Source organism: Ptychodera flava, assembly GCF_041260155.1.
Source record: "Ptychodera flava strain L36383 chromosome 23 unlocalized genomic scaffold, AS_Pfla_20210202 Scaffold_24__1_contigs__length_23054250_pilon, whole genome shotgun sequence".
Lineage (NCBI taxonomy): Eukaryota > Metazoa > Hemichordata > Enteropneusta > Ptychoderidae > Ptychodera > Ptychodera flava.
This window is the reverse complement of record NW_027248278.1, coordinates 12,589,050-12,648,143: the sequence shown is the minus strand read 5'-3', so window position 1 is coordinate 12,648,143 and position 59,094 is coordinate 12,589,050. Positions and strand designations below refer to the sequence as shown.

Sequence of the window (59,094 nt, the reverse complement as noted above, 5' to 3'; positions counted from 1 at the left end):
CCTGTTTGTACTGAGAACGAGGTCAATACTTCGCATAGTGCGCCTGCGTGTTTACAGGGGCCGTTTTAATGTTCTTTAAGCGCTGTTAAATGACACAAAATATATTTTATACAATGCAAGATCCGAGGTACATGAATATTACACATTGATTAAGGGTCATTAGCATAGAATTTTAATACCGAAACAATGCTCATTAATGTAATCTGCATATTTGAATATCATTATATCTCGCATCTTGCACTAATAGATATTTTTGATTCAATAAGATATCGTACGCCATGATACCAATAATAAAATAGCAAAGAATTCGGCGTCCATAACACAGTAGCACGCCATTCCAGATATAACAAATATGATCTTGACAAAGTCGTGCCTAACGAAATGTACATTACCGTTTATCAAAACACCATAGAGAGATTGGGGATGGCAATTGGTTATAATAATTTTGCTAGCGCATGTAAACACTTGAAAGAAATAATCCCCTAAAAGAATAATTCTGAATCAACCTGATAAGTATTCCAAAACGGAAAAAGTCCATATAAGAACTTGCAACAACTCGCTCATGAATTTTGAGTTTCGCGCTCCTAGTTTTTGCTGAGTCATCACCATCAAAATTCGATTATTAGAGGACAATAATAAAAAGAAAAATAAGAATAAGAATAAAAGTACATTGCAACACGAGTAAACCTACAAGTCAGGCAAATATGCCGTTAAAACCTTACTTTACAATTTTTTTTCTTTTTTAATCCAACTTGACTCAGCAAAATCTAAATGAGCGAAACCCACGGTGTTTTGTTAAGAAAGATATTTCCAGTGTTTTGTTAAGAAAGACATTTCACTCATGTATTTGACAATCGCTTCCATGACGACGAGTCGGTTATAAATGCAATGATTTTGAAATTCGACATCGAACTTGATTTAGTGTTGATATCCGACTCCGGTGAGGAATCTCCAGAATTAAGGAGGAAATTAATATGCTGGAAAACACGTGATATTCTGTACAGTACGTGTACGGAATGAAAAGAGCCGATACAAATATAAAAATCAGTGGCTGATGAAATTTTACACAGTGGTACAAAACAGGCGTTTAGCTCTATAATAATAACTAAAACATTTTTGGAAGAATATCGACAGCTTTGGGGCTGATTTCTATGACGACTTACACACGAGTTTCAAAAACAGCTGCAGAGGGTTCTTAAAGAATGTGTCAATAGAAATAAATCAATCAGAGCTCAGGTCATTCTCCACACAGAGAGAAGTGCGGCCTGGATAATTCTTACCTAGCTAGAGAGTCCCTGAGTGGTTGACTGCGCGCCAAGATGCGGTATATTTGAAGAATGCCTGATAAATTTCGAACGAAAACAAAATTGAGACAATCGTAATAGTAAATGTAAGCAAAAAACAATGGTAGAACCAACCGACTAAGACCGCATCTGTTACAAATTTACACCTTAACAAGTGTGTGTATTGTTTGGAATATAGAATTCCTCAGATTTTGATAAGAGGCTAATGTAAAATATGTAGTAGCAAAGGTGCTTATCACGAAAATTTCTTCATGAAATATATCATCGCATATGTGTCATTGGCTTCTAACTTCAAAAGGTGGTGCAAAATGCGCTAATTTGTCATATTCAATTTGGTAACATCCCCTGGCCTTTAAAACTACTATGTACACTTCATAGTTTTCAAATCAACATTCTTTATCACACAGTACGATCTGAAGAGGGTCCCAAACCTGAAACTGAGAGGAAGCAGTCCATCGAAAGTTTGATTGAAAATTGCTGGTTGCCTAGTTGGGGTCGTGCTGCACTCTTGTCCCGGCCCAACTGAAAATTCGCCCCTGACTTAGTTTTAACTACAATTTTGTAATAAGTGACATGAATAGCAGACCTAAACAACTGTATATAGAGCTTGGAAAAACTGTACAAAATTTACACAATGATGCAATTTACTAACTGAGGTGACGAGCCTGATTCGACCCCTGTCAAAATGCATCAATCCTATGCTCTAGCTGTAGTGTAAACTGTCACGCCTGGCGTCGGTGTGGTGGAAGAACGGATTCACAGCTGTAGTATTTTAGGCGTTACATGGTAGTGCAGTCTTCGGGTATCTCCGTGAGTTTAGAGAGCTACTTATTATGAAGGTCTTGAGTCTGATTCATAGAATATTCTCGATGGGTCGGCTCCATGTCTGGGCATACTATTCCTGTACAGTACACAGCGGCTGAGCGAGCACGGCGCGGGTATGCTGGTATTAGGTACCAACACTGTCGACGTCACTAAACACACAACTCTAACGAAGAGCCTTGCTCTCATGAGAGCATCTTTTGGTCCAAGTTAAATTGGCGGCACATATGAAAACAAAACCACCAGGTTTGTGTTGTTGTAGCCCTGAGCCGCGCATTTTCAATTGTAGCAAAAATGCCTGAGATCTTTTCTTGCTCTCAGGGGATTGTTCTCAAATGTTGGCCATATCTGACGTCATGCCACTTGGCCAATACACAGCCAATCTGAACTAGGACGTTTCCTGATAGGGTGAATTTTTCACAACTTTAACAGTGAAATGAACTACTGTGCAAATATTTGCCATTACAACGTTATGGATTTTTTGAAATATTGAATAATGTTTTATACGATTCAATTAAGTGCAGACATTCAAAAATTAGGTAAGATATACACTTGGTGCTATGAATATCTGAGACAAAATGTTTAATTTCAGATATAAAAGAAACATCACTGTTAACTACTGTAACTAGTAACGTTTCCCTTATAATTTTCGTAAGCGACCATTGTAGCGTATAGGCAGTGTTCTAACTTATCGATGTTTCGCAAAACAAGTCCTATTGGTTGGTGTCAATTTTTTACTTTTACGGAAGTGATCAAACAATCTTTGAATACAAATATAGAAATTTATTATTAAACTAGCGCCCTCACAGTTGGTTTAACTTGTAGTCTACTTTACTGCATGCTGTCTTCAGGATGGTTAATATTTTAAATCAACGAATAACTCCTACTTTAGATTTACGGAACGAGCAAAAACATTGTTCCACCTTCTTGTTTGTAACTCTAATCTCAGCTGTTTTTAATTAATGTATTTACTAATAGATGCACTTTTTGTCAACAATAGGTAGGTACACACTTACACACAAAAACACATTCACAACGTTTTTTTATTTTCCTTCATAGGTGTAAGGTTCTTGCTTACGGTACATCGTTTTATTTAATTTAAAATCGATGTTTATTATTATCTATAACAAGGATCTAAGTCTAGTATTTGATATTAAGTATTTGAAATAATTGTATAAGAAGCCTCGATTCAAAGTTGTCTATTTAAAGATACATAAATAAAGGTTGTCGTAATTTTCTGTCAGGGCCCATACTGCCCCTGGAATCTTCGGATATTTATAAATTATAAACCTGAAAAATAAAACTATGGCAGCGATAGTTAAAAAAATGTCATTTCTACTCAGTTTCGTGTCTTCTCGGAGAAAATGTGAAGCTCTTTAACCAATTATACACATTGCAATGACGAAGTTAGTCAAATGACCGACTATATTTATGGCATGGACAGATGTTTCATGTAATAACGCATTTACAGGGTAATGTTCAACCTTTAAGAACAGCAACAAACATGATCATAGTAACCAGACGAAAAGCATCTGATATTTTGTAGGATTGAACCCCAACCTTCGGTGATAAATCATGTCAAGGGATCATGCTGTCGAGTCAACACACTTTATATTCACATTGACAATATAAGCAATACGTATCTCTGTTTGGGTAAAATAAATTCGAAAGGGATTTATTTAACTGACAATTTCACATGGATGTGAAAGAAGACTTTAACATGGACAAAATTGTATTAAGGGTACGACAGTGTTGTTTTTATCACATATGATGAGAAACATTTGGTGAAGTCAGTACTGTGCACCATGTTCGAGTTGTAAGCACCAGTCTTGTAGTCGACGTAAACATAAGTATTGAGAATGCACCTTAAGACTAGCCTAAACAGACCAAAACGTACAGTGGAATTGTCTCTGAACTGGCAGCAATATCTTTTTTGCATGTTAATTCTCTGTGACGTACAATCTACGTGCCTTTGGAGTGTTTATTAGACGAGGCAAATATTATGTCAAGCTCGATTTTTTTTCCTACAGCGCTTTAACCAGTATTCATTAGTGACGTATACATAATAATGTACTTTGGAACCCAACCGATAACATCAACCGTTGATGCCGTGTTATCCCATTCGAATCGTGACTGCGTAAGCCATTTCGGTGTTCAAATTCCACCAAGCCGAAAGGGACTATATCATGCTTTGTATTTGTCTGGCAAAAATGAATAGCTGCATTGTTAGGCTGTATAGCGTGGCACGAAAACGACAACATTATTTTGGATAGTGAAACTGGCCCGGGCTCTACAGAGTGGACGTACAAGCCTATTCTTTCGAGTCTGACATCGTTGTTTGGGTTCGTTACTTCAGTAAAGTACGCTTGGGGCGCTTTATCATGAAGGATTAAATAGAAAAAAGGAAAGACATTCTATATCGAGGTAGATGCATTTTGACTTAAAAGAGGAGGAATAAACAAAAAACAGATACCATGAGTTGAATTATTTCGATATTTCTTACCAGTCAACATCGTTCCCGTCGTCGTCCTTACACGAGATGTTCGCCGACACAACGATGAATTGAAAGGAACAAACAACTAAAATTCATACTTCATCATGATGCAAATATAAATTTTACTATAACCCAAACGGGATTCGAACCCCCACACACTCACGGCAACATCGCCTAGCTGCTAGGCCTCACACAAAACCAGTCGGCCACTGCTTCCAACCCAAAAGAGTTGGTCACAGTAACCGACTTAGATGTTTCAATTCTGTGCGCGACCGAGCAACACGGTATGCGTGGAGCAGACGACACACAGACACAGTACACACACACAGTACACACATATATAGTAATCGGAAAAGCACGAAGCTTTTTACTGAGCTAAAGTATTGTTTCACCAAGTATTGGATATCGCTGGGATGTGTATATTAAATAGGCGGCATTGAGTCATTTTGAAGCCGACGTGAGCAGTGACAAAATGGACACGCCAATAAAATAAGGTCGTGCAGACACGTAATCTATGGATCGTACTTGAAGTGAAACCAACAAATTAAGTATATTATGGGCATAAATATGGCTACGAAAAGGTTATTTCTAGGCAGGGATAGATGTTTAGCTGTGTATGCAAAATCCACACTTTGAGCAGTGGCGGAACCAGTTGTGTACCGCCACCAGGTCAACAAGCCAAGAAGTAGTATATTTGAGGACGTAGCTTATTCATTAGCTTAAAATTGATGATGAAATTTCGAACATAAACAAAATTGAATTATCGTAATACTTAATGTAAACAAAAGTCAATGGGAGAACTGACCAACTACCACTACATCTGTTAAACATTTCAACCATTATAACTCATTGTATCTTTTTTCAATATTTCACCGTCCAGATTTTAAGGAGGAATGACCTTATGCGACGCATGTGGCAGCAAAGATGCTTATCAAAATTTGTCACGAAATACATTCGCATATGTCTCACTTGCTTCTAGCTTTAAAAGGTCGTATAAAATGAGCTGATTCGTGTCTGTTTTAAAGTCGCATCACTAGGCCTTGTCAACCAATATGTACATTTGATAGTTTCCAAGTCTTAATATTATCAAACTTACGATTTCGTCATTTTTATCCCTTAATTTCCACCAGTATTACTTCCGTAGGTAGTTATTTCTGTGTACATATGGAACAATGCATTGATGGCCATCATCGCCAGTGATGGACCTTGATGCAAATGGTGGAGAATCCGTTGTATTAAAAGTGTTTGAAACAGGCAGGTTCAGGAACAAGTACTACAATTTAAAATAGTCCATAAAGACTTGCTGCAATCAATTTATGAGACAGCTTTATTAGCACTCTAGCCATTGCAAAATATTAAATTAAACAAATAAAACAAACATCACTATATAACTGGTAACGTTTCCAATATCATTTCATACGTGACCACACATAGTATCATATAGGCAGCGTGTTAACTTTACAGTGTTTCACAAAACAAGTCCTTTCGGCTTGTATCAATTTTTTTTACATTTACAGATGTGATAAAACAATCTTGGAATACAAGTATATACTAATCTATGATGCGACTAGCGCCCTCAGGGTCGATTTTACTTGTAGTCTAATTTCTGCATACTGTCTTCTGGCTGGTTAATTTTTAAGCTCAAATAATATACTGCCTTTTTTAGATTTTGGGAGCTCTTGTTTGCAACTCTGATGTTAGCTCTTTGTGATTAATGTCTTTCCTATGCACTTTCTGTCATCAGCAGGTCGATACACACGTACACACACGAACACATTTACAGCTTGTTTATTTTTCTTCCTGGGCCTAAGGTCCTTACTTGTAGGTTCGTTTTATTAAGTTTAAAAACGATGTATACTATAACCTTTGACTAGGATCGATATCCCGTATTTGATATCCAGTACATGTATTTGAAAATTGGCACAGTGGTAAGAGCGCGATCATTTCAAAGTTCTTTATTTATAGATACATACATAAACGTTTCCGTAAGTTTCTGTCACGTACGTCTTTGAAATACTGTGGGCAAAACTACCCCTATTTTGTTCACTCAACATGTGACAATTTTTTGCCGCACATACGCTGAATGAGCGTAAAGAGAGCCAAATCAAGCTTCCGCGTAATGTTGAAAACTTCGCCGAATTTCCTAGCCTCACAGCTAAATATTCAGGAAAGAGATGCAGATTCCATTTCCTCATATCTTCCTCTGTCCATTGTGATATTTCGACAATAATTTCATGAAGGAATTATTAAAATACCGAAGCGAAAATACTGTATGCAAAGATAGGCGAAAACACGGCCAACAGCACAAACGATCGTAAAATCGTCATTTCATAAAAATAAGAGGGAAATTTAAAAAACTAAAACCATAGAATTTTAGTTAACCGGCGGGTTTTTTCAGATGTATTTTTCATTTTACGATGTGCCGTATAATCTCGATTCCCATAGAAAACAATGGCATTTATGCGCGTCCGATCGACCGAACAGATTGCACACTTCTCGCCGGTTCAAATATTTCAATTCTGAACAAATGATAATGAAAATTGGCACGGTGATCCTTTGACTTCTAAGCAAAAATTGTAGTGTTTTAGATTTTTGAATTTCTTCAAAAAATTTGTTTTATTGCCATTCTATTTATTCTGATCACTGAAATATACTGTTGCCGTCAAAAATATGGCGATCTGACGGCGTTTACATGTGCAGAACAAGGGTCTGAAATTGACGCAAATTAATCAGCAAGTGTCTCTTAAATTGTACAGATAAAATACCTGTCAAGTTGTTGTCTTTTATACAAAATTTGGGTGAATATGAACCATGAACATCGCAGTAAATTTGTAAAAATAACACGAAACGGAAGCGAACTGGTGTAGAGTCTCCACTGTGAACGTGTAGTGAACATTATTGATCGATATTCTTTTGTTCCAAATTGATACAATGTTGTGTTGCATACACGCGGGTCGTATGGCGCCAAACTTGTCTAAAGAGCGCCAAAATACGCTGAGACATAAAAGTTTCACCAATACTATACAAACTGTCTTCGATTCAATTCGAGTGGAAGAAAACAACAGATACGTTGATTTTATGGTACATAAGTCAATATACGGGCTGACATGGACAAATGCATGACGTAACCTGGAAATATGAGAGACAGGCAACCAGATTTCGATCGATATTTTATTGAAATGAAACTGATACATTGTTCGCTGTCGTCACTAGCAACCTGCCCTAAGCGTTGTTCGGCTGGGGGTGCTGTACTGAACAATGTAGGGCCCTTTTTGCCCATGAAAGATCCTCCATTTCCTGTAATTAATGTTTTGACACTATAATGAATATTACCTATCAAGTTAATTATTTATCAGTATTCCAGAGTATACTGTCTGTTTAGGGGCCAAGTCTGAATAAATACATTAACTGGTATGCTTCAGTTAAGAAGATGTTATATCAGCTGATTTTCTCTACACAGTTATGTACTCTTTTTGTAATACGTTTTTGAATTGAGACACAATTAAAAAGGACAATTGTAAATTTGGGTGACTTCTAAGTAATATCAACATATTTGCTTGTGTTTGCAAAAGCTAGTACGATACCCGTCAAGGTTACATAAATACCGATGCAACATTGCAACCTCATTTAGGCCTACAGTTAGTGAAAAAAGGTGGATAAATGTAATTTCTTATTAGAATACCGTTAGTAGACAATACATATGATGAGAAAAATGATGGTCCGTCATTACTTTGAGATACATCGTATAGAATTACACCATACCTTCCGCTTTTTCGCCGTTCACACTTCCTTATGACGCATTTCAACCGTCAAACGTTAATAAGGGAACTGATTAAGACAGTGTTATTTCCTGAATATTGATTAAGACAGTATTATTTCCTGAATTCTAAATAAAATATTCTTTTACAAATGAATTTAAGATTGTACACAGAAAAATGCTGACAATGCAATGTAGATAGATAATAATACATTGATCAATATTGATCACAAGCACCAGGAAAAAAATTCTAAGTCAACATAGAGGAAACATCTGTTCATAATGGAAATTTCAACTTTACCTTGACGGTTACACCACAAATACAACACACCCCAAACGACTTACTACTAGTTCTTTAATCAAAGTAAAATTATTGTCATTTTTATAATTGCACCTGTTGTAAATTACTGGGAATAGTAAAAAGACGATGAGAACAATTTGAGATACATCGTAAACAAACACGCCATACTTTCGATTTTTTAGAGTTTACACTACTTTGTGATTAATTTCAGACCTCAAACATTAACAGGGAACTTATTAAAACCGAAGCAGTGCTATTTCACTGACTTCTAAAATATTCCTTCACAAATTAATTTTAGACTATGAAGACGAAAACGAGTGTTGCCGAGCAAGCAATGAAGGTACACAATTATATATTGATCAAAAGCACTTAACAAACCGCTGAGTCAGCTTGGGTCGTCGCAGGTCTATTTGTTGATGATTGAATCTTGCTAATTTTTAACGAAAATGACAATACTACAAGAATGTTCTTTTGCATGTCTAAATGCAAACCAATGCAACTTGCTCACTCTGTACCACCCATCGGTATTCTGTTCTTTTAAAGATGACATCAGTTGAGTCCTAGCCGCTAGAAGACTGTAAATAGATCCCATTACTTTGATAATGTTAGAAATTCCAAGCAACCCTATGACAGTTCTCTATTTCTTCCACGAAGGTTGTAAATTTTTTCCATAGTTTAGGGAGACGGGTGCACAACATTCCGCCGCCACGAGACTTTTGCGCCAGCTGTAAAACATAAAATATGAACATGATTATCCTAAAATAAGGAGTTCAACAGCCTATGTCCACTCAAATGTAAAATAACATATGTACATTACCTTAATATTTCTGTATGGATCATACGTCCCTCACACGCGGGCCATAAATTGTAAGTAGGCTTTGGGCTCGTTGACACACGTTCACACACGTTACTTGTTAGTTACTCATAAGGCAAAATACTTCAAGATACAGTGCGTTTCAGCTAGATACCGCAATCAGCGTATGAGACGGACACAACACATTTGAAAGTCACCGACTTAATGATTAATTACAATAAACCAGCGTTGGGCAGCCGCTCTGTCTAGACTGTGAGATAAACTTGATCTACAATGTGTGGCGTTTTAGTTAGTTTCTGTTGAGAATACCTTCGCCTCTTGAACTCTTAGACGAAATTGTAAAAGAAACAGTTACATCGTAGATCAAGTCTAGTCAACTTTTTATCTCTCAGTCCAGACAGCGGCTGCCTCATGCTGGTTTACTGTAATTAATCGACGAGTCGGTGGCTTTGAAATGTGTCCGTGATACCCAAGCCAATCGTGTGTTTTGTACGTGGATTCTGTCTGTCTCATACGCTGAGTTGCGGTACCTAGGTGAAACGCACTGTAATTGTCTAGTGTACCCTAAACGTATTTTTAACCTATGAGTATGTTATGAATTCGCCACGTATACGCCCAAATTGAAAAATACATCGTTAGCCAGCGTTTTACAGAATTTTGATACGTCGGCATATACTGGCTAAATCGTCAAGGTGTGACAGGGCCCTAAGAAAAACAGAGAAACTATTCACCTTTGGCCAACTAACAATTCATGTACTATGCCTAAAATGCTCGCTGTCACTTTATGTCAATTCCTTTGTTCGTGTTATTTTGTGTCGGTGTCTATGCTGGCGTGTACTATCTCTGTATCTCCATCACGTGTACACTAATTTCATCTTGCTGGAATACCTTACCTGTCTGTTTATGTCACCCATACAGACTTGACCCCCTGCACTTTCATAAGTAATTGCCCATTTAGAATGGTCCAGCGTCGATGGAAACTTGACGCCAGGTAACGAAACGTTTTTGATGTTTTCTATTTTGTACTTGTGACAGTATGACTCCATCTTCGGACTGGGTCCTACCTGCCACGTCTCTGTGAACATATTTTGTTTGAAGTATGGCGCCACCAGGTTGCTATACAAGTCTTCGAGTAAAGAATTAACACACATGAACTTATTCAGTGAACTATAATTTGATAACGAATATTATATATTGATGAAAGCTTAGCAAAAATAATTACGTAAGCAGTGAATATACACCTACTTCTTTGGAACTATACAATATCTAGGCGCAAGTGCCGATATATATATATATATATATATATAATATATATATATATATATATATATATATATATATATATATATATAATATATATATATATAATATATATATATATATATATATATATATATATATATATATAGGCGCATTTATTTCAAGTGCCGGTATGTATGTGTATATATATATATATATATATATATTATATATATATATATATATATATATATATATATATATATATATATATATATTTGAATGTATGTATAAATGACGACAAAATACTCATAATACAAACATAAAAAAACTTGTTACCTTCATTTACGACTGTTATTAAGGCTAAAGCATTGATTGTTTGACCTACTGTGTGTAGTCCCAAAAAACAATATATGTCTATATTCGAATGAATGTATACGCTTAAAATACGTATGTATGTATGAAATCCCATCGCTCCCTATGGCATGAAGAGTATTTATAGCGACTTACCGTCATTGAATTTTCCTCCCTTTCCAAAAACAGTGAAGACCTGACCTGCGAGCGATGTGAACGTGTCTTGATAGCCCTCTTTTACATCTATATGCTGCCCATTGGCAATGTCTAGTAAAGCCGGTACTTTGGCGTCAATATCATCAGGGACGTTATAGTCGTAAACCCAGGGCCAGTTATACTGCAGTGCCGTTGCTTAGGACAAAAGACAGAAAATCTTGTTTTGATTTTTGACAAGGTTGTAAATCATGACTTATGTAATTATTTTAAGAAAGAAAAGGTGTGACCGAATTAAAGGTAGAGCTTATTGCTTACAAAAGTAGCACAGGACGTGCAACCGAGATTTCATATAAGAGGCCTTTATTTATAACTATAATTTGTCATTTCTAGACATTACTTTATTGAACCTGTCATTTACGGTTCTCATCAACTGATTATCTACTCACCTATTTTTCGAAAACTTCCACTTTGAACCGACGCAGACACACAAAACAGCGATTGTCCATTTTTCTTGGCATTGGAAGGCCACAAATAACTTCTATTGGAGTATTCCGGAAATTGAGGAACACTGTGTACCAGCCAAAATCCGCTGGTTTTGTCCAGGCAGACGTCGCCTGCACAGAAAATGAAGGCACCGTTTCAAGCAAGGAACTAGGAAAGCATCATCATTAAGGCTTTGAAAAGAACGACCATTTTGAACGCTTAAATTTAAACCGATTTTAACACAACAAATGCAGAGAAAATCAACAAAACCGTGCAGACGATAGTTCAATCTGGACAATTTGTTTGAAGTGTCTTACCATCGTTTGATACATGGACTCGCCAAATGGACACGTCCGCCAACATTTTCCTGCGACAAACACTACTACCACCACTGCTACCGATTCTGCTGCTACTATACCAAACAACTAGCTGCAAAATCTTACCTTTCGTATGACCTCGATTTGACTTTGCTTTTTGATGCGGCCAACTATCACTATACATTAAGTAGGCGACACTCTGGTGAATGACAAAAAATTAGATGTGACAAATTTGTAAATCCCAATGCACAATTTTAAGGATGTTTTAATTGACGATTACAAAGTCCATAAAAATCATGCTGGAATTTAAAAAACGCGCCACGAAAAACACTCCATCGTTTCAAAACATGATAATTTTGCAATTAAAAAATGCATGGCGACTACCATCTTCTAAAATATTAAGTGGGCCATCAATATAAGTTAAGAAAACAGCTTTTCCATTTAACAACTTTGTCGATAATAATCAAAACGCAGGTGATTGGTGGTATATTGATCCACTTCTATGTCAATCCCAGACCTCCCGTCATCTCAGTAAGAGACGAACCACTATGAACGAACCCTACCTTAGATTTGTGGTTGCTGTAAATTTGGTTCAATGTCTTCGCCAGTGCCTGGTTTGGTGAGTCTATCCCAACGGTTGATAGTCTGCCTGTCTGGACAGATGGATCAAAGTAGTAGTACGCAACACCAGCTCTCATCAATTCATTTTTACTCTTAAGGATCTTCGGAACTTTGTAAATTATAAACCTGAAAATCAAAGTATAACATCTGCTGTATTGGAATTTGTGTTCGGAAACTACGTCCTGCAACACGGAATCACAATTGACTAAAACACAACTTTCAAACCGAAGGTATTTAATCCAGTACAAGACAATATACTAATTACCTGAGATGACATTTTGCGGGGTATGTTTTTTGACTACTCTTGTACAACATTTCAACTTTTGGAGAAAGCATTTCGAAAAAGATCTGTTTTGTTTATTTTTGTGTTTTTCTAAAAGTATTGCACTTTGCCGACTGTGTCTACCTCGAGCAACATGCATGAGAGAAAATGCCAAGAGAGTTTGACCGGTTGACCTCGCTGTTAATTTTATGCAGGAAATTACAATAACAATGCTTGGTCGAATGACGCAGTGCCTTGAGGGTGGGATCACCAGTGGTATATGGGGAGGAGTACCTTCCCGATGGTGATAAGTGGTGCAGATTATCGTCGCCTTGGTGACTGGCGTATACGCGTGCCAAAAGACACCTGTGGTTGATTTCCTGTTGACCAGTCGGATGGCAGAGTTGCAAATACCTGGACTGAACCATTTGGTTTTTTGTGGGTGTCGGTGGTACTTTGACAATATAAGTAAAGATGCACATATATTGAGTTTATTGTCTTGTTTATGAGCGGCCAGTATTTCCAACAGCATAAATTATGTGCATTTGCCCTTGAAGGAATAAATAATTTTCGAATAAAACATCGCGAATGTAACTACATTCCTTAAGCTCGACGTACACTTAAGTGCCCCAAAGAACCATGAAATCGCCCGACTTTCGATTGAAGAGATGAGTTTTGACAACCGCGTATACAGAAAAGTGGCAGATGACTTTATTTTTAGAATTATAGACAGTATAGCGAGATGTAAAAAATGTGAAACAGGCTCCCCACCTAACTATCCTAAATGTTTTTGTGTCGAGTTTGTGTTTGATTCGTTTCGAAAATGTGTTCCTATATTCTTATCCGATTGTTTGTGTTAATGAAATGTTTGTTTCGCTTTGGATATTTGTAGAGAAGTTTGGATTAGTGTGTACGGTAATGTTTTGTTTGTGTGGGGAAAGCTTATGGCGAGACGCAGCCGGACTTATGTTGTTACAAAAGTTGATAGAGTGGCCCTTTGACGCTTGCGTTTCGAAACCCGAGTGTGGTTTCTCATCAGTCGCAGTGTAGATTCTTTCCTTAGTTTGTGTTTGTGAAAATTTATTTTAATGCATTTAGTGGTCTTGCTTTCCGATTAGCGAGGCAAGTATATTAATTTTGGTCACGTTGTGAGTCCGTTTGGTGGTTCGGTTTGTTTGTTCTATATTTCTTTACTTCGGTAAATTTTGTTTTGACTGGTGTGTCTTTTAGATTTTTGCGGAGGTTTGTGAATTTTTAGGCAATAAGTACCACTGCGGGGTATGGATTTTATGTTTATTGGATCAAGATACTTACAAGTATCCTGGTTGATGTGCTTGCTCTCGTACATTTTAATTAATAGTTCATTTACTTTGTTTACTGTTTGTTCTGGCTAGTTGTGTATATTACTGAGTGTTACGTAATTGCCTTTCGCATTCGAGTACGTAATCGTTTGTGTTGACAATAACGAAAAACCGACCCTTGTCGAAGGGTTATTTTCCCAAAATTTGTCCGATGTTTGCAAGCTGGTTTATCGCGATTCTTTTGCACGCGACATGTTTTGTTTCCTTGTTTGAAAGGGTATCTCTAGAAGTGCGAGTTTAGAAGCTTCAGATAGCTTTCAAGTTTTTGTTTTTTTGTTGTTCGTGAGTCCAATTTGACTTTTCTTTGAATTGGTGTTGTTGCGATTGATTGTGTCTCACGATGTAGCGTAGTCACATTATACGACTTTTTTGTTGAAATCCTGAGGTGGTTTTATTCTGTTTGGTTTTGTTGTGTCCGAATGAATTTTAAGGCTTTTGCCTAGTACTATTTTTCGGAGTTTCATAGTTTGAGCGATGATAGGTTGTTGTTGAATTTCATGTTATTGTCGGTTTTTCTTTGGAAATAGCTGATTTATTTCCACGGCCTTGTTTTCTGTTACGTTACTGTGATTGTTTATTTTGTATTTAATGTGTGTTTCAGTTGTTTGTTATGTGTACGATTTTGTTATTTCTTTTAAGTGTTTGTGTGTTCTATGTCATTTTATCGTATTTTTTGGTAGTTCCCTTTTTGGAGTATTTGGTGGCCCTGAAAAGGGCCGCTTGGTATGGGTTTTTGTTAGCGCTTGGCGCGTTTGTTTTGGCGATGAGCCTAGCTTTTTTATGCTTCTTTTCGCCGATTCGAAATGCTTGGTGAGTAGGTGTTTGCCGCCTTCTTGTCACTGTGCGTGCGTACATGGACAGTCTGCATAGCCCTTGAATGTGGTCTCGATTTTGATCAAACTTACAATTTAGGAGTATATATCAAAACTGATAAATGATTTATGTGATTACTGTAGCTATAGATAGGCTACATTCAGGACGGGCAGCGACGGGCAGTAATTAGTAGGCAAAACAGGTGGTTTTCACCTTGGGCAGAACTCGGTGCAATGATACTGAACATTAATAGTAAGCCTGTCACCTTGAAGGTAATGCTGTAGGTGAAACAAGGACTTCAAACACACGATGGTACAAACAACACCACAAGTGAAACGTACACATTGAATACACGCGTTCCTACGTTGTGCCACCCGGGCCATGCGATTAAAATATGACTGATACTGCTGGATAGTGTTAATTGGGTCGGTAAACAGTCAATTAATAGTTTAATTGACTACCTGGGTGATTGGCAGGAGGTGTCCAACGACGCATATGCAAAGCAGGCCAAAAGACAAAAGCCCCCAAAGTTATTGACAGCTGGCCAGGGTCACCATGAATACGTAATGAAGCTTCACTACGCAGAAACTGCGTAGTCAAGCCCTTCTTAACCGGTCAAACTCTCTTGGCATTTTCCGGCATGTGTGCATTTACATCTAACTTTTGTATTGACAGGATATGCACCTAATTTGAGTGCTCATGCGGGTTAGTAACCCTTTGAGTGCTGTAATTTTTCCCACCAAAATTTTACTGCCACATTTTACCAATCTTTTACGAATTTGTATGAATTTTGATTATGTTGAACCAAATGGGCACTATATTTCATTGGCTACAGTTTTTTATCAAATTTTTGCAAAAATCTGAGAAAAATTGACCAGGATATATTTTGTAAAGGGGAGAAAAATGGACGTTGGCGCTCAAAGGGAGCCCAACACCTAAAGGGTAGTTTAACGTTTTTTCAAATGACCCCTTCCTCGTACTCTTACACAATGAATGCCGCTATCGCCTTGCCTTGCCTACTTTTATAGGGGACTTCTCTCTTTAATGTCATTCCTTCAGGCAGGCTTGTTTTCCAAAAGCCACGTTGAAAGTCTGTTCGTGTGTAGAAATCATGCGCAATCACTGGTAAACCGTGCCACGAATCGCCTATAACACTGACACACGCCTATAACACTGACTGCTGCGTATATAATCTATCAGAGTATTAATGTACACGACTTTGATTGGCTTTAATACAGAATCCGTTTATCTGTAATGCAGAAGTAAGCATACTTCTTCTTTCTCCTCAGCTAGATAATGAAAACATCCGTCTTTTAGTGTGTATAGTGCAGGCCTAGCTGTTGATATTCTTGACTCTCTTTCTGTACCCGTAAATAGAACACGCTAAAAGCAAAAGCAATTTTAGATGCATGGAACAGAGTAAGTCACCGCTTTGAAACACATTGCGAGTATGGCCTTCAGGTTTTGACCTTTCTCCTGTAAATGAAAAGATACGCTTTTTCACGTAACTTCTCCAAAGTCTTCTTTTTGTGGTATGTTGACACAAAGCGAAATCAAAGATTTTTGATAACGTGTAACCTGAAATAATACCGAAGGGCATTCTCGATAGGTCATACTGTGTGTATAATGCGCATTCAATGCAGTGGTGACGATGCATAAAAGAAACATTTAGCTGAGCGCGTTGACGAGTGGACAGTCTGTATGGTGACATTGAATGGCGTATATTCACTTGTGGAACTAGTCAACTGTACTAGTTTTTTGATGCAAATATTAGGCTACAGTCGAAGTGTACTTGTTCATCGAGGTCGAATGTTTGGGTCGCAACAACTGAATCCAGCGGTGGAGGTGTAGATCCTTCAACCGCAACCAACGCCAGCGGAAAGGTGTATTGTATTCCCCCGCCCCCGGTTTTTAATTTGTCACAGAAACTTGCACAGGAGAACGGACTGCTACGCAATGGCAACCCAACTATGGAAAGGTTAACATCTCTGTGGCCACTCGAATATTTAACCAAACTACTGAACATAAACAGGCTAACAAACCAACCTAGTATCAAACAGTGTGTAAGTTGAAAAGAAAAGAAAACGGTCGGCGTGTAAAGAACTAGGAAACACAAAATGAAGTCACCGTTTTACATAAACCTACCAGTCTACATTCTTCCCTTGATCGTCCTTGCATGAGATAGCAGCGCACGCGCTGACGAATAAACACACCACGAATACAACAAATTTCAGCATGATTTCGGTTGTCCTCTACCGTTCGTTTGGCTCGCTAGCCGTTGTTTTGCGCGTATATAGGAGCGAGAGAGAAGTTCGACTGCAGGGGGAAGTAAAGTAAGCATGCTATTATAGACGAACGTCAAAGACAAAATGAAAGAGAAAAATTCACGGGTTGTGCTCTATGAGTCATACCTGGAAACGAAACAAGAAGTGTAGACTATCTGTAATAATCGGGACATATATTTAGCCTCTAAAATTTCCACAATACGTTTCTAGTCTACCAATCGTGACGGCGTTTTTTCAAGATCCTGATGAAACTAATGTTTCATTGTCATAGATTAGTGCTTGTTGTTTGATAGGAGGTCAAAAGAGATCATCGGGTTGGTGTATGACAGAATCGATTTTGCGATAATAGCGCTTATCGCGTTTGTAGGCTTGTTGCTGTATCTTGTTGTTTTCGTGTGCACCAGCGACTGAAGCTGAACAATATTTTATACGACGTCATAGGGTACTTCCCGGCTGTCCTATTTGATGTACGACAACTGTAGTGACGCAACTTCCCGTGTGTACCGAGAACTAGCTCAATACTTCGCATAGTGCGCCTGCGTCTTGAAAGTGGCCGTTTAAATGCTCTTTAAGCGCTATTAAATGACACAACATATTTTTGAGTCAATAAAATACCGTACAAATGTCCGCCATGATACCAAAAAGAAAATAGCAAAGAATTCGGCGTCCATGACACAGTAGCATGCGATTTAAGATATTACAGATATGAGCTTTGCAAAGTCGTGCCTAACGAAATGTACATTACCATTTATCAAACACTTTAGAGAGATTGGGGTCGGCAATCGGTTATGATAATTTCGCTAGCGCATTTAGACAACTTAACAGAAATATTTCCTGAGAGAAATTATGACTTCGCATGATAAGTATTCCAAAACGGGAAAAAGTCCATTTAAGAACTTGAAACAACTCGCTCATGTATTTTTAGGTTTTGCGCTTCTAGTTTTTGCTGAGTCATCACCATCAAAATTCGATTATTGGAGAACAATAATAAAAATTAAAATAAGAATAAAGATAAGAATAACAGTACATTGCAACACGAGTAAACCTAAAAGTTAAACAAATATGCCGTTAAAACCTTATTTTACATTATTTTTTTCCCTTTTTCAATCAAACTTTAACGTTAAATGACTTTAGCAAAATCTAAATGTTACGTTTTGTTAAGAAAGGCATTTCACTCATGACTTGACAATCGCTTCCATGACAACGAATCGGTTATTAATGAAATGATTTTGAAATTCGACAACGAACTTTATTTAGCCTTGATATCCGACTCCGGTGAGGAATCTCCAGAATTAATGAAGAAACTAATATGCTGGAAAACACGTGATATTCTGTACACTAGGTATACGGAATGAAAATAGCCGCTACAAAATATAAAAATCAGTGGCTGATGAGATTATACAGTGGTACAAAACGGACGTTTAAGTCTATAATAATAACTAAAACACTTTTTGGAAGAATATCGACAGCTTTGGGACAGATTTCTATGACGACTTACACGTCGAGTTTCACAAACAGCTGCAGAGGGTTCTTAAAGAATGTGTCAATTGTAATAAATCGATCAGAGCTCAGGTCATTCTCCACACAGAGATAGAAGTGCGGCCTGGATAATTCTTACCTAGCTAGAGGGTCTCTGAGACGTAGTCTGGTTCCCTGACCCATTTCCCCGGTAGAGGGCGTGGGGAAATATAGGGTCAGGTACCGGCTAATGTAAACATGGACGCTATTGGGTTAAAATAAAACAAGCTGTGATTGGATGAAAGTAACACTTGTAACTTTTTCTCATGTTTCTTGGGTTTCGCACTTTCAGGCTCACTTGACACCAACTTCTTGTTTGTACCACAAAGCCGTGAAGGTAGAAAGAAAGACTTTACCTCCATGATTTAGCCACTGTGATTTAGCACACCTCTTGATACTTTTAGAACGTCGACATGATGCCTGGCATTTTTCACAAAATTCGGACACCATTCTATCCATCGAAATCAATCGTCGTTCACAGTTCCAACAAAGTTTGCTTTCAATTAGCTGTGATATCGCAGCAGTACTTGTGGCGTGTATCGAACGTGCTCGGGTCATTGGGGTCACGCCACAGTCGGCGATGACCTCAATGACCCTAGCGCGTTCGATACACGCAACAAGTACTGCTGTGATATCACAGCCAGCCTTCAATCACCTCTATTTCCCCGTACTTCTGGATTAATCCTTTCAGCTTATGTTTCCCGTCTCGTGTGCCAATCTTTTTGGTTCGAATACCAGTGTTCGAACATAATTCTGACCCAATCGAATTTTGACCGGCGTTTTAATGGTGGCAGCCATATTTGTTGTAGCATGTTCTGTCAGGTGACTAACCTCCGCCATCTTGAACAAAATTCTGTTCAAGATGGCTACCCGGTACCTGACCCTATATTTCCCCACGCCCTCTACGGGGAAATGGGTCAGGGAACCAGACAATCTGAGACGTTGACTGCGCGCCCCCATTTGTTGACACTACCTAGCTAGTTATAATCATTCACGCCGCAACACAATCTCTGTGCGGAGATTGAGTTCAGGGACTTGCAGACACTCTAGTCATGAAAAATGTATAAAGCATTCTGTGTGAAGTAGCTTTCTATGAAGACACTAGTTCATTTGATTTTGAAAAACACGGCACCAGGAAATAACAATATCATAAATGTTCATAAAATATTATGTAGAAATTAATATTGTAATATATCACTTATCTTACCACAAGGTAAAGACATGCATAAAAAACACAAAGTAGAACAAACCGTACGGCGAAATAAGCCAACCACTGCGACAGGTTATTAACCGTTAAGATGAGATTGACCAATCGCAAGACACTATCCGGTTTAGTTTGAGATAAAAAAATGAAACAACGATGAAATGCATCGACAGTGTAATGACCCCGACTGTTATTGATAAGTTCTGAAGTGAAAATGTTGGCGGGATGATTTAAACACTACTTGAATTGTGAAATAATAATTTTCTTTGCACCGCCCTTCAAAATAATTATGGTAATAAGTAGCGATTGACTAAAGCAATTAAGCAAAAACACGAATCGATACTTAATATGGAACAATAATGAAACGTGTGTGCCTGATTTGTCCAATGTTATTCTTAGCACCTGAATTTTGGTCTAAACCAATCGCAGTGTTCACAACAGGTACAAAGATTGATCCGTATATTTCAATATAATACGAGAACAAGAAGGATACGTTGTTGGCTTACAGAATGTTACTATGAAAATACAAATAGTAACTACTGTTGGGCCATTAAAATGCATCACATGTTGACAGTAAGAGAGATATTTCTCTATTCTGACGACGTTTACAGAGATCTGACTGGACATCTGTATACTACATATCACATTTTCCTGCCCATCTTCGGCTTGGTACCCGACCCCTATTTAAGCTGCTATGACAACACACACACACACACACACACACACACACACACACACACACACACACACACACACACAAGCCAGCTGTTCTTGTGTATAAGGGAAGACGAGTGTGTCCTTCAGCGATGTTCAGCGATCTTCTTGTAAACAGAACGTTACTGCAGCAAACGTCACCTTAAAAAAAGGCATCCGATAACTCTCTTACCTGCATAATGAGTAGCAATATACCCCGGGCAATATACTGGTGGTCAGCTCTCCCCTTATTTTGATCAGTAGCTAGCTTATTGCCAAAAGCTGCCTTTGGTCGTGTATTGGCTCCCACCGTGAAATCGCCCTCTATCCATGAATGACAGAGTACCACTGTTTTTATCTTAAAAGGTTTAAGCTTCACCTAGTTGCGACCCTACAGCGACTATGGTACTTCCTGTGCAATACTAGAGAAACAAGAGTGTAGAACATTCCCTCATTAAAGAAGGATGTCGTTGAAAAAAAAAACTTTTAAAATATCCTACAGTTATACTGTCTTGTTAAACACTACCCTTACTGTGATCGTTGAACTTGGTAATGAATAAAAGGACATACGAAGATTGGAATTAATTTGTGAGAATAGGATATTGTTCTAATGTTCGTTCAATCAGCTTTATTCATTCATTTATTTATTTATTTAGTTTTTTGGAATTCTCTTCATTTTATGGGTAATTTTATGGGTAATTGCAACTTTCAGCTCTAGGGCATCCAACACTTTTGATAAACTTGAACAATTTCGATTAAGATCCTATTTTCCAAAATTAGTTCAAATAGTGTTACATGTTCTTCATAATTACTTACAACAGGCATGCGTACAAACATTATAAATTTAGAGAAACAGACTGGATAACGAAGTTACACACCATCTGAATTAATGTACACTCTCTTTTGGAGACCCTTTGTAATCGATTGACATGGGGGCGCACTAACATTCTAAGTATCGACAAGTTTATAGGGAACTCGTTGATGGCGCCATTTCGTCAATCACACAACCAACATTGAGCCCTTTGGCGATGTTTATGCACGCGTAAATTGATGCTACGGGAACGATGAAAATTAGTAGCATGTTTCTTCAGTCAAAACATATGCTCCCTACGTATGAGGTACCTTCAACACGATTGGAACTAATTTGGGATAATTGGATAGTGAAGTACTTTAATCTGGAAATGTAAGCTCATCCGCTTTTTTTTTAATTATACACTTGTTTCAGGCACAGAGCACAATATGAAGATCCAATTCTCCCAAATTAGTTCAAATTGTGTTCAATTTTGTAAAAACTGTATTTCTAATCAAAAACAACAAATTTAATCATCTTTACCACCCGGAGTTGTTGAGTCGAAAATAATTCTGGTTCACTGTCAGTCGATTGATGACTATGCGACCTGCAACGTCACCAACAACCTTTATTACATGCCTCCATGTGAATGCAATCAGTGCTTTGATTTGAATCTGTGGAGTTAGCTGGCCGGTGAACGATGTAATGAACGGTTTCGATCGTTACCCGGTCCATTGAAACGTTCCACGTTTTCCGACGTCAAAGTAGATGCTTAACTCTAGATGTAAAATATCCATGCGGGCGCTTCTATTTTGACTTTCGTTAAAATCTGGTCGATGACTGGTAAAATTGTATGTAACTAAATATCATATAGTATTAGCTGTGAAGAGGCATGTAATAAAAATATTATTACCTGAATTCATGGGTTTATTGTGCCCTTGCAGCAGACGACATTTGCTCTCCTGGCGTCAGGCAAATTGTCACCGGTTTTTTGGCTATAAACCCATGTATTCGGGCAAGACTATATAATGGAGCCCGCGACGTTCGATATACGAGGCACGGCATATACGAGGCATGAGATAATAGTCATAAGATACCACGTGCACAGAACTTTCCCAAGGGGAAGAATTATGTGACTTGTGGAAGGGGTGAGAGGAAATATTGTGTGAACAAGATTTTTTAGTGATAAGGTTTGTCTCAATAAAGTGTAAGTGGGCCTTTCCCTTAATGTAAAATTTATCTGCTCGAACTTTCAGTGTTGGAGCAAAATTTGTTTTTTTTCTTTGAGTGATTAAGACATTTTCATTCTCTGAATCCTCCATCCCCCCCCCAAAAAAAATCAAATGGTACTTACCTTAACGGTATGAATGAACCCTACGCCCCTTAGAAAGTTTGTCAACATGAATTTAATGTATATGCCGATCGAGCAATAACTTTGTCACAACAACATCTACTTTTTGATATTCTGCAAATTTTGGAGAAGCCGCTATTTCAGTTGTGACACCTGTACTAAAAATCCAAATTGGAATTTACAATTTGTTAATTCCAATTTGGAACCATTCCAATTTGGAATTATTCCAAAACGAAATGGAATGATTCCATTCGATGTTTTATCATTTGTCCATATTTGTCGACATCCAGCATAGAACCTTTTCCAGCCTAGTTTATTTTTATGTTCTGCATGCAGCCAATGAGGGCGTTGCAGAAGGCGATGTGTACGTCAGCCCTTGTTGGGCAAAACCAATCATACACAACATATAAATTGTAGTTCACTCCGGGCAAGGCGCTTTTCTTTCGGTATTTTTGAGACTTACTTTGTTTCATTACATTTAAATGTTAAACCAATGTGAACATCAAGTTATTGTCTTTAAAAAGTCCCTTGGATGCTCTACCAACGATGCTTTCATGAACAAAATAGTCCAAACGAGTGATTTATTCAATGTCCTCGACCAGCTGATATGCCATGGCAGTCAAGAGACAATCATTTAGTGGAAAATTGTGCGTAAGTTCCTTTTCTTTGACTAGCTCCCATTCGATGTATTCTTCTATGTCAAAAGTTGGTGTTTTTTAGAATATGTAAACAAATCGCTGCTTTTGAAAACTATCGATAAAAGTTCCAGAATTCAGAATGAGAACAATTTTCAACACATAAAAAATTGTGTTAAATCATAAGTATCACATTCATTTTGTTAAACCGTAATTTGTTACCTTTACGTGGGGACTTGTCAGAGTAGAAGAAAACAGCAGTGTTGCCAGATTTAGAACTAGATCTGTCAGTCTTCTGATTTGATTGACCGGATTTGCGAGTTCTTGATCTACCCCAAGGCAAATATCTATGTATCGCGTCAATACAGTGTATATACGTAAAAATACATTATTATTGTTTACATTTCAAATCTATTCAGACCAGAATTCACCTGTCATCAATAGCAATGCGGTTTACACATTTCAGGCTGAATTTACAACCGCACTTGGATACTGGTGTCTCAACATGTTTGATGAGTAGAACAAAGAATTTCAGTTGTCATAACAACAACAATAGTGAGAAACATTACAGCTACTTGTCCCTAAAGGCATATTTTTGATACACGTGGCATTTATTGAAAGATAACATTCATAAACATGTAGTTTCAGTAACGATACCAACATGTCATGATAAAAAACTACAATATATTTAAGCACTACAAGACTAGGTAGACGTTTTAGAAATTAATTTACAATTATTTTAACAGAAGCAATATATAATTAATAATGTATTATGAATTAGGGCGTAACTCAGTCCCTCACTCCCGCCTTTTCCATAGAATTACAGGAAACCAACACTCCTAGAGAAATAAAAGTTCGAAGTCAAATTCATCATTTTCACGATAATTCTAGTAGACAGTTTTCAGTAACTCAGTTATATTTTGTAATTTCTAAATTGTTTGAAACCGTTTGAGAATTACTTGTTACTTGGTCTAGTAAAATTACGATTCTTAGCTCAGTAGAACTTCTTAATGAAAATATTGAGATGTTTAAAGTCCCTTTGTGACGCAGCAAAAAAGTAGTAGCGCCATCGCTTGATTACTCTACAGCGTAGACACCGGTATGACACATCGTAAGTGTTTTAAAAATCCAGAATCATAGTAAATGCCAGCCTGCCAATCCCCTTTCAGCCATTGAATGCGTTCTTCTCTGGTTGTGGTGCATTTATACCATGCCTCCACCTGCGAAATAGCCAGAACGTACACCAAATACCGTTTAAGTGAGATGACAAAATATAAGAGGTTTGAAACTGTATTGTTTCGGCAAAATGATTATCCGGGTTCTTTAACATAGACCGTTTGCATGCATAATTCTGTTAAGGAATATAGAAGGCGCAAAAGTTCCCACATAACTTTCCATTTGTGACATATGTGGCATTGCAGCCGCTGAAAAAATTGCAATGACAATGTTATTGTTTGACTTTGAATATTCTAATTTGATATTCACAGACCCCAGTATTAGAAACTAAAGGCATATGAAATTGAGTGTAATTGATCTAATGATAGAGAGTGTATGAAACATAATATCACCTGTTTATATCATCAAGGGAAGATATAAAAAACACATGAGAAACGAATACCCCCCATTAATCTAACATTTTAAGAACAACATTTCTGAACTTGAAGAAAAGTCGGGTGCTAGGAGTAGTTTGGAGAAGACGGACAGACTGTCGCTTTCTAATTGGAGAAATCAGGCATTCTGATATAGAGGCTGCGCAATAAGGGTATGACCTGGATAGGAATAAAGAATATTCATATCGGAGAACCATGACACTAAGTGATAGTATGGGAGGGAGCATGGACATTCAAGAGTTTTAGGGCAAACAAGGCGGTAAAATATGAACCATGTCGGGCTTGTCACAATGAAGACAGCAAGAGTGCGGAAGACACAATGACTTGGAAAACAATCATTAGAGTTCATCTCTTCAGTTATCACAGTCACTAAAAGTGTGCCTTTTAAACCACGTGTAGCTCTAATGTGATTGCAGATCAAATTGTGACTTGAAGAAAGAAGTTACATATTTGATCGAGGAGTTGAGCGTAATTGTCGTAGAATCATAGTTCTAACCCGAAGGCTCACACATGAATTATCAATCCAAACATTACAGCTGATATTAAAGGCAACCCCAACGCCCCTAAGTGTATCGAAAATAAACTGGGGATAATGCTAGTATTAATCCGCGTGAAAAGGGAAACAGCGGTATTCTGGAATGACTAGTCTTGAACAATAAAGCGGGAACGACCACGCTCGTAGTTTAGGTAAAGCTTGGTGCCATGATAGCATTTGAGACCCTATAAAAGTTCACTACAGGTTATCATTCATTTAATAACTAGCCCCCCCCCCCCACCATAGTCAGGGAAACTACAGAATCATTTGTCCTCAGCACAAACACCGGAAATTACATATCCTGTTATTAGGCAAAGAGGAGAAAACCCTTACTAATAAACATATTTTACACATTTATGGGACACCAATTAGAAAAAGAACAACTTCTGTGCAGAATATGTAATCGGAAATGTTGATACAAAGATAAACTGCATAAAGTTTTCTACCTACCCAGAACGAATGGCAAGAGGATTCTTGCTGTGGTAGCTGTAGAACCTCCCTGCAGAAGTCTTTGGTGTCCGTATGGACTCCAATATGTGTGTTGTGAATGGATGGCACCCTGTCGATCCAACGCTCCCTACAAGTGACGCCATTCGGGAACTTCATTTCGTGAGTGCCAGTGTCAACCCTAACAATGTTTAAAAATGCAACTTAAGAGCTCGGTGCTGACAATTGCAAAACTTACCGAACCATTGCCAATGATATGGATCGAAGAGTTCAATACATATGCTTGTGGAATAAAATATACAAATAATATAGACAACATTTAAATAACCCCACCTTTGGGAAGAGAGGTACTACATAAATATTGAGTGAGTACTTGGACGGGTAGGTCTATATTTACCATCCGTGGTTTAGCCGAAAAGCACATTGGTAAGTTTTTCTTTCTGTAAGCAATAAACTCACAGTGCCAAATTTTTAAACCAGATATAGGCCGTGGGCTAGAGGGGTCTACGTGCACCCCCCCCCACAGGATAACAAACCTGTATTTTTCAGAAGCCTTGGGATCCCTAGAATACGAAATGGAATTTTAACAGAAAAAATATAGGGACGGAATAGCTGTTATGGTCATGTTTTGATGGGTACCGCAAAATCATGATTTTCCAAGCCAAATGCATTTTCGTCAAATCTGTCTTCTTCTGAGTAATGTGCTGAGCTCACCTTTTAGTATAACCTCATTTGTTTGGTATCATTAGAAAGAAAATTTATTCCTCTTTAAGATGACGTATTGCACTATGCAATATCTTCTACAGTTTTTGTCAAATATAACCAAAACTTACCCCTTACCCCAAAATTTAACATTGCAAATTACAGTAAATCTCAATCTGTTTTGTCTGAAATCTGTTTTATTTGATACAAGGACATGTCACAAATATGAAATATACTTTTAACAGAACAAATATTGGGAATCTACAGCTGTAACAGTCATATTTTGAAGCGTACAGCAAAATCACAGTGTTGCAGATTTGCATGCATTTTGTTAAAATTGTCTTCTTATAAGTTATCTACTGAGCTTGTTTTTTAATATAACCTGGCTTCTCAGGTATCATTAGTAAGATAATTTACTCATCTTCAACATGACATATTGTACATGCAATATCATCAATCGTTTTCATGATATATAACCAAAACTTACCCCATACCCCAAAGTTTACATTGAAAATTTCAGTCATAGCTAAAACCAAATTCTACAATATTTTTAGCTTGACACAAAAAATCTGGCCTTTTTTGCTTTTAAATCTATTTTATTTGGTACAGGAACATGTCACAAACATGAAATAGACTTTTAACAGAAACAATATTGGGAATCCACAGCTGTAGCAGTCATATTTTGAAGGGTACCGCAAAATAACAGCGTAGCAGATTTGCATGCATTTTTGTTAAATTTGTCTTCTTATAAGTTATCTGCTGAGCTTGTTTTTGAATATAACCTGGCTTGTTAGGTATCATTAGAAAGATAATTAACTAATCTTCAGAATGACATATTGTAACATGCAATATCTTGTATAGTTTTCATGATATATAACCAAAACTTACCCCATACCCTAAAGTTTACATTGAAAATTTCAGTCAAAGCTAAAACCAAATTCTACCATTTTTTTAAGTAGACATATAAAATCTGCCCGTTTTTGCTATTAAATCTGTTTTATTTGGTACAGGAACATGTCAGAAATATCAAATAGACTTTTAACAGAAAGAATATTGGGATTCTATGGCTGTAACAGGCATATTCTGTGGAGTACTGCAAAATCACAGCAGTGCAGACTCATATGTGTTTTTGTTAACTTTGTCCCATCGTAGGTCATCTGCTGCGCTTATTTTATAACATAACCATGTTTATTTGGTACCATTGAAAAGCTAATTTACAACTCTTTAAAATGACATATTTTTAATATGCCATATTTTATCTAGTTTTCACGGAATATGACGAAAACTTACCCCATACGACTAAGTTTATATCGAAAATTACTTTCGTAGCTATCGTCAAATTCTACCAATTTTCTAGCTAGACATAACAAATAAGCCAATGCTTTATATAAAATCTTTTTATTTGGTACTGGGACATGTCACAAATATGAAATAGACTTTTAACAGAAAATATATTGGGACTCTACAGCTGTAACAGTCATATTTTGAAGGGTCTCGCAAAATCACAGTATTGAAAACTCGCATGCTTTTTTGTTAAATCTGTCTTCTTATAAGTCATCTGCTGAGCTTGATTTTTGACATAACCTGGCTTGTTAGGTATCAATAGAAAGGTAATTAACTAGTCTTTAAAATGACATATTGTAATATGGAATGTCTTGTTTAGGTTTCATGAAATAGGACCAAAGCTTACCCCTAACCCCAAGGTTTACACAGCAAATTACTGCAAATCTGAAACTCTACCTTTTTTTACAAATTATTAACTTAACATGCCGCAATCTATGAAATCTGTGTTTTTGTTAAAAAAGTATGTTACAAATATGAAATTAACTTTTAACAGGAACATAATATGATTTTGTAGCCTTTTGGATCATATTTGAAAGGGTACCCAGGTATCAGGGCAAATTTGCCGAAACACATACATTTGCAATATATGGGTTCCCCCTCCAAAATGATCCAAGTGGCTACTAAATTGTATCATCTTCCCGTTAAAAGTTAATTTTATACTTGTGACATACTTTTGTAACAAATAAATCAGATTTTAAATAAGAATTGCCTTTTGTATTATGTGCAGCAAAAAATGGTAGAATTTAAGATGAGCCGTAATTTGCGATTTGAACTTTTTGGGTATGGGGTAAAGTTTGACCATATTCCAGGAAAACTATGAATGACATTGTATATTACAATATTTCATCTTAAAGAAGAATAAATTGCCCTACTAATGATACCTCACAAACCAGATTGTGTCACAAAATAAGTTCAGCAGATGACTTACGAGAAGAAGAATTTAACAAAAAAGGTGCCAGTTTGTGGTACTGCGATTTTTCATTTCCCTTCAAAATATGGCTGTTACAACTATACAGTCCAAATATTTTTTCTTTTAAAAGTCTATTTCACATTTTTGATATGACTCAGTTCCATATACAACAGATTTAATACCGAAACAGAGCTATTTTTGTCATGTCTAGCTAAAAATTCACGGAAATTGATCACGTTATCTATGACTGTACTTTCAATATGAACCTTGGGGTATGGGGTAAGTTTTGGTCATATTCCATGAAAACTATACAAGATATTGCCTGTTAGAATATTTCATTGTGAATACCAGATAATTACCTTTTCAATGATACTAAACAAACCCGGTTATAATCAATAACAAGCTCAGTAGACAACTTATAAGATGACAGATTCAACAAAAACGCATGCGAATCAGGAATACTGAGATTTTGCGGTACCCTCAAAAATACAGCTGTTACAGCTATAGAATCCCAATATTTTTCCTGTTAAAAGTTCATTTCATATTTCTGATATAGCCAAGTACAAAATAAAACAGATTTCATACAAAAAATTGCCTAATTTTTTATGTCTGCGTAAAAACATTGCTTGAATTTGACATTAGCTATGACAGTAGTTTTCGATGTAAATTTTGGGGTATGGGGTAAGTTTTGGTCATATTTCATAAAAATCTGTACAAGATATTGCATGTTACAATATGTCATTTTAAAGACTAGTAAATAATCTTACTAATGATACCTAACAACTTACATTATATTCTATAAGAAGTTCAGCAGATGACTTACAAGACGATAGATTCAACAAACATGCACGCAAGTCAGGAATACTGAGATTTTGCTGTACCCTTCAAAATCTGACTGTTACAACTACAGAATTCCAATCTTTTTTCTGTTAAAAGTCTATTTTATATTTTTGACATGACCCATTACCGAATGAAATAGATTTCATACAAATAAATGCCTGATTTTATATGTCTAGGTAAAGAAAATGGTGGAATTTGATTTTAGCTTTGACTTCAATTTTCAATGTAAACTTCGGGGTAAGGGGTAAGTTTTGGTTATATATCATGAAAACTATAGAAGATATTGCATGTTACAATATGTCATTCTGAAGACTAGTACATTATCTTTCTAATAATACCTAAATAACCACGTTATATTCAAAAACAAGCTCAGCAGATAACTTATAAGAAGACAAATTTAACAAAAATGCATGCAAATCTGCAATACTGTGATTTTGCGGTACCCTTCAAAATGTGACTGTTACAGCTGTAGATTTCCAATATTTTTTCTGTTAAAAGTCTATTTCATATTCTGACATGGCCCTGTACCAAATGAAATAGATTTAATAGCAAAAACGGCCAGATTTTATGTGTCTAGCTAAAACAATTGTAGAATTTTGTTTTAGCTATGACTGAAATTTTCAATGTAAACTTTGGGGTAAGGAGTACGTTTTGGTTATATATCATGAACACTATAGAAGATATTGCATGTTACAATATGTCATTTCAAAGATTAGTGAATTATCTTTCTAATGATACCTAACAAGCCAGGTTATATTCAAAAACAAGCTCAGCAGATAACTTATAAGAAGACAGTTTTAACAAAAATGCATGCAAATCTGCAACACTGTTATTTTGCGGTACCCTTCAAAATATGACTGTTACAGCTGTAGATTCCCAATATTTTTCTGTTAAAAGTCTATTTCATATTTGTGACATAATAGATTTAATGGCAAAAACGGCCAGATTTTTTGTGTAAACTTAAAAAAATTGTAGAATTTTGTTTTAGCTTTGTCAGGTCTGGGTAGTTATATGTCTTCATAGCATAACTGTGGATTCGCCCTCTGTAATAGTGTATATGAAAAAATCTCAAATGTGCTTTGCCAGGTAGCCTATATGAAATAATGTTATCTTCATGCATAAAATAAGGATTATATATAACATTGAGGGTAAGTACCACTAGCTCGCAGAGCATACCAATGGCTACATACCTAGCTCTATCCTACACGGTTTGCTCAAATAGGTTTTCTGTTGAATATTAATTACCTTATGTTGCGGCATTCGTGAATTGTGTTACCACGTATTGTATGCATGGAAAATGACGTGCACCTCACTATATTGCCTGAAATAGTCTGTTCTGCTCGAAAGGTGATTGGCCCGGTAAAACCTATACATAAAAGTAACATTGTCGTATTAACATTGTTATCATACACTCACGTCCAGATTGATATCAAGTCTTATTTAACTATTAAACGTCATTTGATTATTACGTTTTACACAATTGCAACTAGTTTTGGATAATTGGATCTTCATATTTTTTAAATTTCTCAAATGTGTTAGGTGCCATATAGCTGAATATTGTAATATTACAAATTGCTCATAAAAACAAGAGTGTAACTTAGAAAGAGAAGCAGATAAGCTTACATTTGCTGGCTACAACAACCTTACTTCACCATCCAATTATCCCAAATTAGTTCCAATCGTGTTTTTTATCATTATGTAAGACATATACATGAACAAACGGAACGAGATATAGCGAGATACATACAGAAATACACATAGACATATTATAAGACATTGTGTGTGTGTATATATATATATATATATATATATATATATATATATATATATAATGTCTTATAATATATACATACATACACGTTTTCTTTTATTTGTCGTGTTTTTATGTTGACATTAAGTTTTTCATATCACAAATAGAAGATGTTTTAGTATGCGTGTGCATTATGTTCATAGTCTGCGCTGTGTCATGTTATGCTATGGTTTTATATAAGCTAACTAAATAATCTGACTTTTGATTCACAAGTTGTTCATAAATGATGGTCAATATTGATATCAATTCATTCTACCTTATCGGCATTTATTCATACACTTTAAAAGCATTAATATTATAAGTCATATTTAAATGCTTGCATCCCTTTAGAACAGTCAAATGAAAACAATGAATCAATTGTTTTCTTACTTCTTGTTTCACATCTTGACCCCTTATAGCCTGCTCGACAGAGACACTCCCCAGTAACTAAATTGAACATACCGAAATATGCACATCGGCATTTATTAACACGGTTCTTGGCATATTTGTTGTATTCATATGGTTTTTGCAATCGTTCTAGATCTGTGTAACAAGCATCACAAATGCTGTGACGCTGGCACGAACATCTGTTTAAGCATCTAGCCTCCAGAATCCAGAAGGACAAGGAGCATCACATAATTTTCCTCTAAATCCAGGAGTACATACACGGGTACCATCTACGATACAACCAGCTCCATATTTGCAGTTACATTCACCGAGTCTAGATACTGGATTAAAATCTTCGCTGCAGGCACAAGCACATAACTTAAAACAGCCAGTACTCCAGAATCCACTGGGGCAGGGATAACCACAGTGTCTGCCCCTCCAACCTGCGCTACACTCACAAATGCCATCTGCTTTGTTAAGTTGCGCCATCGTTACATTGGCGATCACATTTACTGGTCATCAGATCGCACAACTGGCTAAGGAGGCAGGCACATGGGTTTCTGAAGCCAGGACCCGAGGAAGCAATCAGGACATGGCGCATCAGAATACCGACCTCTCCACCCAGCTGTGCATTCACAGATACCATATCCATTATATTCTCGATCATTCTGGCAATGGCAGTTGCACCTGCCAGTTGTTTTATCACAGGTCTCGCCAATCCTACACACACAAGGGTTCCAGCAGAGTCCCTCTGGACATTCGAGTCGCAGTACCGCCCTCTCCATCCAGCAGTACAATCACAGCTACCATCTGTTTTGCAAACTGCACCATTTTTGCACTGACATTCACAATTGCCGGTGTAAACATTACAGGACAGTCCGATATTCCATTGATTCCTGCAGTTAGGTCCCGAGAAGCCCTCGGGACAATGTGTTTCACAGTACAGTCACATGCACCTATTGCATTACACGCCGCATCATTCTTACATGGACATTCACATCGGCCACAATATACATTACAGACCCTGCCTTTTTGGCAGTTACATACATTGGTACGACCAACACCCCAAAATCTTTCTGGACAGGGTGTGTCACAATATCGACCTCTACATCCTGAAGTACAGTCACAGATGCAAACTGCACCATTTTCATACTGGCATTCACAAGTTCCAGTTGTAGTATCACAAGATTCACCGATGTTGCAAGCACACGGTTTGTACAGCTACCGCCCCAGAAGCCCTCGGGGCATGGTGTGTCACTGAAGACCCCACGCCAGCCAAGTCTACATTTACAAGTGCCATTAAGGGCATAATACAAACAGCATAATTTTTCAGATTCCAGCTATGCTGTCATAAACTTACGAATTAGAACAGCTACATCGCTGTGCGCAGATAACACCCAAAAATCAATTAGGACATGGTGCATCACAATGTCGACCTTTCCACCCTGCCATGCACTCACATGTACCGTCTCTGTTTCAACCCCCCCCCCCCATTTTAACAATGGCAGTCGCATCTTCCTGTCACAGAATCAAAGGACTTAATATGTGATAGTGCAAGGACTTTGCAACTAGCATCCCAAAACCTTTCAGGACATGGTTCATCACAATATCGACCTCTCCACCCTGCCATGTACTCACACGTACGATCTCGTTTGCAAACTCCCCAATTTTCAAATTGAGCTCATCTCCCTGTTATTGAATCACAGGACTCGCCAAAGTTACAAGTACAAGTATTTCTGCAGCCAGCACCCCAAAACCCTTCAGGACATGGTGAATCACAGTATCGGCCTCTCCATCCTGCTGTGTAGTCACAACTACTTTACAAATTGCGCCATTCTGACATTGACATTCACATTTACCATTGGGAGGATCATATATTTCGCCATTATTTCATGTGCATGTTTTCCTGCATCCGGGTCCCCAGACACAATTAGGACAAGGCACATCACAGTAACGTCTCTTCTATCTAGAAGAATAATCCACAGTACCATCTACTATGCAAATAGCACTGTTTTGACACACACATTTACATCTCCCTGTTACTATGTCACAAAGTGCTCCATCAATGCATAAACATTCATTAGTGCATCCACTTCCCCAGAAGCCTTCTTGGTAAGCTGCGTCACAATATTATTATTATTATTATTATTATTATTATTATTATTATTAAAAATTGTTTAAAATGCACTACACGTACGTCTCAGTGCATTGTACATAGCTGGATAAAATAATTAAAAGTACAACCTCACAGAAAATTAAAACAGAAAATTACACATAAAACTGAGTAAAAAGATGGGTTTTCAAATTGCGCTTAAAACTATCTACACTTCTGGCAGTCTTAATTTCAAATGGCAAATCATTCCATAGTAAGGTGCACATACTGAAAACGCTCTCTGTCCATATGTCTTGTTAAAATTGCCACGGGGCTTGTTAAACATAATTTGTCACGTGATCGCAGGTCTCTAGCTGGTACATATAAATCTAATAAATCTCTCAGATAAATAGGTGCATTTCCATGGATAATTTTGAATGTTAGCAACAAAATTTTAAATCTGATGCGAGCCTCTACCGGTAACCAATGTAAATCTTTGAGAACGGTGTGACATGATCGAATTTGCGCGTACGATATTGACCTCTCCAACCAGATGCACATATACATGTGTCATCTTCTCTTTTGCACACTCCATTATACATTGGCATAACCCACTGCAATCGATTCCATATGTACCTTTCGGATAGTGTTCACTGCATGAGATTCCAGTGTATCCTGGAGAGCATATGTATCTGCCTGTTTCAGAATTACAGCTACCTGTGCAACAACTGCATTGCTTGATGCAGTTTGGCCCCATTTACTGGACACACATATCTGATCACATAACTGCACTGTCCGTCCTGATAAACATAAGTATGTGCCACCAACAGGATTGCGAGTAGCTCAGTTCTTACATGTACACTGCAGTTGACAAATTTGTCAATAATAATTATGGTAAATATGTTCCACTATGGCAAAAGAGCTGAATCAACAAAGGATTATGCTGGATACGATTTTCGACTTTGCTAGAATACTTTGGAATCCTGAGGGAATCCTTTAATTATTCTAGTGCTGGATTCCCACTACCGGATGTTGATGGATACATCACGGATTCTACTGTTTGCTGTCAGAGACGATTGTAATGGATTCTGCTATAGCTCTCTTGATACGGAACATTTAATTTGAAACGGTGTTCACAGAAGTTGCCTATGTATTCTCTCGGGGCAACGGCAACTCCCATCAGTTGGAGAATAAGTCCCTCCATTTCATTACCTTCACCACTCATTACAATGGAATCCTTATGTCATCACAAGAGATTCCAATAAGCCAAATTGGGTAGCTACATCTACCGCCAACAGGATCACAATGACCCCATTGTTGCTCATACATTCTTTGCTACAGCATGGTCCTCATTTATCTGAGAAACAAGGAACATCACAAACAGCTCCACTCCAATGTAACAAATCTATTTCAAGGGTGTTCCTCCATGCATTTTCCAAAATCATTTTTAACAATATATCATGACGTACCCGTCACATACTGCTCCATTTGCACATTTGCATCTGCATCCTACCATCCTCTTGGACAAGGGCGCTTGCTATATGCACCACTCCAGCCAGCTGTACAAGTGCAGAAGCCATCCAATCGACTGCATTCAGCACCATAGATACACCCCAAGAGGCGTACAACAGCAGGAGCAATTAAATCGACTGTATTCAGCACCATTCTCGCACAGGCACACCCCAAGACAGACTAAACCATATGTACCATCGGGGTATATGTTTGCACAAAGGGTTCTCAAACAAGCAGTGTAAACACACCTTCCATCCACTGTATAACAGCGTGCACTGTTTTGACACTCACGTGTGTTGAGACACTCGTGACCCAAAAATCCTTGGTTGCAAGGCTGTTCACAATTTTCCCTCGCCAACCAGCAAGGCATATGCATTCACCAGTTTTTTAGGTTGCACCTAACCGCAATTTGACTGTTATAAATATTTTCACAACGAAGCCAACAATGAGGCTAATAGTATCCGTGAGTACACACCCGCCCAACCAGATGTACATAGGCATGATCCTTCAGCATGGTGACTAAATACCATTATTTTTGCAGTCAAATAACCTTCTACAAACTAGTTCATAGATTTCTTTCTCACATGGTTCATCACACTTGTCACCAGTCTAACCAGATGAACATGTGCTAGACCGATCAACCTTATCACACGTGGCTCCATTTTGACATAGGCAGCCCTGGTTACTATCGGTGCCATAGTGTCCATCAACATATGGGTTCTCGCACTTCAGACCATGTGATTCTGTTTTACAACTGCATTTTCCAGTTTTATCATGGCAGCTTCCTCTGCAGTGGCATGTGCAAGGCCGCGCACAATCTAACCCATAAGAAACAGGCTCACACAGGCCATCACATCATGGGCCTGTTGAATCTAACTTACACAAACAAAATCCGCGGACATTGTTGCATCTTGCATCATTCGGACACTTAAAATCTTCTACACAGGAGATTCAATACTTTCCTTGCTCACGTGGAAAGGCGCAAAGGTGTGATGTCCATGCTGGGGCTCTGTGGCAATAACTTCCAGAAGAATCACATGTTGCGCCATTGATGCTGAAGAACGCAGTATTAACCATAGTAGCCCCCCTGACATGGTTCACCACACAGTCGCCCAGTGAACCCATTGGTACATGCACAATCGTACTGATTTGGTCATAGAGAGCACTGTTCTCACACTGTCAAAGTTTAGCACATTGATCTCCGTAGAAGCCAGCATGGCATGGTTCATTACAGAACTGCCCCTTCCAACCGGGCATGCAGGCACACTGCCCCATTACGGGATCACAGAGAGATCTATTTTTGCATTGCTTGGTTTCATTACAGCCTTTTCCATAATAATCTGGCAAACAACCCTCATCAAACTGAATCCCAAGCAAGCCAGCATCAGAGTGAAACAGACCAGATATGTGCTGGCAGTTACCATATCAGGGGTATGTCATGGGATTCATTTGTGCCAAGCGTATCCATTAGTGAAAAGGTTATTCCTTTATTCAAAGCGTATTCATTTGTGCTCTGTGTATTCATTTATGCAAAGTGTTTTCATTTATGCAAAATAAATTAATATGTGCGACGTACATTTTTGTTCAAAGTGCATTCATTTGTGAATATTATTCATTTATAAAGAAGTCTTCATTTACATTGTTTCTATATGATTGTTAATTTGAAAATGACGTTTGGGCGAAATAATATTCATGTTTTATCTGATATCAAGCACTGTAAATATGTGTTGAGAAACCATTTCCCTACATCTGCAACAGATTGAAAAAGAAATCAAGAATTTTTCGACACTGTTCTCGTAAACCGCATAATTGTGAGTTTTTTACATAACATGTTTACATTTGTCCTTTTTACAATGAACACTGTTTAATGACATGACTAGCGTTAAGTGCAACTGTAAACACTAAAATTCATTATACAGATGTAAATAATTGTAATCTTACCGCTCTCAGTTGTTGCATCACCTGTAAATGAAGTTCGAGAAGTAGAAATATTAAAGGTATACAGCCACCTCTAATTTAAATATGCCCATATATGGTCAAAGGGGCGTTCCTTGGTATCAAAATGCCCATTTGAGGGCGCTGTTTTTAAAAAGCGGCCGGCCGCTTAAAATCTGTGATTGGTTAGATTTTCTCTTTCCATGGTAAATGTGGCAAAATTGGAACAGGTGACAGTATAAATTAAGGCCACTAGACTTTGCTAGGCAAAATAAGGAGACTCAGTCTGTTAGATAAGAGGCTCTTTCATATTCAATCTTGCGAATATTTCATGCTATTTCACTCCTTGTATAGGGTCTCGCTTACAATCCTAGGACCAATCAGACGCATTCTTACAGCAGCGTCTCTAATATCTTACACAAAATATGTATTAGGTGTGATAATGATATGACACAGTATTTGTACAAAACTCACTATAGATGGATAAGTTGAACATCAGGGACGAAATTTAGCGATGCAAAAGTACTCTGCGTTGAACTATTTTCGAATGTTAATTGTCAAAGTCCGGCTCTCTTATACGAAGAGACAGATTGTGAGCTCCTGTTAAATCTGAGCAACATTTTAAAAAAATATTTCTTTAAGAGCTATTTCATGCTATTCGCTAAAAAGCGTATTCATTTATGCAAAGCTTATTTATTCATGCAAAGTGTATTCATTTATGCAAAGCGCATTCATTTATGCGAAAAAAAATCTTTTGTGCAAATCGTCATAATAATTGAAAATCATATTCATTTATGCAAAGTGTATTCATTTCTACAAAGTATATTCATTTATGCAAAGATTATTCATTTATGCAAAAATTATTCATTAACGCTACGTTGTTCCGGTATGCTAATCTGAAAACGACGACTCGGCTTAAGCGATGAATTATCACAAGCATTTTTCGATCTCGTTGAAGTACAAATATAGAAGAGCTTAGCCGTTTTCTTTTGCTAATAGTGTAGAGTAGGAATTCTCTAATTATTTTTGCTCGCTTTCCTCTCGACTGGGTTCGATTACCCCAAGTTGAGACATAGTTTCCCCACCAGTTTCATTAGCTGTCCGTTAAAGGATAGTCATGACAATTAGATTCGGCAAATGGCGTCGTCGATGTTCGATATTAACTGCTACGAACAGAAAATATTACCCCTTGCGTGCGCCTGTCCATCACTATTTTAGACATCATATATATATATATATATATATATATATATATATATATATATATATATATATATATATATATATATATATATATATATATTATATATATATATATATATATATATATATATATATATATATATATATATATATATAAGTATACCTTTACCTAAGTGTATTCGGGACGTTACTTCTCTCACCAATGCATGATCATTTCTGACCGATTTCGTTCAGTCGGTCTTGATTTTCATCAAGCACCATGAAAAAACTTTGGAGTAAAATGACTTTACCAAACACTACAAAGTACACACCTGATTCGGCTTCATCTGCTGTGATGGATAAGATGACCAGCAAACCCACTAAAATGATTACTGATCTGTAATAAGGCGAGATAAAAACAAAGGTGTTAATGCAGTCTGACCAATACATATATTTTTTATGAACCAACCGGATCTAGAAAAATTGCTGGAGACTGAGAGGTCTCTCTTAGGTCGTTCAAGCGACAATCAAACTTCAAAATCCTTCTATAATCTCTTAATTTATCAGTTCTGGTGCAAGAACAACAAAAGTAAGCATTGCAGTTAAGTTTCAAAAAAGGAAATAGGCTGACATTTTGTAGTCATGGGAAGCTGCAATTGTCCGCCAGTTTTGGGTTTAAAGGGTCGGGATTTGTTTCTATAGGGGCTTGACCACACTATAACAGATGCACGCCGGGCCGCTTGAACATCAAGCACGAAGGCCCTCTGAGAAAGATAACCATGTGTGTGAGTTTAGGAAAGAGCAGCACAGGCATGTATTATGTTGACAGAATGTTATGTGATTATCTTATTATGTTAAATAAGACTGTGAAATCAAGTATTCCTGACAGCGAAATTTTTCCATTGAGTGAATTCCCGAAAAAGCATACACTATTTTTCCTCCGTTTTGAAATAAATATGAAAATTATCGAAATATAGTCAGTATGATAATGTGATGGCAATATTTCATTGCTTAGGGTAAACAATCACATGTCGTTCACGTTTCTGCTGGCCAGTCACCTAGCACAAAATACCTTCTCTACTTTTTTCGGTACATTAAAAGTTGTTAAGCTTTTCTCTTGCTCTCAGATCTTACCAGTTCGCAAAAAATGTACAAAAATAGAATGAAGCAAATTCAAATTTGAAAGTGTAACATACATGTATATATGTTGAGATATGGTGTTTTCAATCGGGTTTGAACTAACAACATATGGCAGCCTGTCACCTAGCGGAGAAGAAACAGAAGAACCAATCGGCAAGATCCCCATTCTCAAAGAGAGCGGTTTAATAACCGAGCTAAATAGTTACAATCTTTCTGACTGCAATAACTCGACACCGCTGTTGGGGCACTCGCACTTACATACTCGCTATCACACATCGCACACAAACTTAATCGAAGCAATTAATACATCGATTAAACTGGGCGAAAGACAGCCTCGGGGAAAATTCTGTCTACCAGCAAAATTAACATACCTCATGGTTGTTCAAGACTTCTAAATGTAGGAATAAACGTTTATCGGTAAGACAGCGAGGGACGACTCAAGTGTAGCAATCTTATTTAATATAGGTGTTTGTTGCTGCGCGATCATGTCTCTTTCGGGACTTGCGGATGACGTTTTGCGAGAAGTAGATTCCATTGGCTGACAATGTTTGTGAGAGGCTGATCCGCAGATTTTCCTTGCGTACTATTTGTCAGGCTATACAAAGACATAGTCCGTGTTTGTAACACTCTTTTACAAATTTCACTAAAATACGTCATGCTTAGCGGTAAATACTTAAAAGGCGAGCGCATATAGACAGTGACTTATCGGAATTTCTTGGCATTCATACAAAGAAATGATTTATCACTTCCTGTTGTAATGCCATGATACTCGAACAAACCTACCTTTCCTATAAAGTTCTCCTTTCTTCATTTGTCTGAAAATGTCAATGAAATACAGTGTCCAACGATAAAATCTGACTACCCTTATATAAACAATCGTCAAACTGTAGGAGACCCTAGATCTGCAGCTGTTCAAACAATACTTGTTATTTTTATAAGGCTACGTTTCTTCTTGTTTTTCTAAAAAATCAATTAAACCAGTCAACCAATCCTTAAAAAAAGAACTGCGAATACTGGAACAAACGTCTGGAACTTGTAAAAGTGTTTATCTGTCAAAATCATGTTTTCATTTGCAGTAGCAACATTGCCATTGCAAAACACGCCAGCTGTTTGTGCTTTTCAAGTAGTCTAGCTGCCTTTCGGGGTCTGCGGGTAGTCTCTGATGCAGCTTCCAAGATGTCAAATTCTGTTGTGATTAGTTGGTTTATCGACAGATCAATTAATTCTATTTTGGTATTCCCGCCTTCAAGAACTTGGAAGTTCATTAACATCGCATGCTTGTTTCTGTCCGTTACGTTTCTTTGCAATACATTTCGGCCTCTTTTTTGTGTATTGTTTTGTTTCTGTATGTTTATTTGACATTGTAACTGTTACGTCATCTATGGTACCCAATCACAATCTCAGGATATAGTGTTCTCTCTCTCTCTCTCTCTCTCTCTCTCTCTCTCTCTCTCTCTCTCTCTCTCTCTCTCTCTCTCTCTCTCTCTCTCTCATATAGCCTACATCGACGCAGTTCCTCTGTTTAGAGATATTTCAATAATTTCGTTTCTATTATCCCTTTCTTACATCGCAGTCTTTGTTCACCCATTTATTATATTTGATCAACGGAAGGATTAAGGTTCGAAATGATCAATTTGGTTTTGTGGGACCATTTAAGTCTAATCTTCTACGCTTCAACCATTCTGCAAATTGATGTTCATGCTGTCGGAACATACAGTACTTCAAAGGTATTTATTTAACGCAGATACTCGAAGCAACCCAGGATTTGTCTTCTCGTTATATTTTATTAGTATACACTTCTAAAGCCCCTAAGCTGCTACATAACAACCAACGTAATATGTACTGCTTAGTCTTGTAAAAGAAATTTACGGTACTTGCTGACAGAGAGAAGATTCGCTCTCAAAGAGGATTTCCCAACCACCAAGGTCAGGAAAATAGCTCCCAAGGCAGTATATTTTAAAATTACAAGTAACTTGTGGATTTGTAAGCTGTATGTCAGACAAACAAATACGTCATTGTTTTCTGAGTAGCCATCTTCATTTTGGTGACGTCACACTTTTAAAGCAAAGAAACCACAAATCTTGATGTCAATATTCGGCCGGGAAAAGTCAATGGTTTATATGCAAACGTACTTTAGTTCAAAAAACTTTGGGATTTTTACATTTATCTTTGTGTTGTTGACGTAAAGAGACTGTACCATCAACATTATAAACAAACACCATAAACTTTCAAGACACAAGTGGGGACACACAATCAGTTCCCTACTTACGGCCTCACTTTCAAGGTGAATATGTCGTTTGAAGGATGAGAAGGGTAGCTATACTTAACGTGCTCTCTCTCTCTCTCTCTCTCTCTCTCTCTCTCAAACTTTTACAATTCTCTTCTGATATACCACATGTGGTTGTTCGTTTTAAAGCTCTTTGTGAAGGAAAGCTTTTCGCCGGCTTAGTTTTACGAAATTCGAAATTTTTTATTTTTCTCCATAGAGTTAACAAAGGGATGGCGGCCATTTTGAATTTTAAATATCGGTAAGTCTTGGGTAATTTCTTTCTCTAGTACCAAAATTTGCACGGTGAACCCCTATTTTTATTCTACATTTTGAAAGAGAATGATTGAAAGATTCCTTGAGGAAAGTTTGAGAAAAAGTTTAAGTCTTTCACTATAGAGGTGCATACTACCTTAAAAGGGTCGTACCTTCTAATTTTATGCTTTAGATGGGAAGCCTCTCGGCACAGCTTTAATACGGTGTAAAGTTGTTTTTCGACATTCTATATGGTTATCTTATATGCACTATGACACAGATCTTCGATGTGCATTTACCCAAACCGTTGAAATACGCCTAGAAAGATTTATGTGTCTATCTCGACCGTTTCCCATTTTCAGTGGCCGTATGGTCCATGTACTGATTGACACTATTTTAGTAAATTACGAGAGAGTGCGCCATTAAAACGTGCCAGGTCATACGTTTGCTGCGTTCAGAAAGCCACTGACAAACCTTCGAACTTCGAAACTTAAAATTTACAAGACCGCTAAAACACAAATTCCCCATTAAACTTATATAAAAGGATACATAAAATATGTACATTATTAATATTTTTTTAAAAACGAAAATGCTAAATACATGTGCGAGTATTCAGAATTAGGCCAGCTATTGTAGTGTAATCACGCTAATGTTAACTGTAAATATGGCCTTTTAGATAATTCTAAACATAATTACTTGAATTTAAGGTCATGGAGGAGAATGATCTTAAAACGTGACCTTCAGAATGTTGTATACTAATCAAATTCAGGTCATGGGTGGGGAGAATCCCCTATATGACACTGTAAGTCGTACGTTCCCCCAAGCAAGCTGCTTTTGTATATAAGGATAAGAAAGTTTCCCCAGCGATGTTCAGCCTTGTAAAAAGTATGTTAATGGGGCCAGTGTCACCTTCTAATCACTTCCTTACCTGTGTGAATTAAGGCAATAGACCTTCCCCGGTTATCCAACATTGCATTGCTGTGGCTACACCAAACGCCGTATGAGCATATTGATTTTGAGTTGTACAACAGATTGTTTTACAAGAATTACATAAATCGGCAATTATGTCAAAAAATGCCTCGTGAGCTTCGTATCCGCCAGCAAAGAAAATATAGGTCTGGGTGTAAACTGGCATAATGTTGGAGAAACATGCCCTGTGTACACCCTATGGCTAAAAAGTTCTACGGGTATTGTACGCTTCTTGTACCGTAGCGCGCATTGCATCATGGAAGCGGTAAAAGAACTATATAGTGGTGCTCAACTCTTCCCTAATTTCCGTCAGTTGCCAACTTATTACCAAAAGCCGCATTAGGTTTTGTGTTGCCCCCCCCCCCCTCGCCGTGAAATTTCCCTCCATCTACGAAGATACAGTACCAATGATTTTTTTCGAAAAAGCTTTAAACTCTTCAAAGTTGAGACCTTACAGCGACTGTTGTATGTCCCCTACAATACTAGAGAAACATGAGTGTAGAATATTCCTTCATTAAAGAAATATGTAGTCGTTGTACGCTACTTCTAAAGTACCCTACAGATACCCTTACTGTGATCGCTAACCTTGGTAACGAATGAAAGGACATAACAATGATTGGAAGTAATTCGAGAGGATAGGATATTGTAGTAATATTAGTTAAATCAGCAAATTTAAAATTATGTACTTTCCCCTTTTTGCAGATCGCTTGAATTTATGGGTAATTTGCAGTTTTGTAATTTACAACCATAGGGCACCTAACACTTTTGATAAACTTGAAGAATATAAAAGATCCTGTTCTCCAAAGTTAGTTCAAATCATGTTACGTTTCACAGCGATTTACAACAGCCATTCGTGTAATCATTTTCAATTAAGAGCAACAGACTGGGTATTGAATAGCATGTCTGCATTATGCATTTTATCTTTCGCAGCCCCTTTGCAATAGATTGACATGGGGGCGCACTAACGTTCTGATTTTTAAGTATAAACAAGTATAGGTAACTTTATAGGGTACTCGTTGGTGGCGCCATTTTGTCACACACAAACAGCATTGAGCCCTTTGGCAATGTTTATGTATACGTAAATTAATGCTACGGGAACGAGGAAAATTAGTAGCATGTTTCCTCAGTTAAAAAATATTTCGTGCATATGAGATACCTCCATAAAGTTTGAACCTTTTTGTATCCTATGCTTGCATGTATCTAACTGAAGAGGTGACATAGAAAATTAAACTCACTCATGAAATTTGAAAGAAAATTCACATGGTTCAACAGACCTATGTCCCCCCCCCTTCATCTATCCATCCACCCACCCATCCAGCCATACATCCACATATCCACACATGTACATACATACATACATACATACATACATACATACATACATACATACATACATACATACATACATACATACATACATACATACATACATACATACATACATACATACATACATACATACATACATACATACATACATACATACATACATACATACATACATACATACATACATGCATACATGCATGCATGCATGCATGCATGCATGCATGCATGCATACAACAACATACATACATACATACATACATACATACATACATACATACACACACACACACACACACACACACACACATACACACATACACACATACATCATACATACATACATACATACATACATACATACATACATACATACATACATACATACATACATACATACATACATACATACATACATACATACATACATACATACATACATACATGCATACATGCATGCATGCATGCATGCATGCATGCATGCATGCATGCATACAAACATACATACATACATACATACATACATACATATACATACATACACACACACACACACACACCACACACACACACACACACACACACACACATACATACATACATACATACATACATACATACATACATACATCATACATACATACATACATACATACATACATACATACATACATACATACATACATACATACATACAAACATACATACATACATACATACATACATACATACATACATACGTACATACGTACGTACGTACGTACGTACGTACGTACGTACGTACGTACGTACGTACGTACGTACATACATACATACATACATACATACATACATACATACATACATACACATACATACATACATACATACATACATACATACATACATACATACATACATACATACATACATACATACATACATACATAATAATATATTTATTTCTTTAAAGCGCACTACACATACGTCTCAGTGCGCTTTACACATTTAAAATTGATAAAACACCAGCAAAGCATGACAAACTAAAATGTAAAACAATCAAAATAGGCTAAAAACATAAATGGTTAAAAAAAATGATGAAAATTTCTACAGAGTAAAAACAGTCAAAATACAAAAAAATTATTAAAATTATACAGAGTAAGTAGCAGAAAACGTTAAAATAAATCAAGCATCAGCGGTTCCGGTAAAATGGTGACCTTCCAAAACATTAGTAATAGTGCTTTACAAAAAGGTGAGTCTTTGAAACACGCGCTTAAAACAGTCAACGGAGCTGGCATTACGAATATCAGGAGGCAATAAGTTCCATAGAGAAGGTGCGCAGACAGAGAAAGCTCTCTGCCCATATGCTTGTTGAACATTCCACGCGGTGGCACTAAGCGTAACAAATTACTCGATCTGAGATCTCTGGTAGGGGTGTATATCTCGATCAGATCCATGAGATAAAGTGGAGCAGCACGATGAACTATTTTAAAGGTCGTCAACAAGATTTTGAATTTAATTCTAGCTTCTACTGGTAGCCAGTGTATATCAATGAAAACGGGTGTGATATTATCAAATTTTCGAGTACGCGAGACAAGGCGAGCTGCAGCATTCTGAAGTGATTGAAGGCGTCCGAGCTGAAATTTCCCAACACCATACAAAAGGCTGTTGGCAGTAATCCAGCTGAGAATTTACAAATGCATGGACCATCTTTTCTGTGGTGGGTCTGTCCAACAATTGACGGATCTTGCCAATTCTACGCAATGCATAAAATCCATTCTTACAGATGTGGCTGATATGGTCTGACATCGAGCCGTCATGGGTAAGTTTCACACCGAGATTGCGAACTGTAGCAGAAGGGGCAATATCAGACTCGCCAATCCTTAGACTTGAGAGTTTCACTGCATCAGATCTGAGACGAGACGAAAACTGAACAACCTCTGTCTGCTCATCATTTAGTATAAGCATATTGGATTTCATCCAGCAGCGGATTTCGTTGGCGCATACCTCGACAGAAACTCGAACTTCATCAGGTCTGCTACACACAACATAAATCTGTGTATCATCCGCATACATCATATGATTAAAACCATGCTGGACGATGATGTCTTCAAGTGGTGATGTGTACAGCGTAAAAAGAATCGGACCCAGAACTGAGCCTTGAGGAACACCATACTTCATATGTGTACTAGCTGATGCTGCAGAGCCAACTTTGACGCACTGGTTGCGATGGTTGAGATAAGACTTGAACCACGATAGAGCTGTACCTGTGACACCAAACCGAATTTGAAGTCTATGAAGTAGTATCTCATGATCGACTGTGTCAAAAGCCGCCGACAAGTCCAGCATGATGAGGAGAACGTCATTTTTGTCGTTGAGAGCAAGCATGATGTCATTATGGACACGCAGGAGGGCAGTCTCTGTACTGTGATGAGCGCGATATGCGCTCTGGAACTTGGAAAACAGAGAGTGATCACTGAGGTAACTGCTCAACTGCGATGCAACAATGCGCTCAAGAACTTTAGATAAGAATGGTAGATTTGATATCGGTCGATAACTCTTCAGGATGTTCGGGTTGAGGTCAGGTTTTTTAGCAGTGGTCGGATGACGGCAGATTTAAAGTGACTGGGCACACTTCCAGATGACAGCGATTCATTGAAGAGATGAGCCAGGAATGGCGATAGAACAACGGCAATTTCTTGATATAGTTCGCTGGCAGTACATCAAGATCACATGATTTCGGCGCTGCTCGTTGAACTAGGGTATTAACTTGGTCTGCAGACACATCACTGAAAGCTGGAAATGTATGGGATGGTAAAACGCAGTCACTGTCAACACTGACATTGGGCAAACTTTCGCGAAGTTTAGAGACTTTTGTGTTGAAGTAGTTCATGAATTCAGATGGAATTTCCTTCGATGGAATTTGCCAAGGTAGCTCTTTGGCGTGAATCGCCTTCGCATCAGTCAACTCAGCGATGTCTTGAACAGCCTCTTATTATCTGCCTCTTCAATGCGAGTCCTATGGTAGTCAGCCTTCAAATCATCACAGCGGCGAAAGTATTCATTCCGCCTTGTCAGGAAAATCTGACGATCAATCTCAAGGTTTGTGGCGCGATATTTTGTCTTCAGTTGTCGCAGTTTTCCAAAGCAATAGTAGCTCTTCACAATACCATGGGGCTCTTACTTTATCAGTCACCACTTTATGCTTGATGGGGGCGAGACTGTCTAATATGTCCGTGACTGAGTCGATGTAGAATTTTGATAGACGCTTAATGTCAATATCACATGAATAGATGTAGAACTTAGCAGCAATATTGTCTTGCAAGTCATCGGTGCTCATGTTACAGAAATTTCGCCGCGAGATCCTTACCTTACTGTTTGCCTGATGCTGAACTGTCAAACTGAACAGTACAAGACTGTGATACGAGTTCATTGAATAAGTGATATTGACGGAGTGGAGAATCTGGTCTGCTGAACTTGGTCTAGGATGTGTCCGTTTTTATGTGTAGGCGAGAGAATGTGTTGACGCATTCCCATAGAGTGCAGTAGGGTGGTAAACTTCACTGTATCAGGCAAGTTGCAATCATCAAGATAAAAGTTGGAGTCACCAGCAATGACAAGATAGCCCGGTGATGGTACAGCAGATTCCAGTAGTGTGGAGAACTCGGTGAGAAAATTCGGTGAGAAAATCATTTGTAGTCGATCTGTTTTTCTTTGGTTTTGGCGGGCGGTAGATGGTGATGATATGCACTGTCTGACTTGATTATTGAAGTTTGATATCCAGAGATTCAAAAGAATTGAATGAACCAGATTGTTTTTCTGTAACACGCAAATTGGAGCGAGCAATCAAAGCGACACCGACCGCCTCTTCGTCTTGAGCGAGACTGGTGGTGAACATTGTAGCCACTGACCGCTGAATGGAAATCGGCGATTACAGGGTCGGTTTGACTCTTGAGCCATGTTTCCGTGATGAGTAAGATATCGAGATTATCTTCGATCAGAGTTGATGCAATGACGCAATTTTTCCAGTCATTGAACGTGCATTCCAAAGGGCAGCATTCAGTTGCAATTTTTGAAAACATGTGGAGAACTTTGGAATTTTCAATAGCACCGGTTTTCTCTTCTTTGCAGCTGGTTGAATGGTACGATTTGTAACGAGAGTTTCAATGGCTTTAGGCTCACCGTATACAATATCTTGAACACATATCTGCTGAAGCAGATACATGCATCCATACATACATACATGCATGCATGCATGCATGCATACATACATACATACATACATACATACATACATACATACATACATACATACATACATACATACATACATACATACATACATACATACATACATACATACATACATACATACATACATACATACATACATACATACATACATACATACATACATACATACATACATACATACATACATACATGAGGTCATTAAACATTTTGCAATCTCAGTAGTGGGAGGGTACATGCATATTTATTACAAAAAATACAATGCAATGTTATCAATTAATGTCAGTCAATAAGTCTAAGAGATTATTTGTATACAAGATTTTCCAACTACATGTAATAAATTCACTGTATTGTGGTTCTAGGAATAAAAGTTGTTAGAATACCACCCCATTTATTGTTGTGCCAAGTCAATTTGTTCTTTTCGACCGCAATACAATATTCTACTGTCTGTATCTTTTGTAGTAATCTTTTGAAAATGAGATGATTTGGTTTCTGATTTTCAAGCTTTGCCAGATAAATATGACGTTTGACAATCTAAATTAGAAAATTCACCAATGTGGAGAGGTTCTTATCTCCAATTAGTATTTTTCTTGCACTTGGGAAAAACATTTACAGCAACTGTACTAACCCTTAGTACGAGAAAACCATCCCAGAACATTTCTCTCAACAGGCAAATTTTAAATTTTGATACAACTTGGCACACAAACAACAGTCGAGACTGTTCATCACATAACCAGTCAAAAGACATACCCAAAAATAAAAAGAATTTTTCATTGTAGTGGTATTTCATAAAACATCGATTAGCGACTTTAAAGAATTATCATAACATCTAAAAATTCAGAAGCAAAAACATGTATTTATCTTTACAACCGATAAGTTTTACCGGAGTAATGAAACTAATTATGGAAAGTAAGACAAGAAATATTTTTCTCTGCAACGAAAAAAAAACACAAATACACGAATTCTAAACTACACACATGTACACGTCGATGTGTTGCCTTGCTGACTAGTTAATAATTAAGAGAGAATTATGCAGACATATTGGCCTGAAATTGCTATTTAATGAAACTTTAATATTTCAGATTAATTTCTCTTTATTGACAAAAAATGATTTCAAGAGTTTGGTAATGGAATGGTTCCTGCTTTGTAGGATCTATTTACAGTGAGTTACAGTGACATTGCAGGGATGGTTACAACACCTCCACCCTTCCAAAACCCCTTTACAGTTTTCAAAAAATTGTTTCTTCTATTAAAACTAATACATCTTAACTCTATAACATTTTTATTTGGAAATCTTTATCAATACCAAATGATATGTTTATCCAGCCTTGTGTAAGGGAGAATTCAAACAAACATCATAATATTTGCCAACATCTTTGAAATATTTCAGTCGATCTTCATTTTCTTATGGGACTATGTGGCCTTTGGGAACAACAAAAGGGCGCAAAACCAAGGAATTTGTTTGTATATCTGGTTCAAAGCTGTCTGCTCAAAGCTGCGAATGCTCGCAAAAACATACATCCGGAGTGGAATCCAAAGACAGCTATCTCTCGGAACATAGGAATTAAGATGGACATTGATATGTGACTTCAGTATTGTGACAGTAAATAGGTGTCCACTTACTGAAGATTTTGTATTTCTTGACACGTGTGTCTCGTTTGAGTTATATATGAAATATTACTAAATGGCTGTAGAAAGAAGTGACCTTAGAAAATACATGAGGAAACGACCTTCCTTGTTACACCCTGTGGGACAATGTTATCCCTCAATGGCTTCTAAATTCTGAGAAGAGGTAGTACTTTACTCATAATAGTCACCTTAATGATGTGGTACTTGACCCATTCAAGTGGGAAGAGGCATACTCTGTGAGAGGGCGATGTAACCTTGCAAATGGCAATACGTGCCTGAGCGGGAAGATATTCTAACAACTCCTGGAAATCTAATGACATTTGGCTGTTTCCTTTCCAACTCCAGAGATATGCTGTGACAATGACAGATTGATTATGTGATAGCGACATTGAGGAAAGTCAAGCTCCCTGGTGGCTTCAGCCTGTTGCACATCGATATTTATATCCTCAGTTTTACTGGCACACTGGAAGCCAAAGCTCCATCGTCTCTTATATCATGTGTTACAGGCTGTCTCAAGTGCTTTTTGTTACTAAATAGAGAGTTGAGTCTTCCGCGAATGGGTTGAGATCGTTTTCAACATGAAATGCTACGCCATCGGTGTCGTTATGGTTGTTGTTCTGAAATTATGACATCACAGGTCAAAGGAAAATGTTCACATAAAAACGTGCAAAAGTTTACTCTTTTCAGGGATTGCATAGCGCCTTGCACATACGACTTTCATGATATGGCTTAAAATATTGGATCAAACTCAGCAAGGATCCAGGGATCACTCATAGCGTATGTTCTGCACCCTCCTGTAAACATCTCCATAGTCACTCTTTCAATGTCACCTAATTTACTCTATGCCCTTCAAATGCAGGCATTGCTATTTTATAGTTCTATGGATATAGCTTAATAGCAGCAATACCGTCATGGACACAAATATCCTACACACCTATGAGTCATCTTCACGTTCTTGACGGATTCCAAGACTTGCAAACATCTCAACAATGACATCCACAGCATCATCTCTCTGCATTTCATCATGGTTCAGAACCTTCATCAGATTACTGAAGTTACTCGCCAGTACTTCCTTCTTTGGTTCTTTTCCATCTCCAGACGCTTCTGCGGAATGCTGTTCCTCTGCCCATTTTTGAGACCATGTGGACAAGACATGTTGAGTACCAGAGCATTCCTTATCTTCCAGACACTTAGTTTCATCGTACTTCATATCCACTATGTCTGCTAAATACCTGTAGTCATTCCGTAGCTCCTGCTTATGATCCATGATGGCGGCAAATTTCTGTTTTGCATCTTGTGTCATCCACTTAATGTCGGCTTTGTAGCCAAATTTTCTCAGGAGTGTCGTATCAAATCCGACACATAAGAGGTCTTCTAACTTCTCTTCATCACCGAATTGTTCATCATACACCCTTCTTGTGTGTTTCTCAGCTGCAACGATGGTTTCAATCGTATAGTATCTGACACATTCAGGGTCGACATGATTCCTCAGTGATCGTGAGCTAAGAATGTAGCGATCGACATTGGTACCAGGACATGAGATGTCCAACACATCCTCAATGGTATTCATGAGTTTATCAAGCAGGTTATGGCAGGCTTTTATGTCTTCTCTTCTCTCTGCTCGCACACAGATGTGAATTGCTTTCCATCCTTTCGGCATGTACACCAGTCCTTCTACCTCGTCGCAAACTTTGATGCCGTTCTTCCAAATGTCGCTTGGAGTGCGTCCTATCTTTTCAAATGTGTGATACAACCTCGTCTGTAGTCTCGGAAATAGTCCAGGCGAGAAGCTGTCTGTGTCATCATGACATTCAATTCTTCTTCCATAGTAAATTTCTTTGGACGGCTCCTTTTGCCATTTGCTTGGAGGCATGCAGTCATCAAGCATACCTGTAATGACATACCTCTTCTCCGTGCTCTTAGACCGGTGTGAACTATCGGAATATTCTTCGTAAAGAATCTCAAATTTTTCTAGGAGTCTGAAAACTCTATCGACATCCCAATCTTCTTCAAATATCTGCTTGATTTCACCATATAGATAGAACTTCTTCCTCTCCAGTGTCTTTGCGAACTTTGCAAACGAATGTGTTGCAAGCAAGGGTCCAAATACATCGCTGCAGAGCCACTGTGGCTGCATAACAATATCGTCATCACAATCGGAGTATTTCATGTACAGTATCTGTTATGGGAATGAAGAAGTTTGAGGATGATGAAGATATTTACTATTGAGATATGCTGTAGTAAACATGGCCCCTTGAACATACATATGGCTAAGGGGCTGCGCAAAAAAGACACATGCTACAAATGTGAACATCACAAAAAAGACATAATCGAATTATATAAAATTATGTTCTGTGTGGCACATTTTGCCATGTGACAATTTTATTGCTTAAGTCACAATGCGTCTCTGGGAAGGTATTATGATTCCCAAATTTTACAATATTGTTCTGATGATCTTCCCACTGTTTGGCTTCATTTGGAATGAAGTTTGAGTGTGCAATGGGTAATAGTTGGTGTGCGAGCGCGAGTGCTTCTGAATTCTACAACGCCAACGCCGGGTGGGGTTCGCAGTCAGAAAAATGTGGCAACTTAGCCGGCTACTGAACCACTATTTTTGAGAGTGGGGATTCGGCCGAGCGGTTCTGTCTGTGGCTTCTCCGCTAGGTGACTGGATACCGTATGTTGTGAGTTCAAACCCGATTGAAAACACCGTATTTGAAGCTCTTTGACCTAAATGAAATTTCTACTGTCTTGTTTATGTAAAAATCGAACATTTATTTGAATGATAAACCCCTGATTTTTATTATTTATTTTGAATTAAAATGTTTTAGTGTTCCCATATGAACGTTTGAGTGAAACTATAAATCTTTGACTTACGAGACATACGTCCCTAATAAACATTTTGAAAATAAACCAATGCCATTGACAGAAATGTTGAATGATAAACTATAAAATATAAAAAAATGTTATGTAATTAATTTTTTGACAAATGAAAGCTCGGGGTAGTTTTAATTACCTCAACTAAATAGATTTTGTTTTTTTTATTTAAAAAAGAGATTTTGAGCAATCGACGTCGCTTTTGGGTCTCCCTCTTTCTCGATCAGTATGTCATAATCCGTGTGCATAGCTCTTGAGCATACCGGATAAAAAGGCTTTAGCATTAGAGTTTACAACTTACACGCATATATTAAAATCGCCAACATCATACTCTGTCAATTGCGGTAGTGGTAGCTGATTTGTAAATAAAGATATATGTTATATTCCTGAAATCCGATTTCATCTGAACAACAAAGGCAAGATTAAATGACTTCTATACAGCGCTATAGGATTACATTCTGATAAAAACAAACAGTTCAATGTACCTCCCCCATATCTTGTAAGTAGCTCGTCGCCATCCTAATCATTTCTTCTCCTACAACTGGATGCAGCTTGGACATCTTATGCCTGTAGTCATTCCAGGATAGCACAGGAAATGATGTATCATTTGTCCAAGCTTCCACATGCTTTAACATCTCTGCACAAAGCTTTGGTACCTTCTTTTTTGGCTGAATTAAGAAATAGATATATTGCTGGGTCATCTATTCCTTATCGGCATTCAATTGTTTGATGTACTCCGGTACACGTGTTTAACTGGTTGCATATGTTGTCCATTGTCCTTACCAAATGATTTTAGTGCACGTTGGTCTAAATTGAACATCATGTCATCATGTTGTAATTTCAGAGGCCTTGTCAGATAAGTCAATCTGAATTTCCTTTCGCATTATATGTAAACACAATCTCTGTTTGACCTTGCCTGTGTCAATATTTTTCAAATTTTTTGTTCATTCTTCCCCATTTGAACTAAGGGCTTCTAAATGGATTTTATTATAGTTGGTTTCAATTAAATAAAACTAGAGTGAAGGGTAGGAAACGTTCATGCGCGTGCAAAGAAAACTTGTTGGTTGTGAAATGGCTAGATGAGTGCAAAAGATATCTCACAATAGCTTTTGGCTGTTGCGGTTTACAAAATATTGACAGAATCCATGGACAATCTCCTGCCGTAAATAGTTACATTTTAAAAGGGAAATAATGAAAAAGGTCAGTACCTGGTGTAGGCATTGTCTCAGTCTTTCTATGTTTGCATGGCCTGGGGCTCGGCAGTCCAGAAGGAATACTCTGTCGTGGATGTTCAGATACTTTCCAAACATCTTCTGCATTGATTGAACAATAGAGCTGAGTACTCTATCGGCTGTATGGAAATATAAGATAGCCATCAACTTCCGTATATGCAATTCGATGAACAAAGACATTTCATTTGATTATTTCTTTGATTACTGATACTACTGTCTATTGATAAGCAGTCAACAAAGCAGTAGCCCGTAGAGCCATATAGATATTAAAGGACGGACGCGCCTCGGGGACAGAGATTTACACATTCAGTTTTATAGGACTTTTCAAGTATGCTGCTTATGTGGACTAAATATGACGCTTATTGAAAAATGTGTTCACAGTCCTCATTGAGTACTTGTCGAAATTTAGTTTCCCCCCCCCCACAAAGTTAATATAGTGATACCAGACACATGGAATGTCAATATACACTTATTTTTAGAGTATGTGTTTCATAGTATCAATATTTGCATGGAAAACCTAATTTACTTCTTGATTTCGAGAGAGACCGTTAAAGTTACCCAGAAGAAAGTTTGAGCAAATTACTAGTCTATTCAGTATCAAAGAGCATACAACTTCGACGGTGCGATGACCTGTATGAATTGAACGACTGAGCACAAAATATCAAGAAATATTTTCTTTGTGGCCATTTGGGCTTCTAGAACTGTTTTGTTTTACTTTGGCCCCAACAATTATTGCCGTATTTAGTCTGAATACACCACGAGAGATATTCACCCTTATGCCTGGGAAATTCCTTTAATATATACTGGATAAAAATACTAGTCATGACATAAATGTCGTTGTTAAGAATATTGCAATCTTGTTGTCTTCAAAAAGGGTAATATATAAATATATAAACAAATACACAAGAAAACATTACGCTTTTGAATTTTAGTGTTCTTCAGTAAGGTGAATGGTCTCCACGTTTTGTTCGCCTCAACACTTGCATATACATTTCTAAAACAACCGAAAACGCGATAGCATTAAATAACCACGATGAATAGGTTTGTCTAAATGCATCGTTGCTGAAATATAACCAGTGATGTTTTTTGCAAAAATAGATGTAAATAGGACTGATAGGATTGCCATATAAAAATTCGTGCCTGATAAACAAGTCTCACCTTCGGTCATGTACGCTTCATGTATCATATCTGCCCTGCTTGCTACGAGAATGACTCTTGGTTTAATACCCTCCGTGAATGGGGACGTGCCTTCCATTTGTGGGTTAACCACATTAGTAGCTTTTATGAAACTCAACCAATGAATTATCTAAGAACATAACAATAGGACAACATTTAATTACTTTCCAAACGGTAAGGGTAATTTAGCTTTTTGAAGTACTTTCTTCATAATAATTATTCAAGGAAACAAGTACATATTCTTCCTCTTTTCAATTGTTAATTTCACATTCTTAGTATTATTTTGCAAAGACAATATATTGCATTAACTATGCCATTATAAAGATGACAAGTGAATACTTAGGGGTTATTAACGAAGTTTGGGCGATACCGCGTCGTATTCGAGTGGTGTGTCCGTATTTTGACGAGTTGCGCAGCAACGAGTCAAAATACGGACACATCACGAGAATATGACGCGGTATCGCCCTAACTTCGTGTAATAACCCCTTTATCATACATGCATGCTTTGGTTATGACTGTTTTCCTACAGACGCTCTGAAATTAGCAACGAGAAATCAACTTGAAATCGACCTTGCTTCCTCCAGGCTGTACTTATAAAAGTTGGTTGCTAAGGAGTGATGACAACCGTATCACTTCTTGATATTATTCCGCTATTGGGCCATTCCACTGCAAAGGAGGGTTTATGGAGCACTTTTACAGCAAACAATTTAAATATTACGATGTCGACACAGATTTTCACAATTTGAAGAAGATTTATTTTTAGTTTAAAATGACGGTGGATGTAAAACATAGGCGGGAGTCCACAAAATGGGTGTGTTTTCGTGTTTTAATACATAACCTCATCCCTGCGTGAAAGTTATGAGGCCGCCAAAATCGGGTCAAAATACTCGCGCCACGCTCAAACTCTTACCGAGTATGAACAGCTAGCTGAGAGCACAGAGCAAGCAGCTCTGCGACATCTATGAATGCACATACAATGGATATAATACCCGTACCAGTCAGTTTATCTCGAAGAATATATACAATGTTCCGAGACGTCAAGTATGCCGAATTTACCATCTCAGTAAGCGGATTAGTGAAAACATGAAGTGAGTACACTGTAAGCTGTAGTGTCGTAACTCGTTCGTGATTTTGTTGCTGTACGAATAAAAGTACATTTCAAAGGTATTTCCGTCGTCTGCTCGTATATTTTCCTTCCTGGCTTGCCTAAATGGAACTAAACTTCCTTTAACAACCGAAGCGAAAGTTTGACTTTCCGTAGATGGCACATTGTATCTGAAACCCGCACCGCATCGGTGCCACCAGACACGATCATGACCTGTGAAGTGACAGGTACAAATCGGAAATATCATGTCACCTTCAACCTTGTCTGTCGCGAGTATTTTCAGTGCGGTTGGATTTTCGTGGCTCATTTACGACTGTAAACGATGTAATTCACCGCCCAGATACTTTAAGCTCATCAACAGGAAACTTGTCGTAAACCGATTCTATCATGATGCTCTGTCAACCGATATCTTTACGTGTAATGATACTTCCATGGTGTAAATATTCAGCAGCGTAGACGACACGGAAACACTGCATCGTGCACCGCCACGGGACCGGCCGTGAATTGACAGGTGTCGGCAAATTATACAAATTTTCAATACGTTTGTTTGTATGTTTTTGGAACAACTGTACCAGCGCCTAAGGGCAATGCCCATGAAGTGACTGCAAACAACAGAATTTTGACAATAATCATAATGACGTTTCGGATTGTCATTTGTCTTATTCGCTCAGCTGTACATATACCAACGAAGGTCATGCATACAGCGAGGGTCACGCGTCCACGTCGCTGTAATTAGTTCGGTTACAGTGAAAATATAATTCGTATTTTCACTAGTTAAAATATGGGCTCATATCAGTACCGTCTGAACAATAGAAGAATGGCAATACAGGCATAGCATGTATGATAAAAATCCATACGAAGCTCAGAAGTAAAGAATAGCATTTGGTATTAGACAAATGCAGATTATCTTATTAAGTTGGAGACTGGGCTCTTGACAATGATTTGTAGAATAAGGGAAACACTTTACAAAGACATATCGGACACTTGGGAAAGATATCAAACGTTGCTTCTAATCACACGTTTACTTCCGATTGTCTTTACACCTGATGGAGCTTCTTTCCTTTTGTTTTGATCTTTGAACGGCTTTGGTTTTATATATTTTCTTCCTCCACAATGTGTCAACCGGCTGTAATATAAAACACTATATATGTACTTTTGTAAATCACGTGCATTGTTTAATATTACGTTGGTCTTTAACTGCTTGGCTTTTACATTGTAAAGGAAAACTATGATAGCTGTATCTATAGTTAGCATATGAATATACACAAATTTGTTTATAGAAAATAGGGTTTAAGAATGGAATACTTTGGTTCAAAATATGTCAATACACTTTACAGTGCTTTTTTTGCGAAAACAAAGCGAAAAAATTGAGCGATATGTGTCTCACTTCTTTCTCCTTTGTCTCCTTCAACATCAGTGGTTTGTCGTTTTCATTGTCGACCATTCCGAAAACCAGCAAGAACCCGCGTTTCCTGATCCAAGAAACATATTGTGTGTGACGTAAAATTCAGTCTGCCCTGCAAAGTCCCACAGACTGAATTTCCCGGCTGATGGAATAGCTGCCCGACTGACGTCAATCCCTGGTGTTGGTACATACTGTCCGTTGCTTTTGATCTGTAAAATGATTAAATTCAGTCATTTGATTATGTATTCCTCAGTAATCTCTGTCGACGTTTTTTGCTATTTTCATGTAATTTACTACGGAGAGAGTGATATCTCATTCACGGAATATTGTACCACAAGCTTGCGATTTGTGGATGGGCCTTTTACCATAGAATTTCAACAACTGAAGTTTCAGGCTATCGGATTAAGTTCCCTTTCAAATGAATTTAAAAGCAATCATCAACATCAATTGTTCTAAAGTCATACACAAAAAGGACGAGCTATGTGTACAAGCACACATAACACAGTCAAAATCGTGAAAGTGGACCTCTGGTAAAACCAGTGTAAAACAACCAAGAGGGGTGAGTGCTTCCTGCTATAGATGTGGCACCCACCATGTACTAAACAGTAAGTCAAAATAGGAAGT

The 59,094-nt window shown here is 37.6% G+C and overlaps 4 protein-coding genes across 4 annotated transcripts in view; all 4 read right to left on the bottom strand.

Annotated features, from left to right (window-relative positions):
* Positions 1-7,777: 7,777 nt before the first annotated feature.
* On the bottom strand, positions 7,778-17,470 carry LOC139125002 (plancitoxin-1-like). The gene is made up of 7 exons (XM_070691111.1): positions 17,244-17,470; positions 12,605-12,788; positions 12,168-12,240; positions 11,688-11,855; positions 11,242-11,436; positions 10,386-10,618; positions 7,778-9,403 (listed from the first exon to the last, which is right to left on the bottom strand). Exons 1-7 carry the CDS (start codon positions 17,333-17,335, stop codon positions 9,284-9,286), a joined length of 1,065 nt encoding a protein of 354 aa, XP_070547212.1. The 5' UTR covers positions 17,336-17,470; the 3' UTR covers positions 7,778-9,283.
* A 7,053-nt stretch (positions 17,471-24,523) lies between these two features.
* Positions 24,524-40,450, bottom strand: LOC139125005 (uncharacterized). Its single transcript, XM_070691113.1, has 6 exons — positions 40,371-40,450; positions 39,192-39,256; positions 37,684-37,704; positions 31,208-31,328; positions 26,170-26,347; positions 24,524-24,794 (listed from the first exon to the last, which is right to left on the bottom strand). Exons 1-6 carry the CDS (start codon positions 40,373-40,375, stop codon positions 24,657-24,659), a joined length of 528 nt encoding a protein of 175 aa, XP_070547214.1. The 5' UTR covers positions 40,376-40,450; the 3' UTR covers positions 24,524-24,656.
* A 10,106-nt stretch (positions 40,451-50,556) lies between these two features.
* LOC139124498 (death-associated protein kinase 1-like) lies at positions 50,557-56,068 on the bottom strand. Its single transcript, XM_070690635.1, has 4 exons — positions 55,943-56,068; positions 54,761-54,903; positions 54,038-54,220; positions 50,557-52,854 (listed from the first exon to the last, which is right to left on the bottom strand). Exons 1-4 carry the CDS (start codon positions 56,037-56,039, stop codon positions 51,610-51,612), a joined length of 1,668 nt encoding a protein of 555 aa, XP_070546736.1. The 5' UTR covers positions 56,040-56,068; the 3' UTR covers positions 50,557-51,609.
* A 2,390-nt stretch (positions 56,069-58,458) lies between these two features.
* LOC139124462 (uncharacterized) overlaps positions 58,459-59,094 on the bottom strand; it is a 3,853-nt gene continuing 3,217 nt past the window's right edge. The window contains exon 4 of the mRNA XM_070690602.1: positions 58,459-58,679. Coding sequence (XP_070546703.1) covers positions 58,479-58,679 — 201 coding nt within the window. The 3' untranslated portion in view covers positions 58,459-58,478. The remainder of the gene's footprint in view (positions 58,680-59,094) is intronic.

Excerpts from the sequence above, each read along its gene's own strand:
- LOC139125002 (XM_070691111.1), bottom strand. The coding sequence starts at position 17,335 with ATGCTGAAATTTGTTGTATTCGTGGTGTGTTTATTCGTCAGCGCGTGC. Across the intron at positions 12,241-12,604 it reads ACAGCAACCACAAATCTAAG|AGTGTCGCCTACTTAATGTA; the intron begins GTAGGGTTCGTT and ends GTCATTCACCAG. Across the intron at positions 11,437-11,687 it reads TGGAAGTTTTCGAAAAATAG|CAACGGCACTGCAGTATAAC; the intron begins GTGAGTAGATAA and ends TTTTGTCCTAAG.
- LOC139125005 (XM_070691113.1), bottom strand. Across the intron at positions 31,329-37,683 it reads TGATGCAACAACTGAGAGCG|GTTTTACCGGGCCAATCACC; the intron begins GTAAGATTACAA and ends TTTTATGTATAG. Across the intron at positions 24,795-26,169 it reads CCTCTTGCCATTCGTTCTGG|GTGGAGGCATGGTATAAATG; the intron begins GTAGGTAGAAAA and ends GCTATTTCGCAG.
- LOC139124498 (XM_070690635.1), bottom strand. The coding sequence starts at position 56,039 with ATGGAAGGCACGTCCCCATTCACGGAGGGTATTAAACCAAGAGTCATT. Across the intron at positions 54,904-55,942 it reads TGAAGCGTACATGACCGAAG|CCGATAGAGTACTCAGCTCT; the intron begins GTGAGACTTGTT and ends ATTTCCATACAG. Across the intron at positions 54,221-54,760 it reads TGAGACAATGCCTACACCAG|CCAAAAAAGAAGGTACCAAA; the intron begins GTACTGACCTTT and ends TTCTTAATTCAG.